At 52.4% G+C, this 69,015-nt stretch overlaps 3 protein-coding genes across 5 annotated transcripts; 2 read left to right on the forward strand and 1 right to left on the reverse strand.

Moving 5' to 3' along the window:
* Nucleotides 1-499: 499 nt before the first annotated feature.
* On the forward strand, nucleotides 500-10,894 carry KLHL30 (kelch like family member 30). The gene is made up of 8 exons (XM_061206283.1): nucleotides 500-570; nucleotides 2,434-3,247; nucleotides 4,572-4,713; nucleotides 6,635-6,721; nucleotides 7,282-7,437; nucleotides 8,596-8,784; nucleotides 9,309-9,454; nucleotides 10,642-10,894. Exons 2-8 carry the CDS (start codon nucleotides 2,474-2,476, stop codon nucleotides 10,891-10,893), a joined length of 1,746 nt encoding a protein of 581 aa, XP_061062266.1. The 5' UTR covers nucleotides 500-570; nucleotides 2,434-2,473; the 3' UTR covers nucleotide 10,894.
* Nucleotides 10,895-18,537: 7,643 nt separating this feature from the next.
* Nucleotides 18,538-27,409, forward strand: ERFE (erythroferrone). The gene is made up of 8 exons (XM_061206294.1): nucleotides 18,538-18,708; nucleotides 21,186-21,308; nucleotides 23,172-23,274; nucleotides 24,493-24,767; nucleotides 24,849-24,957; nucleotides 25,052-25,142; nucleotides 25,903-25,981; nucleotides 27,311-27,409. The coding sequence occupies exons 1-8, from the start codon at nucleotides 18,538-18,540 to the stop codon at nucleotides 27,407-27,409; spliced, it is 1,050 nt and encodes a 349-aa protein (XP_061062277.1).
* A 3,105-nt stretch (nucleotides 27,410-30,514) lies between these two features.
* ILKAP (ILK associated serine/threonine phosphatase) lies at nucleotides 30,515-56,790 on the reverse strand. Of its 3 annotated transcripts, XM_061188963.1 has the most exons (12): nucleotides 56,633-56,787; nucleotides 49,363-49,428; nucleotides 48,833-48,889; nucleotides 46,021-46,140; nucleotides 44,450-44,576; nucleotides 42,933-43,039; nucleotides 42,436-42,529; nucleotides 42,063-42,150; nucleotides 40,562-40,683; nucleotides 34,032-34,151; nucleotides 31,046-31,127; nucleotides 30,515-30,787 (listed from the first exon to the last, which is right to left on the reverse strand). In XM_061188963.1, the coding sequence occupies exons 1-12, from the start codon at nucleotides 56,685-56,687 to the stop codon at nucleotides 30,647-30,649; spliced, it is 1,179 nt and encodes a 392-aa protein (XP_061044946.1). In that variant the 5' UTR covers nucleotides 56,688-56,787; the 3' UTR covers nucleotides 30,515-30,646. The 3 variants fall into 3 exon arrangements, with proteins under 3 accessions (XP_061044946.1, XP_061044950.1, XP_061044956.1); XM_061188967.1 differs by lacking the exons at nucleotides 49,363-49,428; nucleotides 56,633-56,787 and adding an exon at nucleotides 49,219-49,265; XM_061188973.1 differs by lacking the exons at nucleotides 30,515-30,787; nucleotides 31,046-31,127 and adding an exon at nucleotides 32,578-32,618 and having other exon boundaries at nucleotides 34,010-34,151; nucleotides 56,633-56,790.
* Between the last annotated feature and the right edge of the window lie 12,225 nt (nucleotides 56,791-69,015).

Consider the following 69,015-nt stretch of genomic DNA (forward strand, 5'->3'; position numbering starts at 1 on the left):
CTTTTTCCCACTTGACAGAGAATGAGAGGCCATGTGGGCACCTGTTAATAACCACAGGGAAGCTGGTACCTGCTGGGTGCTCAGGACGCCCAAGCCCTGAACTGGGGGCTCCGTGTGGCCCCTGAGTCCCCAGCTCAGGCTTCACCGTCCCCCTCTTGCAGATGAAGAAACAGAAGTGGGGGGGAGCCGCCCCCCCCGCCCCCCGTCAGCCAAACACCACTGGGAAGGGCTAAGCCCAGACTCGCCCCTGCCCTGGGATGCTTCCTGCCACCTGTCCTGGCTCAGGGGGTCACAGGAGGCTCCAGGCCAGTGTGGGCTTTCAGAGAGGACAGCCAGGGAAGAGCTGCCACCTCTCTCCTTCCCCCACTGGCCACCCTCCCTCCCTCCCTCCCTCCCTCCCGACACTGACAGAGGCTAAAAATAGCCTTCCGTCCCCACGTGGCCGCCCTGCCCAGCCCAGCCCAGCCCAGCCCAGTCATATCCCAGCAGGCCTTCCATACCCCTTGGCCGGCTGGGCAGTCCTGCTCTCCAGCCTGAGCTCTGAGACAAGGTCCAGGTGCCAGCTGAGAGGTAGGGTCTGCGGGGCAGATGGGAAGGGGAGGTGAGGACCAGGGCTGGGACCAGAAGGGGAGGGTGGGTTCTAGTGGGGCAGCTCAGTGGGCTTGGAGATCACAGCGCTGGGTGCTTTGGAGAGACCCTGCACACTGGCTAGGCCAGGCCCCTCAGCGTGGGGTAGGGGCTCAGCGGGCCTGCTTCCTTCCAGGTCCTGGCTGGGGAAGAGGGCGAGAGTGGGCCGGGGGAGGCTGGACCACACCTCTGACTGCAGCCAGGGCCACAGCACCCAGCCCCTGGCCAGAGCTGGGTTAAGGCCCTTTGGTGTCCTGCCCACTCTGCCCTCCTCTCTCCTGGCCTGGCAGGCGCTGGGTGGAGGCTCTGAGACCCTCTGGAAGCGCCCGCCCCCCTGCTGGAACTGCGGGGCAGCAGGTGTCAGCAGACAACCTGAGGCCCCTCGGGAAGGTGCTGGGCGCCCCGGCCCGCTGGTCCCCGGGGCTGCAATACCCGGAGAACGGGGACACAGCAATGAGGGGAATGCGAGGCCTTGGGGGGAGGGGGTGGCCGCCTGACTGATCTCCTGCACTCCCCTGGGAGGGAAGGGCCGCCTTCATCCTGGCCAGAGAGACCGCTGGGTCAGGCAGGATGGACCCTGACCAGGGCTCCCTACCAATCCTGTCTGGGCAGAGCCCAGGCCGGTCCTTGGGCCCCTAGGTGGGTTCCTTGGGTGCTTCCCTGCTCAAGCTCCCACCACCGGCACACCCGCCCCGGAGCATCCATAGTGTACGGTTCTCCTTATGGGGCTTTGTCATTTTGATGGCTCTTGGTTGACCCAGCATTTTGCACTGGCCTTCGCTTTGATGGGTCCAAAGCTGCCCCCTGGTGGACAGACAGCTTTTTTGCTGTGCGGTAACTCGGGGTGAGATCACCTGTGCAGAACTTTTCTTTCTCTGGGGTGGTTTCCTCAGGGCAAAAATATCCGAAGATCATAAAGAAATATGCACATCATTAAATAAGCCCAGAAAAGGATTTGCTGAATCAGGCAATTTGAACGGTGACCGCCCTCCAGAAAGTTTCCTTTGCCTGCGTATCTTTACCAACCTACGCCCAGCGACGTGTAACCTGGGGGTTCAGGGCCCAGGCCCCCGAGCCTGGTTCCCCCACGTCTGAGCTGTGTGGTCTTGGACAAGCGACTTGAGCCTTTTTTGCCTCTGTTTCCCCGCTTGTAAAAGGGACTCAAACAGCACCCAGCTCTCGGGGTTGCCGTGAGGGCTGAGGGATGAATATTTGTGCAAAGCTCAGGATGGGCCTGGCACGTGGGGGGCACCGTGACAGCACAAGCTGCTGCGGGGACGTGATCCCTCGGCCCCTTTCACCGCCAGCCTCTTAATCGGCAGATGAGGAAGCTGGGATATCAGAGAGGGGCATGGCTCACCCAAGGTCACCCAGCAAGGTCGTGGCCAGTGAGGACCTATGGGGCAGAAACTATTCAAATGCCGATGCTCTCCCCAGCAAGGTGGGATCTGGGAGCAGAGGAGGCCACTTGGGGGTTTGGGGGCCACAGGGATCCCCACGCTGCAGGAGGTCTGTTCTGCATAGTGCAGAGGTATGGAAGGGGGCTGAGGCTTGGCTCTCCTGCTGGCCTGTCCTGCCCTGATCGCTTGACCACGGCTGGGTCTCCCGCCCCCTCTGAGCCTCAGCCTCCACACTGTAACCTGGGAAAGACACTGCCTGCCTTCCAGGGCTGTGGGGATGGCTTAGGTGAGAGGCTGGGCGAAGCGCTTCACACATAGTTGACGCGCAGACTGACGGTCGGGTGGATGGGTGACTCGGGCCGGCGAGACCGTGCCCGTGGCTGACCGTGCTGCCTCCTCTCCCTAGGAGCCCGTGGGGACGCCCGTGAGTAGGTGGCCGCGCAGTCATGGTGTGGAACGTGGACGACCTGGACTTCCACCTGCCCTCGCACGCCCAGGACATGCTGGACGGCCTGCGGCGGCTGCGCTCCCAGCCCAAGCTGGCGGACGTCACGCTGCTGGTAGGCGGCCGGGAACTGCCCTGCCACCGGGGGCTCCTGGCGCTGAGCAGCCCCTACTTCCACGCCATGTTCGCGGGCGACTTCGCCGAGAGCTTCTCGGCGCGCGTGGAGCTGAGGGACATGGAGCCTGCCGTGGTGGCGCAGCTGGTGGACTTCGTGTACACGGGCCGGCTGACCATCACCCAGGGCAACGTGGAGGCGCTGACCCGCACCGCCGCGCGCCTCCACTTCCCCGCCGTGCAGAAGGTCTGCGGCCGCTACCTGCAGCAGCAGCTTGACGCCACCAACTGCCTCGGCATCTGTGAGTTCGGGGAGCAGCAGGGGTTGCTGGGCGTGGCTGCCAAGGCCTGGGCCTTCCTGCGGGAGAACTTCGAGGCCGTGGCACAGGAGGATGAGTTTCTGCAGCTGTCCCAAGAGCGGCTGGCCACTTGTCTGGCCGGCGACCTGCTGCAGGTGCAGCCGGAGCAGAGCCGGCTGGAGGCCCTGCTGCGCTGGGTGCGCCACGACCCCCAGGCCCGGGCCACCCACCTGCCCCAGCTGCTCGGCCTGGTGCACCTGGACGCCGTGCCCCGGCCCCGCGTGCAGCAGCTGCTGGCCACGGAGCCGCTGATCCGGGAGTCGGAGGCCTGTCGGGAGGCCCTGTCCCAGGGCCACGAGGGGGTGAGTGACGGGTGGGGAGCGGGAGAGGAGCTCCAGAGACCCCACCTGCACGGGCACAGACAGTAGGACGGGGGTGTCCCCAACCTTGCAACTCTGCCTCCCTTGGGCCGGTCACCTGTGAGGGGGTCGCAGTTCATCCCCGAGTACAGGTTGCGCCCCTGTGTGTGCCATACCCTGGACGTGAGGGGAGAGGGACCCCGGAAGTGGTCATTCCCAGCCCCTGTCTTGAAGGAGCCCACAGCTTGGTGGGGACAAACCTGGAAACACACCTAAGGCAGCATGAGAAAGGCCAGCGCTGGACTGTGGGCATCCTCAGAGGGTCAGGCAGTCACGGAGAGCTCTCCGGAGGAGGCAGCATCTGAGCTGGGCTTTAGAGGGAGGATAGGAGCTTGGCAAGGGGGAAGATAGTACAGGAAGATGGCACAACTTGTGCCCAGGCAAGGAGCACGGACAGGCGTGGCAGCCGGCCACCACCTGCCCCTTAGGAAGCTGCTCAAGTGTTTATCAGGTGCAATTTCCTATCTGTGCTGGAGGTGGGCCTGGTGGGTGGACAGGTCCTAATGAAGCGACGGGCCAGGGAAGCCGAAGTCTGTCCGCTGCCAGGCAGCCTTGCTCGGAAGGACTTCTTAGGAGCCACGTCAGGGGACAAAGACGTGGCTCAGGCCAGTGGCAGGGTGTGTGGCAGCAAATACTAACCGCTGCCCTGCCAGGCCCCACCAGGCACAGATGGCAGCCTCGTGCTGGAGCCAGCTAGGAGCCCCGCCCACTAGGTGGTCACCCTGTGACTGCGGGTGGTGAGACGGCGGGTCTGAGAGGCAGTGGGACCCCGGGATCTGGGAGCTCTGGGCGGTGGCTACTTACCCACCCAGGCAGGAACATCCTAGCATTTCCTGCTGGGCCATCCCAGCGCGACCTGCCACAGGCTGGCTCGGGGAGCTGGGCTCCTGGTGGGGAGGGGAGCTTAGGTGGGGAGCTGGGGAAACGTAGGGGCCTTGGTTCTGAAGGCGTGTGAAGGCCGCTGGAAGGGAGCAGGTCTCACGCGCAGGCACACCAGGACCTGCTGCCCCACCTCTCCCGGTCCTGAGCGCCTCTTACCATCGCCGGCCCGCGGCAAGCACGGCGTGTGGACGTGTGCGTGTGAGTGCACACCCACGCACAAACACGCCCGGGCATGCACGCACTGAAGCTCGCCCCGCCCTGGCACAGGGCCACGCGGAGGACCCACGGCTGCCCCCAAACGCCCAGGCCACCAGCCGCCTCAGAAGCCACCTTGGTGGCCTGCCAGCGCCCGGGTGCCTCTGACCCCGCCCTCCCGGCCCTGCAGGCGCTGCTGGGGCTCCCGCAGGAGCTGGAGGAAGTTCTGGTGGTGGTCGGCGGGCGGGCGCTGGAGGACGAGGAGGAGGAAGAGGGCGCCCAGGAGCTGGCCCCCCGCCCCGGGAACTTCGCCTTCTACGACACCAGGGCCAGTGAGTACCCGTCCCCGCGCCCAGGGCACCGGCCCTGTTGTCCCTGCGCCCCGACGCAGGCTGCCCGGAGAGCGGGGCACCCACCGTCCTCGCGGGGGCGGGATGGGGGCTGCAGAGGAAACCGGGGCCCCCGCAGGGGAGGGGGACTGACTGTGGGGGGCGCTGCGGCCCCCCCTCCCTCCAGCCACAGCCCTAGCTTTGGGCCCCGGGGCCCTGGGTAAAGGGTCCTACCGCCCAGACGGCACAGCGTGGGAAGGTGGCCGCTGGCCGGAGTGGGAGGGCGGCCTGACCGCTGCTTCCGCTTGGCACCCCTGCCCTGTGAGCCCAATGGAACCAGGTCCCAGGGGGCAGACAGAGGGAGTGCAGGCAGCCTGGGGAGGGAGAGCTCAGGCTCTGGGTTGGCCCAGTGGGGCTCTGATTCCGGCCTTTGAGCGGGTCACTCCACCTCCTTGAGCCTTGGTTTCCTCATCTGTGAGATGGCCTTTGTCACAAGGAGCCAATGGGAAGAGGAGCCAGGCCTGCCGTCTGGATGGGGCCTCTCCTGCCCGGGAGCCCCATTGCATTCCCCCTCCCACAGGAAAGCAGGGTTGAGAGGGCAGCAGGACGGTGGTGGGGCCACACTGGCCACAGGAAGCTCCTTGGAAAGCACTGAGGAGCTGGCCGCTGTCCTGGGGCCGCTTGGCAGGTGGCCACCACCCCCATGGCGTCAGTGGCTGGCGGGCTCCAGGAAGTCCGAGGCCGGCTGTCCCAGGTCAGGGGCTGACGAGAAGGGATTTGGGGGCTGACGTCAGGAGCTGAGCCCGGGAGCAGCTGTCCCCCAGACCCCGAGGGCAGGGGGCAGGCGGGCACTGGCAGGCAAAGGTCTGGTGACTGCTGGGCAGTCCCCACCCTGGGGTGACACAGACATGAGTCAGGGGGACACGCAGTCCCTGCCCAGCGAGCAGGCACCGAGTGAAGCCTGGGGTTTCACATGTCCTGAAAACTGTCGTAAACAGTAAACAAAGTCCTCCCAGGGACATCCCCGAGGCCCAGGTCTCTCCCACAGCCTCCCACAAGCACCCAGAGTGTGTCCATTATAGGACTTAACCATTCCCACAGTTATTGCCTCATTTTGGTTTTTTCAAAGCGCTTTATCATCTCTTGCTTCAGTTTACCTCATGTAGCTTTGTGAAGGCAGGTCCAGCGTGGGTGCATTACCCCATCCCTCACATTAGGGACCGTACTTTTAACAGCAGCTGCCGTCTGACAGACGAGTCTCCTGTAGATCCCACACCCCCGAGAGATGGGAATTAGCCCCATTCTACAGATGAGGAAACTGAGGCTGGGGTTTATCCAAGGCCACGCCGCTGGTGCAGAAGAGCTGGGATTTGGACCCGCTCTGCCTGCTTCATGGCCGTGTCTGATCCCCTCCACACTGCCCGTGGGCACGGAAGGTGCTCAGGATGAATGAACGGATGAGAAATGAGTGAATGAATGATGCTTGTGTCATAACCCACCTGTGGCTGGTGGTCAGGCCCCTTAACCCATTCCCGCATCTGACTGAGGTGGGACCTGACTCAGGCCCAAAAGGTCCATCGGGGTTCAGTGGGATCAGCTGCAGGGTCAGGGTGAGACCTGGCCTCTGGAGCCTGGACCACTTCTCGGCACACCCTGGGTGCAGTCAGGTGTCCAGTCTGGGTGCCGGGCTCTGAGGGCGGCATGGCGCACCAGGGGTCTCCAGGAGCCAAGCCTGATGCACACGCAGCACCTGGGGCCACCTCGAGCCCCACCCCATTGGGTGGCCTCCCCCACCTCTGCCCCCAGCTGAGTCCCGCCCCTCGGCCCTCCCCACTGGTGAGGGGACATTTCTGCACCCTTAGAGCGGGGAGGAGAGGCCCCCGCAGTGAGCCCAGCCACCCTGACCCCTCTCTCTTCTTGCCAGAGAGGTGGATGGCGCTCCCAGACTTCCCTGACTACCACAAGTGGGGCTTCTCTCTGGCGGCGCTGAACAACGATGTCTACGTGACAGGTGGGCAGGCGGCGCTCCCCGCCTTGAGCCAGGCTCCCAGCAGCTTAATCCACAGAGCAGATCTGACCCCTGAATGTAATGCCCATGAGAACCAACCCTCGCCCTCCACTCAGGGGGATCCTTTCAGATCTTTTCCAGACCTTTCCATCATGTGAAAACAAGGACATTTAAAATCCACACGAGGGTGCAGGGAACCGTCCTGTGTTCTGTCCTACAGCCAGGGCTTCCCCAGAAGGAACTGTGTGATGGAGGGTGCCGGGGTCAGTCTTCTGTTTTATATCTTAGAAGTTGGGGGCTCCTTGTAAGGTTTGATTGAGAAAAAAGCTTCCACTGGTGGAGGTTTGAAACCACTGATCTGGTCCCGCTTGTTTCTGGGGTGTGGAGGGACCTGTCCAAGTCACATGGCGAGACTGCGCCACCACGGTCACCCCCCCGCCCAGTGTCCAGCAGGACGGAGGCCCGGCGTGGGGGCAAGGGGGCGGGACCCTGGTGCTCAGCCCCCGCCAGCCTGGAGAGCCCAGGCTGGCGGGCGCCCAAGTGGACAGAGCCTCTCCCGGCAGGGGGCTCTCGGGGCACCAAGACGGACACCTGGTCCACGACGCAGGCCTGGTGCTTCCCGCTGAGGGAGGTAGCCTGGAGGCCTGTGTCGCCCATGCTGAAGGCCCGCACGAACCACGCCAGCGCGGCGCTCAACGGGGAGATCTACGCCATTGGCGGTGAGGCTCCCACCCTTCGCCTCCTGCCTCCTTCCGGCCCTCCTCACCCTCTGCCGCCTGGCAGCCTCTCGACCCCACACCTGGGCCACCTGCTCCCTGGGCATCGGGGTGAGGCTCAGACGCGAGCCTTGGTAGCCGGCCCCAGGGTGATTCAATGCTCTCCAGGGACGCAAGGACAGGACAAGGAGTCAGTCCCCAAAAGGGACTCATGAGGAGCTGGGGCCTCGAGCTGCCATCAGGGACGACCACTCCCATCCCAGAAACTTGGGCTCAGCCCTCAGCTTGGGGTCACCTCCTCGGTGACGTCCCTGGGGTGAGGGGACCCACCGTGCCTCCTTTTGCTGTCACCTTTGCCCACACCACGTCCTCAGCCTGAGCCCAGGGCCCACCTTATCCCCCTTACACCCCAGAGCTGCTGCAAGGAGACGCTAACGGTTAGATGAGTATTGAGACATGAGATGCGTGTGGGAGGAGGTGACAAGCTGGCCCTGAGGCCATCCTAGGTGCCCCACCTGTCCTGGCCGGCCCCCTTGCCCTCAGTGGCTGCCGTATCCCTGGCCCAAGGGTAGAGGGCACGCGGCGTAGGGCCCAGGGCAGCTCAGGGTCCCCAGGCTCTCAGAGTCCAGGGTGGGCTCCAGGGAGAGCAGGGAGCCCTCCCACCCACGGCTGGTCTATGTCATTGTCTCATCCAGGGCGGAGGTGCTGCCTAAAGCTCCCTCCACACTGACTTCCTCTTTCCCACGGAAGGGCCCCACCATGTGAGGGGTCGGGGGGTGGTGGCCTCCTGGGGGCCCCGTGGGCACCTCTCCAAGCGCCCTGGGCTCTGAAGGGTTCAGAGAGGCTGGGCTTCACCGTGAGGCCCCATTGCCCACTCTGGAGTCGGGCAGTCCTGGGTCCAGGTGCCACCCTCATGCCACTTCTTGGAGGTGAGGCCTTGGGCAAACACCCTCACCTCTCCGAGCCCCAGCTTCGCTCTCTGTAAAATGAGGATAAGCCACCTGCCTCTCAAGGCTGTGCCCTTCTTCTCTTGCCCTTCCCCTCCTGGGCACCCGGAGTGGTCCCTGCGGCCTCTACAGAGCCCCAGACCCTACGTTTCCAGGAACCTTCCCTCATCCTAGCCCCCTGCAGCCCTGACACCTCCACCCCTTTCCCCTGCAGGCACCACTCTGGATGTTGTAGAGGTGGAGAGCTATGACCCCTACACAGACACCTGGACGCCCATCAGCCCAGCCCTCAAGTACGTCAGCAACTTCTCGGCGGCCGGCTGCCAGGGCAGGCTCTACCTGGTGGGCTCCAGCGCCTGCAAGTACAACGCCCTGGCTCTGCAGTGCTACAATCCCGTCACAGGTCGGGGAGACGGGGCATGGGGCACAGGGAGGGGCCGGGGCCGGGCCACCAGTCCCTCCCAGCGTGGCTAAGGGGTAGGTGGGACCCGGGGGCAGGGCACAGGTGGGATCCCACCTCAGTGAGTGGGAGGGTGGAGGCCCCAGGGGTAGGTGAGGCCGAAGGGGGCAGGGAGCGGGCCGCAACGGCCCCATCAGCAGCAGATGGGACAGTCGAGGAAGGCAGGGGACCAAGGGGGCAGGGGACAAAGGGGGTCACCAGCTCAGAGCCACAGCTCCATCCCAGCCTAGAGGTATAGGGGGCTGGGGGCAGAGTGCCCAGGGCGGAGGACAGGGAAGCCCAGCCCTGGGACCGAAAGCTGCTGCATCTGCCTGGAACTGGCCTCCTGGGGAGGAGCAGTGGCCCGGACCCCCAAGGCACAGTGGGCGCCAGCTTGGGCTCTAGACTCTGTGCCAGGCTTTGGGCCCCCCTCGGGAGCCCTGGCCGCACGGCCGCCCGGTGACCCGGGCTGGGGCGTGTCCCCGCAGACGCGTGGAGCGTGATTGCCTCGCCCTTCCTCCCCAAGTACTTGTCCTCGCCGCGCTGCGCAGCGCTGCACGGGGCGCTCTACCTGGTGGGGGACAATACCAAGAAGGTCTACGTGTACGACCCCGGGGCCAACCTGTGGCAGAAGGTGAGCCAGCCTCACCTCCCAGGGCGACCCCACCTGGACCCCCAACCCTGCAGAGAGCAGGCCTGGGGACGGTGGGGTCTGGGGGTGTCGCCGCCGGGGGAGGTGGGGATAGTGAATGGAGACACAGGAGCCCAGAGCCCCCCCGAGGATGGGCGCGCCGGGGGCCTCGGGCTGCTGGTCACGGAGGACGCTCTGCCCCCAGCCCACAGCGCCTGTCCTCCTCCATCAGGCCCAGGGGAGGGGGCGGAGGGTGGACCCCTGGGGGCAACGGAGCCCTGGCCTTCCTCCCTGTTTCTTCCCGAGAAGGAGGAGGGACAGTGCCCAGAGCCCGTGGTGGCCTCAGCACTAGCTGAGGGCCAGCAGGGCAACATCAAGGCCTCTGTGTCTGTGACCCTGCTGGCCGCAGCTGTCCCCTGGCGTCAGCGCTCAGCTGACCAGAGGCCCCCATTACAGCGGCAGAACAGGTGCAGGGAGGACCCTGCCAGGCTGACGCTTTCTTCCCGGGTCCCGTCGGCCGGGCCCGTCCCAGCCCACAGCGTGGTTCTGGGTTGGGTCCCAGCTGTGTGGGGCTCCACTTGGTCCTTCCCAGGCCTGGGGGTTTGCCGCCCGTTACTGTCTTCACCTGGAGATCTCTCTCCTCCTGCCCTCCCAGGCTCTTCCAGACGGGCCCACATCTTTAGCCCTCACCCCGCAGCCCCCATCCAGGGCACCCCTGAGGCTATGGGCCGAGGCAAGGGGTGCGGGGGCAGAGCGATGGGTCCCATGGGGCACCTGTCAGGGCTGAGGCTACATCTGTTCCCTCCGAGAGAGAACAGCCAAGAATCAAAAGCGCAGCCCAGCCGTCACCCTGGGAGGGAGCCCTGGGGTCAGGCCTCCACATCTCCCACCCCCTTTGACTCCCCAGCTTCAGATGTGAGCAACTTCAGGCCTAAGAGAGAAAGAGGGGGCTGGAAACGTCATCCTGGGAGACGTAGGGTGGAGAGGGGAGCAGTGGGGTCTCTCCACTGAAGGGAGAGTCTGAGGGGTCCTGGAGGGGCAGCCGGGGTGAGGTCCCAGGCAGCAGGTGTGCTGGTGCCCTGGATGGGGTGCGGGCCATCCTCTCTGCATGTCCCCCTGTCCCACCCTGAGGGCACCGTCGCCACCACCCTCCAGTCGCCCGCTGGACGCTGACCGAGGACCGTCCGCAGGTGCAGTCCCTGCACAGCCTGCACGAGAACGGGGCGCTGGTGCCGCTGGGGGACGCGCTGTACATGACGGGCGGCCGCTGGCAGGGCATGGGCGGCGACTACCACGTGGAGATGGAGGCCTACGACCCCGGGCGCGACACCTGGACCCGCCACGGCGCCCTGCCCCGCCTCTGGCTCTACCACGGGGCCTCCGCCGTCTTCCTGGACGTCTCCAAGTGGACCCAGCCCTTCGGGCCCACCCAGGAGCCCTAAGCCGCCCCTCGGCGCACCTGGAGCAGGCCCGGCTGAGCCCCCGCCCCGGGGGACGGCCCCCTTTCACTGTGGTTTGTGAACCAAAGTGTCGCCGTCCCCTCCAGGGCTTGGGCTGGGTTCGGGCCACCAGGGGACGTCAGAGGACACAGCCTTGGTCTCCGCAGCGACCACGCCAAACTCTGAGCTGACCAGCGGGAAGGGCTGGGCCTCTGGAAGCCTGTATGGATGGGAGAAGCAGCTCTCCTGCCCGTGGGGTGTCTGAGACCTCAGAGGAAGGAGCCCAGGGCCAGGGGAGCCTTGAGAGAGCTCCCGTGCTCTCTGAATACTGGCCGCTCCCGGCTGTGTGTCCCACTGGTGGCTTTTGGAGGACCTGCACAGGTGAGGGTGACACGGAGGCCCAGGAAGCTGGGGCTCTTGCAGAGGGTGGGCAGCACAGAGCAAAGGGCCTGAGGTGGGGTCAGCGCCCAGCCCTGGGGGGCCTGCTTCTGCCTGTCTCACAGCTGTGTGACCACGGCCGGCAGCCGACCCTCTCTGGGCCTCAGGCACATGGGGCTGCCTCGGGTGGGCTGTCTGCTCTCCCTGCCCCTAGCCTTACGTTGGCACCTTGTTTCCAAAGACTGCCTCTGGGGACAAAGGAGACCCAGCTTTTCCTGTGTCAGCCCCAGGAGGGCAGCAGTCACAGAAGCTGGAGGGAAGGGGGTGGGGCGTGGAGGAAAGGAGAGAGGGTCCTTCCACCTGCTTGGGGGCTGGGGGGAGAGAGGGCAGCAGGGCTTCCCAGGGAGGTGAGTAGGAAGAGCCAGGATTCCCCCTGTTTCTTGGCGTGGTTTGCTTCAAAACAAAGGCTCTTCATCAGAATGAAGGTCCCCAGACGGGGGCCCACAAGGGCGGGGGTCCTGCAGGGACTTCGGGGGATGGCTCTTGGGCACTTTGGTGGCTTGCCCCCAGGCGGCCTCCTGAGCAAGGAAGACCAGCATTTGGAGTGACTCAGGTGGCTCGCGCCTGCCCAGAGCCCCCCGACTTGGACTGGGTCCCCTCGCGGGGCTGGCTCGGCCTCCCTGCTCCTTCTCACTCATCCTGAACAAGGCACCAACTTTGTAGCCAAGGGGATGATGAAGGACTCTCACTGGGTGCTCAGTGGGCCTCCCCCTTTGACACAGGCTCCGTCAGGGGACACAGGACTACAGATGGGGAGTTCTGGGTCCAGCCTGGCACTGACCAGCTGAGGCCTCGGGTACCTCCTATCCCCCTCTGGACCCGGGTTTCCTCTCCAGGACCAGCCCACAGGCTCCTCTGTGAAGGCATCAGGGACCAGAAGGGCCTCTGACATCCCTGGTTCTGAGGAAGGAATCCCTGGTCCCTCCAGCTTCTATGGATCCAGATCTACTTTGCTCCCAGACCTGAGCCCTCACACCCATGTCTTATGGGAGAATTGAGTTGGCCCCAGGGCCCAGACAGAGCGGGACCTGCTGAGTGTCTGCTCTCTGCACCTGAGGACACGTGGTGGGCTGGGGGCCTGGGTGAAAATGAGGATGAAGGTTTCTGGGATCCTCGAATCTTTCCGTAAGAAAATCTTCTGAATTTTCAATCCAGACAGTGATTGAAAGCGCTGTTTCAAAACAAAGACTCAACGTGTCAAAGTGGACTTATTTTGATGACAAATGGGTAGTTGAAAAGGTGGTGTTCTAGGAGAAGGCCTGCTTTCTGCCCCACTCGCCCTCACGGCACTGGGGGGCAGTACTTGGGGTGGGGGAGCATAGCCCACTCCAGGGCCTTGTCCTCAACTTTGGGGCACCAAACCGCCCTTCGTCTGATCCGCTGTGCTGGGATTGGGCCCCTCCAGTTGAGTGATGGAGAATAGTTTAATGAGGAGGTATTTCCGAGGTGTGGGCAGGCTGAGGGGGACCCAGCAAGGGCTCGAGGAGCTCCCAGGGCTACCAACGGTGGGGAGCTGCCACCACCCCTCGGCCTCCAGGGCCGAGCAGAGGAGATGCAGACCCCAGAAAGGGAGCTAGAGGGAAAGGGCTGCCGAGGAGCTGGGGCCTTTGCTAGAGGAACACAGCCACTGCCACTGCCACTCCCCCAGTACCTCCCACTGGCCAAACCCAACCAGAATCAGAGGAAAGACAGGCCACTGACACAGTCTGTAGTGGCCAGCCTGCAGGGGCAGAGAGCAGGTTGAGAGGGGTGGACAGGGTGCCAGGATGGGCAAACAAGATCTCCAGCACACAAATCAAACACAAGAGATTCTCATGTAAAATGGACACTCATGCACTAATTCAAGCAAGGATGGTCATGGAGAATCCAGGCCACCACACCCCTTTTCAAAGCCCCCAGAAAGCAAGGCTCATCAGAAGGTTTGGGGCTAGTGCGGAATCTAGAAAAGAGAACAGGTAACCTTGGAACATGTGCGAATGCCCACCACTCTCAGACCCACGGCAGGTGAAATCACCTGCCCCGCCCCAGAATACTCGTGTGTGCCACGTGGGTGCATGTTGTCTTTCCCTCAGACCATGTTGGGTAAACTGAGATACCTCCAGCAGACCCTGCCTGCAGTGACCACAGTGCCCTCAGCAGCCAGACCCAGCACAGCCGAGCCGGGTGAAGCTCCCTTTGGTCCCCAGATGAGCCAGGGTCTGGGGATGCTTCTAGCCATTTCCACTGGACTTGGATTTTCCAGTACCTCCTAGACAAGACCATTTCATTGTTGAGCATCTTCCCGGTACCAGGCAGGGACAGGGATTGCTGGAATCAGCCAGTTGACATTTGTAATTAAACGGACTGGTCAAATGACAGTTCACTGTAGTCAATTTAGACCACTGCACCAGTTGGCTGGTTGACCAGTTGGCCCAGTGGAAAGTATGAGTATTGACCTGCATTCTGGTAGTGACTGAAGAACGGGGTGGTGTCAGTCACACACAGCGTAAGGATGTCCACTCCTCCAGGGCTGTGTCATTCGTCTTTGATTCCCAGCGCCCAGCACAGCGCTGGACACTCAGGCTGAAGCGTAGCTGCCGTTGCTGTGTGTGCAGGACCAGGTACATAGGAGGACAGCCAGGCATGAAGTGGATTAATTGAAGAACGGAATGGACTGTGGTGAGACTCTTCATGGAGAAAGTAATTGTCTGTTTGGCACGAACACCCTAGGAGGCAACGTGATGTCCTCAAAGCTAATAGACTGTCCTAGGAATTGCCTTGGTCACAATCACATTTAAGAATGTGCTTCTTCCCACAATGGCAAACAGAGCCATCGAGAGCCTACCATCTTGCATTAAGCTGAGAGGTGGGCTGAGGCCTAATTTTAAAGTGAATCTCTTGAAAACATGGAAACAATTAGCAGAAAATAACCCAAGAGACCCTCTTGGTGAGAGGTGAGAAGGAATGCTTCCCCTGAGCATTAGACCTGAGGTTGCCCACGGTCCCATCCAGGAAGTACATGCAGGTTCCCAGCACTTGTCCCTGTGCTTGGCACGCAGCAGGAACTGAGTCAACATTCATTGAATTGAATTGAATCTGTGGGCTTCAGAGCTACTGACCTCAAGTTGCGGGGGCCGGATCTGGACGAGTTTTCATTTGGTGGCTCCGTGACCTCAGGCCAATCCCAAGACCTAGCCTCAGTTTCCTCATCTGTGCAATGGGGACAGTCACGTGATTTGAGAATTAGATGATGTCATGCTGGGAAGGCTCCAACGGACAGCAAAGGTTGCCCGCCTGTATACCGGGAGGCCACACAACAAGGCTCCCATTGTTTTGGGGGGCAGAGGGAGCTTTGATTCCCATGACTTCATCTGCAAAGGTCCTTTCTTTGGAGGAAGAGAGAAGAGTGGTAGCAGCTTGACTGCATCAGGCCGCTGGGAAGCCAGGGCTGAGGCCGTGACATGAGGGCCCAAGAATGAGGATTAGATTTCAGCCAGGCATTAGATTTCAGCCAGGCGTGAAGGCGTGTGGAGGAGGCCACCTCGAGCCCCGCCCGCCCCCTCCTGCGGCCACTGCATCCAGTCCCTCCTCCCTGGGATCCGTTAACTCACCCTCAGATGCCACCCTCACTTCTGAGCCCACGGGATGCTGCTGCAGTGGAAGGGGCCCCCGGGGCCATCGGAGCCTTGTTTGTGGTGGTCCTTGAGCTGCGTGATGCTTTGCTAAGCTCCCCCCTCCTCTGAGTAGAGGCCATTTTTGGAATGCGACCCCAGAAACCTGCAGGGAGCCCCACCTGAAGGCCCCAGCCCTCTGAGCTCTCCTGCCCCACGGCCAGGCTGTGTCATCACCTCCGGAGAGGGTTACTGGAGGCTGCACAGCACCAGAACCGATTTGATTTGGGCCCTCTGGCAGGCCTATGACATCATGAGGATTGTTCACTGTTTGGGAAAATAACTGTTTTTCACATGGCAACAGCTCCTGTCCTCAATCCTGGCCTTGTGAGGACTGGGGCTCCCTACTGTGAGTTGGAAATGATATCACAAGACTATCTTAAGGATCACGTGACCCAAATCTGGTCCCTCCCACCCCACACGTCCCCCATGTTGCCAAAAGTGACAGAGCCTGAGCCTCACCTTCCCAGGGTACAGGTTGGGACTAAAGGTATCTGGTCCTGAGAGCAGCCTGCCTCACCTGCTGTGGACTGGATACAGGCCAGCAACCCAGAAGCGGAGTCCCCAAGCAGCCGGCCTCCGTGCTGAGGGGGGTCATCACCGGCCACCTTACACCTCCCTAATGAATGGGTCCCAGACGAGGGCTCAGGGCCGACAGCTGTTGTTGTGCCCATCGTACAGAGCAGCAAACTGAGGCTCCGAGGGATGAGTGCCTAAAGGCCCTGAGGTGTGCCTCCTCCAAAGCCTCAGAGGGCCGTGTGAGGACCAGGTTTGTTGAGCAGACCCGCGGCTGAGTGTGACCTGGGCTCTGACCATGCTCTGCCATGGCCTCCATGGCCCAGGGCCTCTGTCTTCAGGTAGGTCTGAGGGCACCTACCCCCCGCCCCCCCATGATGTGATGTGATGACCCTCACTGCTCAGGCAGCCTGGAAGGCAAGCAGGCCTTGCTCGTGGCTCCACACAGGACCCGCCATGGACTCAGCTCCTCCTAGAGCAGGCCCTGAGGACACGTGCATTAATCCCAGCTCTCAGCGAAGGCAGCTGAGACTCCAAGGAGCTCGAGGACAGGCTGGCCACCCTCAGGTGAGGGGCAGAGCCCAGGTGGAGCCCCTTTCCCACCACATCAGGCTGCCCCCCTGGACTTCCATCCCCCCAGGAAAGGAAAGCTCGTGATGAGCCCCCTGGTTCAAGAGTGGCAGCCGCACGCGTTTGCCTGGGCTTCCCTCACAGCCAGACCCCCATAGGAAACCCCACACCTAAGGGGTTCCCGTCTCAGGGAAAAGACAGAGCTGTATTTTCAATAACCTTCAAGTTCATCAGCAAGAATAGGCAGGACCCTGATGGGCAAAACATGTGGCTGTGAAGATGTGACCATGCCCAGGGGGCAAGAGGGCCAAGCTCGGCCCCGGCCCTGAGCCCAGGCTGTGAGTCCCTAGCGAGCCCTCATCTCGCTGGGCTGACCAGTGAGAAGTGAGTGAGGTGCTGGATGTGGACAAGCTTTTTCAGAAACATGAAGGTACCGTTCACAGAGCTACATCTCCTGAGGACAGAAGCCCCTCTCTGCCAGCGGACTGTGGGTTTCAGCGATGAAAACACCCCACACTCGGCATCCCATGGTCCCAGATGAAGTCTCCCCCGCAAAATGAAAGTGAACAAAATTTTAATACCTAACGCTGAAGCACACGCCCAGCACATACACACATGTCATTACAAAGTTCCAATGCCCGGCTTCCTAACAGATGTTCCTTGTGGGACCAGAAATGAGAAGCCACCCAAGAAATCCTGAATTCTTTTAGAACCTTCCGGCAACACCATCTACAAATTTTGGAGCAAATGGCCTTATTTGTAACAAATGGCTGCCGATGGAATAAGTTCATCTGGTCTATTGAGTATGTATTATAAAAGCCAGTATTTCTCAAATGTCTTCTTGGAGACCTGCAATTTCTATAGGAATTTCAATTTTTTCATTCCACTGATAATTTTCCCCCCAAATTGTATAAAGATAAAGACAGAACTCCTTTGCAGTTCTAATTTGCCTTTCAGTAAGTCTCATAGAGTAAGTCTGTAGGACACACCGTGGCGGGGACACATTCTCAGGGTGGGAAGGGTATTTTTCTCTTTAAAACTCCCCAAAACTACCACCATCCCCCCATGCTACAGGAAAAGAGACAGAATCACAGGGAAAAATTAGCATCTAATACCAGGCTTTTTCTAAAGTATTAAGTGTTTCCTGTCCCCTGGAAACAGTGCAGGGGTGGCGGAGACCGCAGGCGATGCGGTGAGGCCCTGACTGAGGATGACCCCCAGCCCCTCCCCCAGGCCCTGGCTGCACTTGCTGACGTTGGTGGAGCCACCCTCTGAAACAGGAAGGGGGGAGGTCTCCCCTCTTCTCAGAAGAGGTGGAAATCATCCCTTGTGAGGGTGGCAGGCCCTTGTAAGGTGCAATCCTCAGCTGTGCCCTTCCCTTGAACCCCCTGAATAAAATGCACTGTTTACCCACCAGGTTCAGGCACCTCAGGGAGGGACACAGGAGAGCCTGGAGTGCCAGCCTCGGCAGTGGGGGCGGGGTGTGGGCGGAGTGGACGGTAGGGGTGGAGAGGCGACGCGCAGGTGACAGAATAAACAGCCCAGGGAAGAGTGAAGGGGCTGGCTCTCTTCAGGGAGGAGCCTGGACCCCAGGCCTGCAGGGCCTGGTCCACCTGTGCCCACGGCGTGCCCTGCGCTGATCCTGGTGGGCTGCGGGTAATCTGGTCCCGGGTCGGATCTGCCCCCCGCCCCGCCCCCCCCCACCCCCGGCCCCCAGGTCGAGATAGGGCTCAATCCTCCCCGCCCAGGCCTCAGGGCGCCCGCTTCAGTGCAGGGCGCCTGTCCCCGGCTGTAGATTTGCTCCGTGCCCCACGCCCCCGCCCCCGGAGGTCCCTGCAGGTGCGCCCTGCTGCGGAGGAAGAGCCCATCCCTGACGTCAGGGCGCCCCAGCCTTGGGGAGAAGGCTGCCTCGGAAGGGAGGGGCCGCCGCCTGGGAAAGGGGCTCCAAGGAGGGACCCTGACGGTCTTCGCGCTCCGATGTGCTCAATCTAACACGCAGGGCGCGGCCGGGAGAATGGGGAGGAGGCGTCTCGAGGTCCCCGCAGAAGACGCGCGGGATAGGAAGCGGAGAAGGGATGCCCCGGGCCGGGAGAAGGGGCGTCCGGGCTCCCCGCCAAGCAGAAGCGCGGGACAGAGCGCAGGAGGCACCGGGAGCCCCGAGTTGGGGCGGAAACGCGCTCGACAGGAGGGGGCGCTCAGGCCACCGCCAGCCAGCGCTCCCCGAGCCCCCTGCCTCCCCCGTACTGCCTTCCTCGACCCCGCGCCCCCTTTCCTAACGCGTGCCCCGCCCCGCAGCGCCCCCTTCCCCCCCCACCCACCCCGCGGCTGCAGCGCGCGCGGGAGCCGGGAGGGGGCGCCGGCGGTGATGCGCGCTCTCCGGGCGACGCGGGGGATTCAAGCGCGTTATAAGGCGCGGAGCCGGAGGGCGAGTCCCAGACGCAGCGCTCGGAGGAGAGAGGGACCCGCCGCCCGCATGGCCCCCGCCTGCTGCCCTGCCGGAGCCCTGATGCTCGCGTACGCGGGCCTGCTGGCCGCCGCCGCGGGCCTCGGCTCCCCGGAGCCCGGCTCACCCTCGGGGAGCCGCGCCCGCGAGGAGCCGCCGCCCGGGAACGAGCTGCCCGCGGGGTCGGCCGCCCGCCCGCAGGTAAGACGCCGCCCGACTACTCGCCCGGGCCCCAGCGCCCCAGAGACCTCTGGGCCTCAGCCTCCCCATCCGGAGCCCGCACCTCCTGAGCTCCAGGGCGCCCCGGAGGCGGAGGGCGCTTGCTTCCGGGGCGGTGGGGAGCGCGGCGCCGCGAGCGGGGACCTGGGCTGGCTTGGGTGTCCTCCTTTGTAAAGTGGGCAGAAAAACGCTTAGCTTGCGGGGGAGGCCCGGGAGGTCTGGACGCGCCCCACTGCACAGACGGGCGCTTTTGGCCGGCCTTGACCTTGGCTTTTTGGGTAGTTTTTTGGCATTGAAGCAAAGTTCTCCTAGACCGGGGGAAATGCCTTTTCTTTGGGGACTTCTAGGTCGGGAAGTGAGTAAAGTGTAAATAACTTCATTCTCCTGAAATTGGGAAGAACGTATTTGTAAAAGTGTGAGCAAGTTACTGACCACCACCCCACACCACTCCTGCCCCCAATCTGTTTGGTGCAAGTCTCTCTGAAAAACAAAAACTGCCTTCCTGCCGGTTGGGGAGGGTGCAGGGGAGAAAGGGGTGGGTGCCGGGCCCCCAGTGACGTGTGATTTCTGGCCGAGGCCGGTGATGCTTAGCTCATCACCTGCCTGCTCCTTCCTTCCCCTGCTACACAAGAGGGTGGTCAGGTTGGAGGAGGCTGGGGAATTGGGGCCTTCAGAGGGGCCCTCAGTGTGGGTGGGGCCTTTCAGACAGGGAGGTGAGGGCCGTCGGGGAAGGAGCTTTGAGTTTCTTTTTTCTGAAGATGCCTGTGGGCAGTGCAAAGGGCAGAGCCTTGCTGGGGCTTCAAGCCTGCACCTCTGCTCTCAGCATCACTCTGGGAACCGTGATGCCCCCGCTAAAGGACACCCCCATTAAAGACAGGTGCAGGTGGCAGCCAGCCCTGCCCGCTCCCTGGGAGGGGCCTCCCCGAAGCCCTTGTTCCCATCACCTCCGGCCACTTCCCATGGACTGAAGGCAAACCCTACCCAGCCAGCCAGCCACAACCCCTGGGGGGCAGGGTTGCCAGAGGTCGGGCTGTGGTGGCCGGGAAGCAGAGGGGGCTTCAGGTGCTTCCAGGTGGGGTTCTGGCCTTGGACCCTCCTTGGGTCCACGGAGGCTCCTTTCTGAGAGCCCCCAGAGGCTGGAGACTTCAGTCGGCCAGGTCAGTTGCCAGACACCCACCCACAATGCCGCAGGCCCATCTCCCAGACCCCCAGACCAACGTGGTCCCACCTGTTTCTGTTCCCCAAACCAAACTGGGGTCTGAGTCCTTCCACAGGCTACTGGTCCGGCTGGGAGGGCCAGTGCGGCACACCATCCAGCCCATGTAGAATCCTCCTGCCACGTGTTTCCACTGAGGGCAGCGTGAGGCCGTGAAGTGGGGCCACAGGTCCTGGTGTCCGTGGAGAGGAACCAGTCGGGGGGGTGCCTCGCGGGGCCCAGCACCCAGGGAGATGTGGGGAAGCCCCAGGCACTCTGAGGCCTTTCCGAGGCCTCTCCGTCCCACCCAGGCTCCTCCATCACAGAAGCCCCGTCCCCGTCACAGCACACTGGCTCCGGATGGGAGGCCCCAGATCCTTGCAGAGGGGCTGCCAGACCACTGGGTCTGCCTCTGACGAAAGGGCCTGGTGGCTCCAAGATCCCAGGGTCCTTCCATCCGTCACCGGAGTCGGCACCCATGACCTCATCTAAGCCCTCCTGAGCCAATTTCTGTCCCAGCTGGCAGCCCTGCCTGGAGCTCAGACTGTGCGAGGCCCACTGCCCAGAGGGCCAAGGGCCTCTCCCTGCAAGGTACCTCCTGGAACTCTCCTCCATGTCAGGACTAGTCAGAATGCACTATGAAGGGGAATGGACATTTCTGGAACCATCACTGTCCTTGCTTAGGTCACGCATCTCAGAAGTCCTGAGGCAGATGAGTGGTGTCACATGCCGTGCAGGCGCCTGGAGTCATGATATCTCAGTGCTGGACACCCCCCCACCCCGGTCCCCCTAACAGCACTGGACTGTAGGCCTTAACATCCCTGAGGGCTGAAATTGGCCTCCCTGGAACTTCGGGCCATCGGGCTTGGCCGGGGGACCTGCTGGTAGTCGGGGGCCCCTGCCTGAGCACCCGTGGATGCCAGTGGTCTGATCCTCTGACGCCCAGGAAGGTGCATTCACTGCAGCTCCCGGGACGGAGGCTGGGACAGGCCTGGTGGCCCAGCAGAGCCCGACTCCCACCTGCTCTGAAGCTCTGCACCCCATCTTCCTCCACCCACGCCCAGGGGCCTCTTCTCCCGCAAAGTCCAGGCAGTGGAGTGGCCTGTTCCCCAGGGGTCGTCCTCCGCGGGGCTGGGGGCGGGGGCTGTGCTGTCTTGGAGGGCGCAGTGGCAGGGGCCCGAGGGTGCCGGAGGCCAGTCCTGCACAGTGAGCTCCTGCAAAGCGTCCAGGGGAGGCAGACCAGCTGATGGCCGCTGTGTTCCAGGAGCCCACCGTGGAGCAGGTACACGGCATTGATCCCCGCGATGCCTGGATGCTCTTCGTTAGGCAGAGCGACAAGGGCGTCAACAGCAAGAAGGGGAGCAGAGGCAAAGCCAGGAAGCTGAAGGTGAGCACTGGAGCCCCAGCCAGCGTGTGTGTGTGTGTGTCGTGAGGTGTGTGTGTGTGTGTGTGTGTGTGTGTCCTGGGGGGTGTGTGTGTGTGTCCTGGGGTGGGTGTGTGTGTGTCCTGGGGTGTGTGTGTGTGTGTGTGTCCTGGGGGGTGTGTGTGTCCTAGGGTGTGTGTGTGTGTGTCCTGGGTGTGTGTGTGTGTGTCCTAGGGTGTGTGTGTGTGTGTCCTGGGGTGTGTGTGTGTGTCCTAGGGTGTGTGTGTGTGTGTCCTGGGTGTGTGTGTGTCCTGGGGGGTGTGTGTGTCCTAGGGTGTGTGTGTGTGTGTCCTGGGGTGTGTGTGTGTGTGTGTGTCCTGGGGTGTGTGTGTGTGTCCTAGGGTGTGTGTGTGTGTGTCCTGGGGTGTGTGTGTGTGTGTGTCCTGGGGTGTGTGCGTGTGTGTCCTGGGGTGTGTGTGTGTGTGTCCTGGGGTGTGTGTGTGTGTATGTGTCCTGGGTGTGTGTGTGTCTTAGGATGTGTGTGTGTGTCCTAGGGTGTGTGTGTGTGTGTGTGTGTCCTGGGGTGGGTGTGTGTGTGTCCTGGGGGGTGTGTGTGTGTGTGTCTTAGGGTGTGTGTGTGTGTGTCCTAGGGTGTGTGTGTGTGTGTCCTGGGTGTGTGTGTGTGTGTGTGTCCTAGGGTGTGTGTGTGTCCTAGGGTGTGTGTGTGTGTGTGTGTGTGTCCTAGGGTGTGTGTGTGTGTGTCCTAGGGTGTGTGTGTGTATGTGTGTCCTCTGTGTGCGTGTGTGTGTGTGTGTGTGTGTGTGTGTGTGTGTGAGAGCCTCCACCACGGGCCTTTCCCCAAATCCCCAGTCCACTACCACCACTGGCTCCCACTGGACACCCTGAGCGTTTCCAACAAGCACAGACCCTCACCCTCGGGCCAGAGGGCACAGAAGTGTCAAGCTGGGGCCTAGTGACCCTGAGTTTGGGGTCTGTTCCAACCATTTACCCTGCACCCCTAGAATGCCAGGCAGCCTCATTGGCTCCCTGCTTTCTCTTCCCTCTGCATCCTGGCACGGGAGGCCTGGGCTGGCCTGGTGGGGCAGACAGGGACCAAGCTGCAGGGGCCTACAGGTGGGCTGGGGTGACACAGTCTGGTTCCTAGTGGCTGGGGGACATGGGGGCCCAGGCAGCTGCTGGCCCCCACTCTCATTCAGCCTGGCCAGGGACCTGGCACCTGGTCCTGATGGCTGACTCTTGCCTTGAGCCCCAAAGAGGGCTGTGTCCCCTGGGGTGAGGCGCTCTGGTCACGGCTGTGCTGCCCATGCTGAGTTCGGGCCTCACCCTGCCCCAGGTCTGACCCAGTGACCGAGTGCAGGGCTCTGAGCCTGAGGCAGCTGGGCTGCTGGGCTGTCACCATGGCTCCTCCCTGCAGGGGACTTCCTTGCTCCTGGGTGGGTCCCAGCCCAGCCCAGTGAGGGCTCCTTGAGGACCCCGGGCCCTGGTGCTGGGCCAGGCACAGGGAGGACTTGCCAACTGGTGCAGTGACTGACCTTGAGAGTCGAAAGCAGCCTGGCGTGTCCCTCCCTCCCTTTCCCTCCATCAGCAAATCCAGCCCCAGGGCTGGGCTGCGGCCCTCTGCTTCCCCACTCGTGCACTTTCCTCCCCCCAGCCCTGCCCCCAGGGGCCCCACCACCCCGAGGCCCTGTGCCTGCAGCTTTCACTGCCTCCTCAGGGGAATCGGAGGCCCCGGAGGCTGACCTCCATCTCAGGGGTCAAAGCAGGAGCCCCCCTTTGCCAGGCTCGGTGGCAAGAGCTTGCAGCGGGGGTGCCCGCGGTCCCCAGCCTGCCTGTTCAGATGTCTTCACCGTCAAGCTTCTCTTTCAGCTTGGCCTGCCAGGTCCCCCAGGGCCCTCCGGCCCCCAGGGCCCTCCGGGCTCCATCACCCCACCTGAGGTCCTGCTGAAAGAGTTCCAGCTGCTGCTGAAAGGTAGGGAGGGGCACCCACCCCACCCCCGGTGTGAGTGGGGCTGGGGAGGGCATCCTGGAGGAGCTGAGGTGGGCTAGACCTTTGTCTGTTGACCAGTATCCCAAGGAGGCTTCTGCTCTGGTGCTGGCCTGGGTCAAGGCCGTGGGTCAGGAGCTTGCGGGGGAGGTGGGAGGAGTGTGGTGAGGAGGTGGCTTCACAGAGGAAGGTGAACTTGGCCGCTCGGTGTTCAGAGGTGCCTGGGGACCAGCATCCATGCCCCGCCTGGGAGTCTGGTGAGCCTAGCGAGGGCTGAGAGATGTAAGCCCGTGCCCCCCAAGTGGGGACTGTCAGGGAGGGGTCAGGGCCCCTTAAGCTTGCAAAGGGCTCCTCTGATCCCCGCGGTGACACCAGGGAGATCGGAGGCTCACCCCAGTAACACAGGCCCCCTTCTACCCCTTGATCACCTCTGCCCCCGCCTCTTCTCCTGACAGATCTCTGCTGCTGGCCTCAGAGCCCCGTGGGAGGGCACCAGGAGGCTGCCCTCATGGGGCAAGGAGGATGGTGTCTGGGGGCAGCACAGAGAGGAGGAGGATGGGGCCGCTGAGCTGGAGGCCGCAGAGGGAGAGAGCAGAGCTGAGCGGAGCTCTAGCAGCTAGGGCGATGTCCCTGCTCTGTGGCCAGCTGCTGAGTCACAGCTCACGTTACTGACTAGAGTTAATTTCATGGTGAAGAGCTATTAAGTCTTTTTCCCCCTTCAATTTAATGTACTGTTCATTTAAATAGACCAGCTTCAGCGGCTGAAGAACCTCCATATTATGTGCAATAGAGCTGCAATAATTACTTATTTATACCCAGCTGCTTTTCAAAAATGACCAGTCTGGCTTAAACTATTGCATTCCCTGATACAACAAAAATGTAAACAGAGAAGCAGCAGCAGCGGGAAGGGGGAAGAAGCGGTAGGAAAGGCAGGTGAGGCAGGAGAACGAGGGTCCTGGGTGAATCAGCCCTGAGCTTCCTGGTAGCCAAAGCGTGAAAGGAAACAGGTGTAGCCGCAGGATCAGGAGGCAGTTTCCGAACACCCGCCAGGCCCGACTGCGTGCGCCTGGCGCGCGGTTCCGGGGTAACCGGTAATGGTCCCCCGCGCTCTCAGCAGCGCCCGGGTTTGGGGAAGGGGTTCGGGCGGGACACGGAAAGGCGAGCGAGGCGGTCCCGGCGCGGCCACCGCTCGCTCTGTGCCAGGCGCGGTGCGCACACGCGAGTGCGCGGAGCCCGAGCCCCGCCCGCGCGGCCCCGCCTTGGTGCCGGCCGGCCCCGCCTTGGTGCCGGCCGTCCCCGCGGAGGAGGAGGAGGAGGAGGAGGAGGCGGCGGGGGGCGCGGGCGTGCTGGCGCTGCTGGCTGCGCCCCTGGCCCCGGGCCCGCGGGCGCCGCGCGTCGAGGCCGCCTTCCACTGCCGCCTGCGCCGGGACGCGTCGGTGGAGCGGCGCGCGCTGCACGAGCTCGGCGTCTACTACGTGGTGAGTCCTGGCCGGGGCGGCCGGGGCGGCCGGGGCGGGGCGGGCGCGGCGGGCCCGGGGTGACCGTCCGTGCGCCCGCAGCCCGACGCCGAGGGCGCCTTCCGCCGCGGCCCGGGCCTGAACCTGACCAGCGGCCAGTACACGGCGCCCGTCGCCGGCTTCTACGCGCTCGCCGCCACGCTGCACGTGGGTGAGGCCCGGGGCTGGGGCGGGGCCTGGGGGGGGGGCGCCCCGCCGCGCTCGGTTCCCGCCGCCCGGTGACCGCCCCGGCGCCTCCCCCGCAGCGCTGGCCGAGCAGACGAGACGGGCGCCGCCGCGTCCCCGGGACCGCCTGCGCCTGCTCATCTGCATCCAGTCCCGGTGCCAGCACCACGCGTGAGTGGGCGCGGGCGGGGCGCGCAGCTCGGGCGCCCGCTTCCTTCCTCGGGGCTTCCCCCGGCTACCGTTCGGCGTTCCTCCCGCCCCGGCGCGCGCTCCCCGAACCCCGACCTGGGACGCGGGGGCCCGGCCCGCCCCAGCCCCTGCTCTGCCCGCCCCCCACAGAGGACTGACTCCCATCCGGCGACCCGAGGCGCCAGCGTCGCGTCCCCAGGCCTGTCCTGACGAGTCTGTGCAGACCCTCCCCAGGCGCTCTCCCAGCCCCTCTCCGTGAACTTGTCCAACTTCCCGTCGCTTGCTGGTCCGGGAGGGCAGGGCTGCTCCTTCGGTGTCCCCAGCACCCAGAACAGCCCAGGCAGAGAGCAGGTGCTCCACAGCGGTTGCAGAAGGCATGCATGGGTGAAGTTCAAATCTTCTCACTCTGGTTTGGAAAGCCCTGCACCGACTGGCCTGAACCCAGCCTCACTGCTGCCAGCCCCGCACCTCCAGGTGCACCGGCCAGTGTCTCGCTTCCCATCAGAGCCAGGATTTGCTGCCCGGCCCTCACGGCACACCCTCAGCCCTGTGGAGACTGTCCTTACTCCTCTTGGGGACCCCGTTCAGATGCCACCTCCACCAGAAGCCCTGGCTAAGACAGCCGTGCTCGTGGCACTTTGCTGGGTGTCAGGCGCTGCGATGATTGTGAGCACGTTGTGGGTGAAGTTGGTGGTTCTGGGGCAGGGGTCTCAGGCCCACCCTCTTTCTGTTCTGGCCGCAGCTCCCTGGAGGCTGTCATGGGGCTGGAGAGCAGCAGCGAGCTCTTCACCATCTCGGTCAATGGCGTTCTGTATCTGCAGGTGTGTGGGGCAGGCTCAGCTATGGGGGGGCCCCCAGCTGGACACAGCCATGGGGGTGACTGGGCGGGGAGGGGTGCTGGGGGGTGCTCAGGAGCTCTGGGTGCCGTGCCCTCAGCCTCCAGGCCCGGGCGAGGGTCAGGGCGGCACGGAGCACTCCCGCTGGTCCAGGCAGAGCCAGGCCGAGGCCGGGTCTCCTTTCCCCGGACCTGGCCCTGCCCCACAGACTCCTGTCCTCCACAGACACCCTGCTCCTCAGTCTCCTGTTTTCTGACCTCCCAGGCGTCCCATATTGAGGACTGGTGCTTCTGGCCATAACGGGCCCTTCGGAAGGGACTCAGTGGGCAAGGGGGCGGGGGGCAGTGACAGAGGTCAGCTCTTTGCCCAGGATGACATCACGACCCCCTGGCCCATCGGGACTTCGGGAAGCAGCTGCAGTTATTTGCTACACAAAACCCCAAGTGACAGTCTCTTTCTAGAACGGTGGGGATTTGGGCAAGTGCTTGAGAAATTGATGAAAAGATGGGATTTCCTAAAAAAGAAAAAATTTAGGTGCAGATGTGTGGAATAAAGCTCACATGTAAATAGCACTAACTAGGCCAGGCCCGTTCTGAGCACTTAACATAAATTATCCATTACTCACAGCGCTGTGAGAGAGAAAATATTATTATTCCCCTGTTTACAAATAAGGGAACTAAGGCACAGAAGCGTTAAGTAATTTGCCCAAGCTCGCACAGCAAAGCCAGGATTGGAGGCCAGGCTGTGGCTGCAGGCGGCTGTGGTTGCTGGAAGGCGTTTAGAGGTCTGGTCCCTGGCACTGCTGCGTGAACTCAGATGGCACACAGCGTGCCTGGGGTCTTAAGATGCAAATGCCCAGATTCTGCATCTCTGGGAGTTCCCAGTTCACATCTGGGGATGTGACCCTGCTGATGCCTGGACCACATTCGGAGTAGCCAGGCCGGAGTACCAGTCCCACCGTGGCTCTACCACACGGGTCAGTGGCCAGGCCTGTGGGGGAAGGGGAACCCTCACACGTGAGTTTAGCACCCTTTCAGGCTTCGGGTGCAGCAGAGGGAACTGTTTGACGCTCGAGCCCCACTCTGGCCCTGAGCAGAGGCTTGCTCCCCTGCACACGCACCACAGGGGGCCCATTGGTGCGGGGGGCTGATGGAGCTGGGCAGGAGGCACTAGACCAGGCGTCAGGGGTGCTGGGTTTGAGGGCGAGGCCTGCCGGCCCTCGCTCCTGTCCCCGGGCGGGGCGGGGTGGGCACGGTGTGTGGTCGGCGCACCTGCAGGCCGGTGGCATCCAGGCTGACTCCGACCTTCCCGCAGGCGGGGCAGTACACCTCCGTCTTCCTGGACAATGCCAGCAGCTCCTCCCTCACGGTGCGCGGTGGCTCCCACTTCAGTGCTGTCCTCCTTGGTGTATGACCGGCCACCCCGGGCCCTCCCTCTCGCCGGGCAAACGGAGCAGGAGTGCGAACAATCTCGGGGCCGTGGCGGGGTGGCGGAGGCCACACGCAGGAGGGAGCCCGCCGAACTGCCCACACTGGCCACCGCAGTTCAACCCAGAGATGCCACTACAGGCAGCCCGGGGAGGTGACACGCAAACTGGCAGTCCCCGACTGCCAACTTAAGGATGCCAACTTAAGTTAAAGGGGAGACGTTTCAGCGTGCCCAGGAGCATGTGCTTTGTCCCTCCCCAGCTGCAGACCTGGGCCCCTCCTGGCCCCAGTGGCCCCGGCAGCCTCAGCTTCGTTGCTGTGGCCCAGCCCCACCTTTTCCATCTTTCTTAGTGTTCTCATGGGCTGCCTGCTGGGAGTGCCAGGACGGAGGGCAAAGGCCGCCCAGGCTGCCTGGTCCCCACTTGCCCCTCTCCCAGCCATGCCTTTAGCCTGCTGTGGACCTCAGGGCCCTGCTTGGCCTGCAGGGACCACGGGGCCCAAGCCTCTCCTTGTGGCCCCTGGGCATAGCAGCCTCAGGCACCAGAGAGACACTGGATAAGGGCTGACGGGGGACAGTGGCAGTCTGGAGCTGTTTTCACTGTGACATGTGCAGGGTCACTTGCACGCTCACCCAGCCTTTCCACACAGGAGCTGCACCCTCCCCCTCCGTCGCAGACCCTCTCATGGATGAGGGCCCCTTGCCTACCCCCTTGCGGCCCTGGCTCACTGCTCGGATCCACCCACCAGATGAAAGAGCTAGAACACCCTTGCAGGTCAGGGACGGCCAGGCCCTGCCTGCCCATCACGGATGAAGCGGACGCTTCTCACAAGCTGACAGGCTCTCGGTGCCCAACCGCAGCCTAGCCCCGCTGGGTCCGTCCAGCTCTGGGGCTCTTGAAAGCATCTTCCCTACGGGGGTGGGAATGTGGCCCCAAGCTCAGATGGGTGTCTTGGGAAGACCGGGTCCCAAGTCCTTCTGTGCTGCTGCAGCAGTGATGGGATGCGGGTAGCGGTGGGGATGGGGGTCTGGGAGTTGCTGCAATTTCTTTCAAGACGCAGGGCCCCCGCTGCCTGCTGAGGAAGTTACCCAACCCCTGTCCCTACACACAAAACAGGCTGCAGGAACGGGGTACCATAAGATGTCCTGGGGGCCAAGCTGGTCTGGCAAGCCACTGCCCCCTTCTCAGGCCTGGGAGAGAAGGGGCAACGGCTGCAGTCACCTCTCAGCGTAACCTTCTAGCTGGCCTTGGGATAAGCAGGTGACTGTGGCCAGGCCTGGCTGACCCCCCGGAGCCCTAAGCTTCCGGCGCCACAGTCAGGCTCAGACGTTTCCCTCCCAGCCGGGGGACCCCAGGCGCAACGCACACAAACCGACCACTCTATGCCCTTTGGCAGTCCTGGCACAGTTCTCAGTAGGACTCGTACCCGCCCTACCAGGAAGTGCCAGCTGGCCGGTGTCCTGCCTGCCCATGCTCTTTGATAAGGGATGGTGTGGCCACGCCCTTTTCTGGATTTCACTTTGTATCCAGTGGGCACAGATATTTTAGAGAAGCTATCTTTTACCCTTGAAAAACCCACAGATCTCTTTCGTTTTCTCAATATGAGTGTGTCACACAGCAATTTATTGAAGTATTTATTGTATAATATTGTCAGGTGGAATATATTTATATATATATATATAAAACACTGGCTTTTGAGAAATATTTTATGTGATTGATTATGCAAAATTACAGAAACAAAGGGCAGACCTTAAAATATAGAGTCTTAGTCATTTAGGCCAGGCTCACCAAGGACGGAGGGGTGAGCTCTGGGAGGGGAGGTGGAAGGATGGTTCCAGCCCACGGGGGCCCTCAGACCCATGGAGAAGGTGGCAGGGAGAGCCCGTCCAGGGAAGCACAGCGCCACGCCCCTCCCAGCTCTAGGACACGAGCGGTCTGGGGATTAGGGATACATGGTCACAGACTGGTGCCTTGTTTGCTGTAAGAAAATGTTTATTGAATAAAGAATCGTTCTGCTTCCCAGTTCTGAGACGCTGAGGCTCTTTCCTTCCGCGATGCCACACCGCGCTGTCCCAGTCCTCAGCAGAAATGAAACCTGGCTCTTAACACGCTGGGAAAGGGTGTGCTGGAAACGTTCCCGAGGTACTTGTAGGGAGGCCGGGCCCACTGACAGAACTGACGAGGTGATAAGGCCATGTGCGCAGGCTGGGCAGGGCCAGCAAACATGACAAAACAGCTTCAAAAGCAAATTTTCAGAATCTTACATCATCCTGAGGCAGCACTTACACAGACAGCCCTAAAAGCTGCTTTACTAAGTACAGCAGTACCAGTGGCCTGCTTTGCATAGAAATAAGGGCTTGAACAGAAGTTTAACGTTTGTTTTTCTGAGTAGGCTCATCATGCATTTTTAACGTCTTCGACAGAAGTGTTATCGTGAAGGTCAACCTCAGCCCAGCACAGAACCAACGGAATGCACATTCCTAAGACGGGAGGCTGGACTCGGCCACAGGGAACAGCAGCTTGACTGCTCAAACCTGGAAAAGTACGCATTTTACACCCAGGGGACCCAGACGTGAGACCCAGTAAACCCAGCCCTTCGTAGAGTCCCTCAGCCAGACTGCATCTGTCATCACAGAACTGGAAATAAGCAGAATCCCGTGGTGTTTCTGGAGGGCCCGTTGGGGGCACACTGCTCTAGAGTGACGACCTCATCTTGTCCCCCTGGCTGAGCCTGGGATCATGCCGCATAACGTTTTGTAACCTTATTTTTCTATAGAAAGCTGAAAGCAGCCAGAGCGCTCCAGCAGCCCTGGGCTCTGGCCGTGGCCTGTCCAAGCCAGTCATTACTTCGACTTCCTCATTGTAAAATGCCACTTCCCCAACCAGTTATCACGAGGGTGAAACAGCACAGCAAAGGTGCGCACAGACTATAAAGCACTGCGCAAGGAGCAGCTTACGATGGGCCGCTATCACTGGCCAACCCAAGATGCCTACAATGACTTTAACAAGGAGAGACCCAAAGCATATTCGAAAGCAAACACAACCTCTGAAAGGTCAAGAGTTGCTCAAAATGTAATAAGATAACTCAAAAGTCTAGAAAAAAAAAAGAAACCTTTATTTACAACCATGGGAATCCCACCGGAGTACACGAAACACATACTGTGCACAACACACAAAATGAACATCGGAAGTCAACACCACGCCGCGCTCCGGCCCGCAGCACCTCAGTGCCCTATCCGCACCACCATCACGGTGACGTTGTCCGCCGAGCCCCGCTGCACTGCCTTGTTGGCCAGCCTGTTGCAGGCGGCTTCGTAGCGGGCATCCATGGCAGGCTTCCCTTCTCGGCTCTGGATCTTCTCATCCTACCGGACAGGAAAGGGGCACTGGTGAGTGGGGATCCTGCACCCCATCACTCTCCTGAGACACCACTGCCATGAGGAAGAACTGCTCCCCAGTCCCCATCAGGGCGGGCAGGACAAACTGACTGGTGAGTCCCCGGGGTGGAGTTCCCACTCCCAACTACAGGGAACATGGGGGAGGAAGGGGGCTTCGGGACTTCTCCTCTAAAGCCCAAGTGCAGCTGGAACGACTGGCGCCCTCTCCCTTGTGAGACTTCTCACCTCAAGGCAGGACAAGATGAAGTTCACGGCTTCTTCTGGGGTGAAGACCTTGAAGAGGCCATCACAGGCCAGCAAAATAAACCTACAACACAGAGAAAAAATATAAATGGGTTTTAGCAGCAAACTTTACTAAATGGCCTGGCAGTGGAGGTAAAAATATTTGTCCAACTACTCAAAGGCTAAACATTTTTTAAAACCAATTTAACTTCTACGAGACAAAGGTTAAAACTACTTAAAAATATTTGTAGGTGAAATGTTATACATCAAAATTGGGACTACTCTCTGTTCACCAAAAATTATGGATTAACCTAAACGCACTTCTTAAACAAACTCTAGAAAAATCACCAAATAAAATCCATCAGGTGTTATGGTAAATACATGCTAAATTTCTATCACCACATGCCTCGAGCCATTTCCCAAACATACCACGTAGGCCAAAAGGTTCGTTCGGTTTTTTCTGTAAGATGGCTCTAGTAGCACTCAGTTGTCTTTAACCTCATTCGAAACAATTTTGTTAGATTGTATGTGACAGCTGTCATATCAGCGTACATTTAAAAAAAGACATCAAAATTGGTGAATTTTTGTGTAGCCGTTTTAATATTGAAGATGGGAGAAAAAACAACATTTTTGGCATATTATGATTTATTATTTCAAGAAAGGTAAAAACGCAACTGAAACGCAAAAGAAGATTTGTGCAGCGTATGGAGAAGGCGCTGTGACTGATCGAATGTGTCAGAAGTGGTTTGCAGAGTTTCGTGCTGGTGATTTCTCACTGGACGCTGCTCCACGGTCAGGTAGACCAGTTGAAGTAGACAGCGATCAAATCGAGACATTAACTGAGAACAATCAACGTTATACCATGCTGGAGATAGCCGACATACTCGAAATATCCAAATCAAGCGCTGAAAATCATTTGCACCAGGTTGGTTATGTTCATCACTTTGATGTTTCGGTTCCACGTAAGTTAAGCGAAAAAAACCTTCTTGACCACATTTCCACATGCGATTCTCTACTGAAACGTAATGAAAACGTTCCGTTTTTAAAACAAATCATGATGGGCGATGAAAAGTGACAATAATGTGGAACGGAAGAGATCGTGGGGCAAGCGAACTGAGCCACCACCAACCACACCAAGGGCCGGTCTTCATCCAAAGAAGGTGATGTTGTGTATATGGTGGGATTGGAAGGGAGTCCTCTATTATGAGCTCCTTCTGGAAAACCAGACGATTAATTCCAACAAGTACTGCTCCCAATTAGACCAACTGGAAGCAGCACTCGACGAAAAGCATCCAGAATTAGTCAACAGAAAACACATAATCTTCCATCAGGATAACGCAAGACTGCATGTTTCTTTGATGACCAGGCAAAAACTGTTACAGCTTGGCTGGGAAGTTCTGATTCAGCCACCGTATTCACCAGACATTGCACCTTCGGATTTCCATTTATTTCAGTCTCTACAAAATTCTCTCAATGGAAAAAAATGTCAATTCCCTGGAGGACTGTAAAAGGCCCCTGGAACAGTTCTTTGCTCAAAAAGATAAAAAGTTTTGGGAAGATGGGATTGTGAAGTTGCCTGAAAAATGGCAGAAGGTAGTGGAACAAAAGGGTGAATACGTTTTTCAATAAAGTTCTTGGTGAAAATGAAAAATGTGTCTTTTATCTTAAAAAAACGAAGGCACTTTTTGGCCCACCCAATAAACTGACAGTTTGTGGACTTAAGGAATGTTCTCAAGCACTCACTCCCCACGTGAAGGGAGAACCACCTTCCACTTTCACCATCTGAGAACAGGACTACCTCCCTTTCAAAGCCCCCTCTAGACTTCCCAAGGAAAGTCTTTCTGAACAATGATGGATGAGACGAGACAGTTCTGGTTCTCCTAGGACAGCTTCCCCACAGATCTAACACCCTTCTCTCCTCATTTAAATACCCAGGTCCTGATTTTCCTCTTTTGACTGGGCATTCATTCAACAAGTATCTATCTACCAGGCACATGGTTCATGCTTGGGACCTAGCAGGGCACAGGTCCAAGCAGGTGCCGGCCCCTTCCACTGAGGTGACAGACCCTGAGTAACTGGCCACACAAACACACAACCACGATCCAAAGCAGGGGGAGCTCAAGCAGCACATACAACAGGGGGCCTGGTCTAATGTGGGGACAGACGAGACTCCCCTGAGGCATCATCTAGAAAACCAGAGGAGCTGGTGGAACCGTGTCCCAAGACGCTCGCTCAGCAGGCGGGGGGGCCGGGGTAAGACTCCTCCCTCGCAGCACTGGCCTCCCCAGTCTCCTTCCACTGCTGCCTTAGTTCACCTCCCCCATCCCCACCCGCAGCAAGGGCCAGTGCATCAGTTCCTAACTGGCCTCTGGGCTCCGTCCTACTCCAGCCTCCAACACTGACTTGCTGAGGGCTTCTGGCGCCAGGCATGGTGCCTCACCTTCAAGCAGCTCAGAATTAGGGGCTGGACAATTAAACAAGGGGTCTCTTTCTCAACCTAACTTGACTCTGCTTAAAAACCTCCCACAATTCTCCACCAATTATGAGCTAAAATTCAAGCTCCTCAGCAAAGAATCCAGGGCCTTTACAATCTGTCCCCAGGTACCCTGCCATCACTTTCCTGACTCCCTATTATGGCATCTGCCTGGCCACATTTTCATCCTGTCCCTTGTGTGTGTCCACTCTGCCAGAAAGCCCTTCTCTTTTCTCCAGCAAGGATGTCTCCCTCCCCTCACGGCCAAAGTCTCCCAGAGCACCCCCACCTCTTGAGACACACTAGACTGGAACCGCCCATTCACAGATGCTCCCCCGGCAGACTGTGGACCCCGCGAGAGCAGAAACGGTATTTTATTTATCCCTGCACCTCTAGGGCCTACCACAGTGCCCGAGACCTGGCTGCCCCCACCCCAGGTTCACTACACAAACTGGAAGAAATCAGAAGAGAAACAAAACCATGTGTGTGCACACCTGTGCCTCTGGGAGGTTTTACCTGTCGTTGGGGGTCAGCTGGCAGCGTCTGATATCTGGCACAGAAGTGACCCCACAGCGCTTGTACTGCCCATCCCCAATGGAGCGGGACACCTCCAGCACACCCAGGACACGCCCGTCCCTAAAATGAGAGGAAAAGCAAATTCAGATTCCATCTGACAGATCACGGGTCACAGTACTCAGAATCTGATCTTAAAAGCAGAAAAATGGGATAGAGTAAAAGATGTAACCTGTGGAATCCACATCGCTTAGCCTCTAATACATAGCAATGTCTGAGCATTTTTGTGCTGAGTCTTCTTTGTTCTAGGTCGTTAACACTCCTGCTGCCCCTGGCTCCTCAGCCCAACAGCACATTGATGGGGACAGCGCCCCCTCTAGCTGGCATATGGCAGCGCTGGGCCTAATCCATTGATTTGCCCACAGCCCAGGGTCAAACTTGATTGGATGGGGACCTGGCTTTGTTTTTATCTTAAAGCTTTTCACGTGATTCAACCATGTCACCAGAGTTAAGAATAGCTGGAACAGAGGGATATTTTGCATTTCACTCTAATCAGATTTGGAAAATACCTGAAAGTGACTATTCCCAGATTTGGAAGCGAGTTTTCTTCACACTGGGTATGAGTATGATTTAATATGACTTAAATACAAATGGTAGTGTTCTGCACAGCATTATACTTCCACCCATTCTATTTTTAGATGAGGGACAGGGAGATGGGAAGGTGACCTATAAAAGACTCCATATTGTAAGACAGAGTTCTGTCAGCAGGAGAAACAGTCCCTAGCCTGACACTCCCAAGGACAATTCTGGCGGTGTACTTGCCGTGTGACCTCGGGCAGCTGCAACCTCCCAAGCATCTAGACCCTCACATGTAAAACCAGAACCCACGCTCGACAAGGGGCGTCGGAGCACTCAGCAAACAGCAAAGCTGTGCGTGGAGGGGTACTGCCACCACGGGGCCCCCAACGACGGAACAAGCTCTGGAGATGCTGTGTGATGGACACACGTGGCCAGAAGCTGCTCGCCTGGGTCTGGGCTGCTGTCTCGGAGTCAGAGCTCAGCCTGGCTCCCGGCCCTTCACTGTGCCCACCAAGTCGCCCTCACCCTCCCAGTGGCCACAGCTGAATCACCAGCAACAAAGACTCCTGCCGGTGTCTGTGAAGAGCTGCGCAGTCAGTACCAACAGCACCGCGAGCAGCAGGCGGGGCCGAGGTGCGCGGGAGCCGAGCTGAGAGTGCAGCGGGGTGGCGTGCGGGACCCCTCAGCCTCAAGCGCGCCTTTGAGGAAGCAGCTCAAAGCACGAGCACCGCGAGAAGCCGACGAAGCGCTTCTTCAGGACCAAGGGACTGGACGCCTGGTGCGCACCCAACCCCACCCCCAAGTCATAAACCCAGCTTGTTTCAACGAGACTGTGTGCAATGGCAGGTCCCAAAGCCCCAGTTACTACCGGCACAACTCAGTACAGAAGACGTGGAACAATTTCTGAGTCTGATGAAGAAACATGTGTGCGCCACAACAAGAAGCTGCCATTCCCATTCCTGTTTACTGAGCAAAGTTCTACACAGAGTGGAAATCTTACACTCACTCAACTACTGGAGTGACAGGAGAAAGCAACAACGGACAGAATCGCAGACCCAGGAAAAGCCACTTACACTTTAGAAACGGACACTGCAAGCTGGCTGTCACTCTGCTTGCACTCAGTGTGACAGGCCATCTAAGACGTGCATGTGCCAACGCCAGTCAGCTCCAGAGGCCAGTGCCAACTCTAAGGCTGTGCATCACAAGAGCACGAAGCCACACCACCTGCCCTTCGTGGTCAGTGACAAGTGGAACAGGACCACACCCGACGAGGCCTGTCCGGAACCGGCCACGTGGATGTGCGGGCTCGCGCTTCCCGGCCTGCTCCAATCCTCCTCAGCAGAGCTCCTCCCCACGCACCCGAGACGCGGCCAGCGTCCTAAACGCACAATAGGAAGCTGCGTGCTCTGCAGCGGGCTCTCCCTCAACAAACGGCTGAAAAGCCACTCTCCTCCCGCTACCCTCAAAGTTCTCCCCCAAGACCACCATGCTGAGGAGGGAGTGGGTTTTGAGGTCCACACTCACGACCCATGTGCCTTCCTTCCCTCGGTACCAGTCGTCCACAGGCCTGGCCTCCCGCCCTCAAGCAACTTTTGCTCCATGCTGCTTTGTTCCTCATCTCCTTCCCATCTGTCCAGCAATCAGAGAACTGCTGTCCTATTGGTGGGAAAGTCGTTCAACACAGTCCCCTGACCGTAGCTCTTTTTGCTGCCATTTTCTGTTCCGGTTCTCCCTTCACAATCGGAGAGGGAGGCATTGAGACAGCTGATCTGGCTGTGAGGACAAGCCAGACCCTGCTCGGACTTCAGCAACTCTGGCAGGGGAGCAAATGCAGGGACTCAGTGGTCTTGACAGGCTCACAAAGCTAAGGCTGGGAGGTGGAAGCTCCATCTTCTTCTGACCTTCCCAAGATTGCAGATGCCAAGATCCGGCGTATTAACACGATGGGTGCTACAGAGAAGACTGCAGGTGTGATACCAGAACTGTTTCTTTTTGCCATCAGAGACCTGTACCAGCACAAGTACTGCGAATCTGACACTAAATGCTACATGTGCAAGCTTCCCTTCAGCTGTTCAGTTGCCTTCCTTGTAAAATAAACACAAAACTGTTTTCACCTTCTCCGAGGAAGTCACCTGAAGGAGTGTAACACGCTGCTGCATACAGTATACTACCTTCAGTGTAAGCAAGTAGGAAAATAAAAATACACACATGGATTTGCTTATTTTTGTAAAAAGAAACACTGGAAAGAATCAGGAAATAAGGGTGAAGGGGACAGAGACGAAAGCATGTCTAACTGTGCCTTTTATTTAATTTAGATAATTAACCACGTAAATGTGGGGGGTTTTTCATTTTTAAAATTGTGGTAAAAATACATGTAACATAAAATTTACCATCTTAACTACTTTTAAACATACAGTTGAGTGGCATTAAGTACATTCACGTTGTTGTGCAACCATCACCACAATCCATCTCCAAAAACCCTCCCATCTTCCCAAACTGAACTCTGTGGCCATTAAACACCGACTCCCCCTCCCCCTCCCCGACAACTCCCACCCTCCTTTCTGTCCCGGTGACGATTCTGACCACTCAGGGACCTCATATAAGTGAAACCATACAGCAGTCACTCTTCTGTGACTAGCTTATTCCACTTAGCAAAATGTCCTCAAGGTTCATCCATGCGACAGGATTTCCTTCCTTGTTAAGGCTGAATAGTACTTCCATTGTATGGAGAAACCATATTTTGTTCATCACTTCATCCATGGATGGACACTTGGGTTGCTTCCACCTTTTGGTTCTTGTGAAAAATGCTGCTATGAACATGGGTGCGCGCCTATCTCTTCAAATCCACTGCTCTGAATTTTTGGGGGGTATATACCCAGGAGTGGAATTGCTAGATCATATGGTAGATCTATTTATTTTTTATTTTTAAATTTATTTTTTATTGAAGTACAGTTGATTTACAATGTTGTGATGGTAGATCTATTTTTAATTTGTGAGGAACTGCCAAACTAGTTTCCACAGCAGATGCACCATTTTACATTTCCACCAGCAGGAAAAGCCCTGAAGTTGAAAGCAAAATGAAACTAATGATCATAATAACCAGAGTGTAACAACACCGCAGTGAAAATAATTATTCCATGTTTACACACAGTACTCTGTATATCCTCAGTGAAGCATAGACTAAGGATAAGAGAACCACAAGGAACTCAAATTCATTAATAGTGATACTGTTGATACTATGATTTCCAAGCTATTTTGGCAAATAGATATACTAACGTTAGGAACCAAGATTTTCAGCATAAAAGAAGACACTACAACTACTGAATCAAAGAAGTTAAGAGAAAGCCCTGTAAGTGTCCAATCTGAATGAGAAATAGCAATCTAAGCTCACAGCCTAAAGAGTGTGTGTGTGTGTGTGTGTGTGTGTGTGTGTCCTGGCTCTGTCCTAGAACAGATGCAGAACGGATGACGCTGCAGTTGAAACAAGCATCCCCAGCACATGGAGCTCAGTTTTAAGACAAAGGCAGAAGTGTTTGCAGCAAGCCAAAGCTCCCTCCCACTGGCCAGAGATGAGGTCACGTGAGCAGCAAGAGCACCCTGCCTCTACAGTGAGAACCAGCGCCTCGAACACATAAAACCACCTGCAGTGACTCATGGAGCAAGGAAAAGGGGACGGAGAGAAGCAGAGAAGGGAAAGAAAACACTAGTTTCCACAACTGTGGGTGGCTCTCACTCTGCAAATGGTGATTAAAGAATTCAACATTTACCCTGCTTTCAGGGAGAAACTATGGTTCATCCCCTATTGATGAAGGAAAGCCTTTCTTTATAGGATGCCTGCCAATACATGTAGAAGGAAGCGCAGAAGTAGATGATCATCTTTGCCATCCCTGTGAAATAACTGACTCATGCAAGGATCACTAAGGGATGCTAAAACCGTCAGCTGAAAGGCTGGTGGGCCACAATGTTCACAAGGTGAAGTGTATCTCCCCGGATCATGGGCTGATTACACGGAAACACGTCCTTTCACTCTGGAGCCATATGTTGTCACCACATGGCAGCCATGGTAGCCAGCATGGCATCAGTATCACACCAGTGACCTTACATGGCTACTGAAGTGAGGGACTATCAAAAGTACATAGCATCCCCCATCAAATATTTTTGCTGAAAATGTTTAATCTGAATTTAAAGAAGCCTTCAGACCTAACTTCTAGTTTACAAGAAATACACGCAAGCAACTTAAACGATACCATGAAAAAACAGCACTGGTGACCCTATACAAGTGCTGACTAGTGATGATCCAAGCCTAGTACAAGTGGAGACGATTCTACACGGAAAGATGTGAGTCCAAGGTAGATGCGAACACTGACCAGACCCTGGTTTCAAACAGAGACGCTCTGGGGACAATTGGGGAAATACGAGTACAGACGGGATATTAGATAACCTAATACAACCTAAGGAATTATTATTTTCTTAGGTGTTATGTCTGCAACTAACTTTTAAATAGTTCAGCCAAACACACACATAAACAGACAAAGCAAAATGGCAAAATGTTAACTACTGAATCTAGGTGGTAGATATTGAAATGTTTACTATTTAAAAATTTTTTCTGCATGTTTGAAAATTTTAATAATAAAAGGGGGAGGGGGTGGAGGAAAAGAAAAAGCATGCCAACCCTGGCCTCAGGCAGGAGATGGGCCACAGCCTGGCCCTGCTGTCTCTGAGCCTCCCACCCTGCTTCTCTAAATTGAGGGGCTCACCCTAAGCCCACGCTGTTCTTAGTAAGTAGGGACTGGGAAACAGGAAGTAAATGCAATGCAGCTAATCTTACTTTCAGCCGTAGGACTGCCAATGTCAAAATCTTTTCAAGGAGTTCAGGCAAAAGCAGAATTTTAAAGTTATAATAAAGGGCAGAAAAGGTGATGCTGACACTAACACTGGGGTCACATTCTCGGGCATTAACTTCCACAGCAGTTATGGGGGAGAAGGCAGGCACAGAGCACTGACCAAGGTCGGAACCCAGCCTACAGTTCCGTCGATGCTCACGTAGACAGCCACAACCAAGACCCAAATCACCTTTTACTAACCCAGGAGTTTTTTTAACCAACCCTAAGAATTCTAACTGCTCTCCAGAGACCTCCCTGCACCCCTGGCTAGAAAGAGCCTGAAGCAATAACAAAAACTGCCCCAAATAAACAACAGAAGAGAAACTACACATCCAAGGACAAATAAATGCACTATTACACTGATACATTACTTCTCCCTCATCTCCAACAGGAAACAAAATCCTCATGGGGTCAAACTGTAAGATGAACCAGAAAACATCTCTGATCAAATTCATAATGCAATGTCCTTAAAGTATAATTCTCCTAAAGTGAAGAAAGACTTAAGCCCTCCTTTAACTACCTGAGAGATGGCAGATGATAAACTAGAGCCGGCACACACTCTTCAAAGGTGTAAAGAGAGATGAAATGGAATTGCCGCGGACGCAGCCAGGTAAGAGTGGCCCTCTAGGCTAGATAAGTTGTCTCCCAGGAAGACCAGAGGTGATCAGCACACACTACTGTCTTACATTTACTGTCTTAACCACTTTAGATTTTCTCTCTGGAGAATTTGTTGAAAACTGTAGCTTACCGGGTTGTGACAAATGACAGCTTTTATGAGTTAACAGGACCAGAGACAATGCTGCAAATGGTGAACTTGAATTTGAGACAGGTCTCCTCCTTTTGCAAACGTAGGGAAGCATGTTTCTTGCATACATTTTTTGCTCCCACTTGGACACAGGTGAAATCCTACAACACTCGGTCACCTACTTCGACTTCACCAGGTTAGACCTCAGACAGAGTCTCATTACGCTGAAGACTGCACGACACAGAACGTTCCACCCTCAGAGGTCTCAAGGCTGCTTTTACATAAGTGAACCCTCTTTCCCAGAGTTCCCATCACTCCCTGGTTACCTGACATTCCCTCCAGCCTTCTGTATTCTCATTCGTTCTTCATACTGGGTTGGATTATGCTCCTTGCTGAGGCTTAAGGCTGCATGTTTTTGACTCTCCTCATTGTAGCGACACAGGATTGCCTGGGAAGATGGAGAGTACAATGGCTGTGAAATTTAATGAGCCCAGCACCTAAAGTTGACAGCTGAAGAGAAAGGTTAACAATGGAGTTTCAGATTCAGCCTCCTGCTGACAAACTTGAGTTCAGTGGATCAAGCATCAAAAGTACAAGTAGCAAAGTGGTGTCACAAAAAAAATTCAGGGAGAGAAGCCCCGGGCTTGGGTCTCAACTCTGGTGCAAACCCTGCTGGATGACCACAGCTCACCGCTCACCCTCACTAGGCCATTATCTTCTCATCTGTGACGTGAAAGGGAGGACCTAACAAGTACCAAGGCCCCTTTAGGCGTTACCATTCCAAGAGTTTACACTGGCAAAGACGAGGGCAGTTTGGTGGGCTGACCAAGTACCTCTCCATGGGTTCCCGCCACCATGTTTACTGTGTGGTAACTTCCAGACAAACCTCTTATTCTACAGAGGAGGAAGCCTGAGGGCCAGGGGATAAGCATCGTGCCTAGAGTCAGAGAGCAAGGCCAGGACTCAAACTTGGGCCTGACTCCAAAGTCTCTCTTTTTTTGGCCAATTTTACTCATGTTGTTTTTTTAAGTCCTTTGATCTAAACACCTATGTACAAGAGACAGTCCACTAGATAGATCCGCTAAAGGATCACCAGAATAGAAACTCCACTAGGGCAGGGCTATCATCTGTGATGCTCACAGCTGCTAGTGCTCCATATTTATGAATCACCCTAAAAGCAACAGGGGTGGGGAGCAGCTATTTCCACGTCTGAAGATGCTATTAAGAGTGGGAAGGTCACTTTGCCCAGTGACTGCTGAACAAGCATGGAGAATGGCTGAAAAGCAAGCGGCAACGGAGGTGAACATCCGCTTCTGGCAGGGGAGGTGGGAGGGACTGCAGAGACCCTGCAGAGCACCGCCCTCCAGCTCTGAGTCATTCCCCACAACTGGGACTGGGACACAGGACGTCACCAGTGGGAAATAATCGGGTTTCTCACTCAGCCATGTGTACTGGGCTCAATGGACATATGTCACATCATCTAGCACTTTTTAGCTACAGCTTCTGAGTTATTCATTCATTACGGTCAGAGGTCAGAGAAATGAAGATGAGTATTTAAGGTACTTGCAGGCCAATTAAATTCCAACTCACAGCTCTGTATCTGACAGACAGGGTATAAGCCTTCCCAGAGAACAAACAGCCTCAAGCTGAGCTGCTGTTCCCTGACCCAGAGCTTACACTCTGCAGCAGAAGCCCCTGCGGCAACCCCACAGGAAGAAAGATTCCAACCCAGCCGTCATCACTGCAGTCTTATTCAGCAAGTGCTTCTACAGCTCTTCCCCCATACGACACGCTGTTGTCTAAGTGGGCGGCTCCAGAGCCACATACCCGACTGTCTCCGAGGTTGGCAATATAAAGAATGTTGTCTACAGCCAGAACACACGTAGCAGTGGACCCATCTTTCCAGGCAGGCTTCCTGGGGGGAAACACATCAGAAATACAGTCACCACCAACATGCTAGCACTTTGAGACTAATTTCCAGAGTTGAATGGGAAGTGTCTTATACTTTTAAAATGGATGGTTCCTTTGATATGTGCTTTTTTCTGTTCCCAATTTCGTTAAGTTGTAAGAGATTACTTGGTGCTAGGAACTTTTCAGACAGTGAGCATTAGCATTAAACTGTATTAGAAGGCCTGGAATGCGTTTAGGAAAACAACACGCGCACTCCACTCACATGTCTTCATGTGGTTACTACACTTACTGGCTTGAAGCTTGCTTCAGGAATTCTTCATCAGTATGCTTGAAAGTGTCCAAAAGGCATCTTTTCACTGTTTTCTCTACACTGATTACATCTCCTATTACAGAAGGAACAAAAGAAAACAAACTCTTAAGGAGGGAAGATTATCCTCCCGCCACTGTCATTTTGTTTCTGTATTACGACCAAGAACCACCTGTACTTCCTCACCTTTAAGTGCCATCTGCATTTGGTTTTAGTAGTCTCCCAAATACAAAGGCAAGACACTCACTTGTACCCAAAGACATTCCATGACAGGGGCCAATCACTCAGAGCCACGAGAAGTTCCATGCTAGGCACACCTGCACGGCCACTGCACCTGCTCACCTCGGAGCCGCCTCCTCTCAGCCCTGCTCTTTTAGAGTCACCAAGGACTCTTTGCTAAAAAGCCAGTGACATGTCACTGATCAGCACAAACAGCCAACACCAAGATGAACATGAACCGATTTAGCTCTCAGTCTCACCTTTAGGAAATTTCCTGATTAAGTTCTGATGCAAATTCTGTGCAGCAAATTTTGAGGCTCGAATTCCTCCATGTCCATCGAAAACAGCAAAATATGAAACCCGGGTACTGGAACAATGAACTGAGAGTCAGAGAGATTCTCACGGCAAAGACTACTCTTCTCCACAAAAGCTGTTAACTCTTAGACAGCGAACATTAACATTACCTGAGACAAACATTTAAGTAACTTCCGTGACATTTTTAAATTAAGAATTAAAAACTCACACTTGTTTTTAAAAATCAAGATCTATTAACTCTGATTTTTCACTAAACTAAAATTCAGAACTTTTTTCTATTTAAAGCAGATTTAGTCTCAAACACTAACACACAGATAAACAGTTACTGATCCAAGATGGTCAAAAATATCTGTAAGAGTTACAGCTGATTCACTTTGTTGTATAGCAGAAACTAACACAATATTGTAAAGCAATTATAGTCCAATAAAGATATTAAAAAAAATTATAAAAAAAAATCAATGAGACAGAGAATAGGTAATTTCAGAATTCTTGCTCAAACTTTGACCGATACAGAATTCTTAAAGCCTATCTTACTAGTCTTATTCCTATTCCCCTTTCAAGTTTTGCCAAAAAACATAAATAGAATAAATGTCATTAAAAAACTGTTTCAAGAAGGATAGAACAAAAATGCCTATGAGAAATGACATTTATTCTGCAGAGCTGCTCTTTTTTCGAACATTTTTGGAATTCCTTTTCAATTTGGGACATCACAAGCCATAAAAAAATAAACTTCATGTGGTTGATAACTCAGAATCTTACAGCATAGTAATTGCCAGTTATGGCTTAGTGTTCCTCAATTAAGTCTATCCCGAAAATATGTGCCCCCGTGGGGCTCTCCAGAAGCCCCTTTCCTGGGGTTAAAAGCAACTCCAAAGCATATTCCTGCTCTTGGTGAGCAATGGCTTTTCCTCCATGCCTTTTGCTTCATTTTAGTTTGTACAACTGCAGGAAATCTTTCACTGTCTTCTTCTTGATGCCATTTCTGCTTTTTTGTTCTCTTTCTGGGCCCTCACTATATGCACTAGCTCTCCCTGATCGCCGTTCCCCTCTGTAATTAGCAGCTTCTACCTCTATCTCCTGGGTCAAAGAATACGAATACTATCTGCCAGAAGCTCTTCAGATAATGGTGGAAAGCAGCACACCCCAAGACCCAAAATAGGGAGAGTCATTTCCCAATCAGCAGGGTTTCTCAAGTTCAGCAGGACAATTGTTGTAGGGCTAACCCGTGTACTACAGGATAACATCCTGGCCTCCACTCACCAGATGCCAGTAGTACATCCCCCATTGTGACAACCAAAAATGTCCCTGGGGGGCAAAACCAACCCCAGCTGAGAACTACTGATGTTGAACCAAGCAGCTCAAGAAATATGTCTTTCTAATAAATACAAACTAGATACAGTCCAAAGTTCCCATCAGAACAGAGACTTTTATGCCATCAGGCTGCTGGAGCAGAGACACTCACATGAGGGAGGAGGGGGGCCTACACTCCTCGGTGATGTCATTCAGGATGACATGGGCGTCCTGCATCTCCTCCCGCTCGCCCTTCCGCTCAGCCACATAGCCTTTCAAACCAAAGATCACCGAAGAGCCTAAGAAAAAGAGAACAAAAAGCCAATACAAAACTGTGCCCTTCTCTCCAGAAGCCCTAGTCCCAGAGCAAATGAGAGGGAACTATGGCTGTTCTACTCAGCAATGCCCTAATGCTGCAAACAAATAAGCTATACCCCTCAAGGCATCTCCCGGGCTGCAAGTCTGTTACAAGATTCAGACCACTGTTGGACAGGGCCGGTCTCTGCAAGGCTGAGCAGTGGAGAGGAGACAGCAGATGACAGCAAGTTAGTACGGAATGGCTCCTCTTGAGAAGGCGTTAAGTCAAAGCACCAGAGCAAGGAATGTGCTGTCATCCCACAGAAGTGGGATTTGAACAGGGGCAAGGAATTCTGTGCATATCTAGTCTGTCAATAATTTAATAAGGACAGAAAAATTCCTGGTTTAGAGGAATGCAAGCAAGTAGAGTTTATCCCTAATGCCCTGTCGGATACACTGGAAATATATATTTCCATGCTTGAGGCTGGAAGAATTTGAACAAATGGCAAGATCAGCTGCTTTTACTTTAACTGAGGAAGGAAAGGAAAAAGGAGTTCACTGGAGGCGCAGAAATTTCTCTTTAATGGCTGGTTTAAGCTTTTTCTGACACCTAGAGCCATAAAAGGGATAGAATGAGCGCTTTCTGAAGAGCAGCTGGTGGCAGGCACAGTGCTCTCCAGGCTCAAGGCAGTGACAAGCCAAGCTGAGCGCACGTCTTCACAGCAGAGGCGGAGCAGGTCCTCTCATACCTCCACGTGCAGCCTACAGCCTCTGCCTTGAGATCACTTATGGCACAAGACAAAGTGGCCGGTGCAATAAGTGAAAATCCACAGTTTTTCTCTTTAGCTGATACTTTTCATTTCTTCCCCACTCACTGAGACGTGTTACAAAGCTGACTACAAATTTCAATTACTTTTTCCAGCCTCAGGCTGTCTCTTGGGACTTGCCTACTGAGCTATTCACAGAATTCCAAGTGCTAACCAACAGGTTGGGGACAAGGACAGGTGGCCAGAGAGAAACCGGGGGGCCAATAAGCTAAACACTCACTGCTGAAGGCTAAGTAAGAACTACCTGTGGTTTTTAACCCTTGAAGGACAAATGCAGGTTTCCTATCTGACCAAAGGTAACAGATGTACATGGAGAGCCAAGAGAGAGGGGAAGCAAAAGTAAACTTGGAAATCCGTTTGCAAATAAGAAATCCTATCCACCTCTTAAATATGGACATAAAAAGGAAGTATTGGGTTGGCCAAAAAGGTCATTCAGTTAATGAATACATTGTTCAATGAAGTTCTTGGTGAAAATGAAAAATGTCTTCTACTGTTACTTAAAACTGAACGAACTTTTTGGCCAATCCAATATTATCGTCGGAAACCTGAGCTTGCTTTTTGCTCTGGGTTGTTTTACAATATGAAGTCTAATACATTTGTTTTCAAACTGTCTGAAAACCTTTACAAACTTTCTTTTCCACAAGCTCTTCACTGCCATTCTTCTCTTCTTCAGAGGTTTTTCTCTTTGCTCCTTTCCCTTCATTCTTTACCACCTGGGATATCGAAGTGTCAAGAGAACCTGGAAATATAAAGTCAAAGCCAGACAGAAACACAGCTGTAGATGGTAAGAGTCCCTAGCAGACTAGGCTCCCTCCCAACCCTCAGAGTCAAAAGACATTTGAGAGAGGCCTGGCAGAGAGGGAGGTACAGCAGTCACGGCTATGATTTTGAGGCGTGGGGCAGTGCCTGGGCACCCACAGTGGGAGACCACAAATTAAGATCCAGGCCCTGCTCAGACTGGCATAAGAGGACATGCAAGAGAGGCTTCTCAATGGTAAAAATACACATTCATATCTTGGGGCTATGGCACATACATGATGTTTTACATCCACAAGCCCTTACTTATAAATAAGTTTCCAAAATCTGCAAAGTGAAATGTCCTGAACCAGTTCAAAAAAGTAACAAGTGCCAAAAAAGGCTTAAAATAAACATCAGGCTTTAAGAACTGTAGGTATCCTGAAAGGCAAAATAGGACTGCTGAAGCCATTCCCACTTGCAAAGGGACGAACTTGTATTCAAAGCCAGAGCTAAGAGCACCTGCAGTGTGTATGCATTTTGGAACAACAGAAGTCTAGTTTCAAATCTCAGTTCTGCCACTTCCAAGGGGTGTGCCCTTAAGGCAAGTTACTTAACCTTCCAGCCTCAGTTCCTTCACCCGTAACAGGGTGAATACTGTCCTCTCAGGGGTTTGTTTGAAAACTGCTGGGGAGAAGGTATGTAAAGCATCCATCACAGTGCCTGGTCCATCAAGTATCCAATAAATGGCCCTAAGTATTCTCCGCATTTAGGTACAAAAGCATGCAACTATTTATTATTCATTCAACTATTCTTTGCCAGACATTTCTGAGTACTGAGGAAAAAAAGGAAAGAAATGTCCCTGCCCTCAAGAAGGGTCAATTACTTGCAAAGGACAGATTTCTGCAACAGTATAACACACACATCCCACCCCACACAGTAAGGCAAATCAACTGGGACAATGTCACGATTTCCCAATGGTCTCTTCATTAGCGTCCTGTCACTTACTGTTTGTGTTCCAGTTTTCCCAATGTGTATGTAAAAGAATCTTCCTTTCTTTTAAATCGAAAAACAGAGAAATTTTTTAAACTGTTATTGACTTGTAAGTGAATCACATTGTCATCAGAGAATGTGGTCTACATATGAAGCTGACTCTTTATTGGGACTTACTTTATGGCCTAGAATGCAGTCAATTTTTGTAAATGGCTCTTGCCTGCTTGAGAAGAAAAATATGTCTTCTCAAGAAAGCCTAAATACTGGATACAAGATTGGATTCTACATCCAAAAAAAAAAAAAAATCAAGCTTGTTAACAATGGTGTTGACGTCTTCTAAGTTGCTACTAGTTTATTGCCTCTTGCCCTGTGGATAACTAAGACGTAACTATGCTGAATCTTCCTTTTTTAAATTAAATCTGTTAAGAGCCCTAGTTGCACACGTTAACTTTCATTTCAACTAAGTGCACTGTCTTTATTGGGAAGGTTTTAGGGTAAATTGTATGAGACTGCTGTAATTTTTTGGTATGGATACATAGCCTGAAAACCTGAGACTTCTTATGTAAGATGAATGTGATACTTTTTCTAAATATAGGAATGGTACCTAATTTAATCCATACTTTCTAGACTAATTCCAATGAATTTATGGTAAAGAATTAATAATACAAAAAATATACTTGAAAAGCAGCAAGTGTTCTATTTGACAACATAAGGAAGGTTTTTTACACTAGAGGATAATTGCACATGAAAAAGGACAGCCTGCATCCCCACTGTCCCCCACCATTGCCCTACCTTCCCCCTCCCTTTGGGGGAATTCCATGTGAGAAGTTCTCAGTTAGTGGAATAATACATTCGTCACATATGACAACCTAGAAGAATCAGCTCTATTTTCCCCTTCTGTGTAATTGGGACATAAAAGGAAAAGTTAAACATTTACAGGAACAGGTAGAGCCAATGTTAACAGGCTTGGCAAAAATAAAATCAAATCAATAAAAAGAATCTTGAGAACATAAAAGGACTGACTGGAAAATAATTAACTAAGGTCTTGAATTTCAAGAATTCAAATTCCTGCACACGGTCTGTACCAGTCAGTAAAGCAGTGTCATTCTGACTTCATTTTCTTAAAATCAGAATTCTTTTTAATGTAAGTGGCATAAAACAGATGACTTATTTATCAAGAATACTGAAAATATTTTAACTGTACTTCATATATTCAGACACTTCTGCTGGATACATTTGGGTCTGTCAGGAATATAACAACGCAAAACCAGAATGACAGACTGAGATTTTCTTTTAAACGTTAATAACAAAGATCAAAGTAAATTACTGGACTCTCACTTCTTAAAAGTCAGTTACAAGAGGTTAAACCCCAAGAAGTAAAAAATAATCACCAAAAAGTGATGTAGCATTTAAGTGTCTTTTTGCTCCCACTTAATGGTATCTATTTAGGTTTTTTTTTGTGGGAACTTAGTTCCCCAACCAGGGATCAAACCTTGGCCCCAGCAGTGAAAGCACTGAGTCCTAACCACTGGACTGCCAAGAAATTCCCGGTATCTATTTAGTTTTAATAAACCTTATGTTGTATTATGATTTAATGTCATCCTAAGGTTTGTTACAACCTATAAATAAATAAATTTTACGTAAGAGTAAAATACTACATACTATTTCCATCAGCACGTTGGACATTTTTCCCTACCACTTACCTGAATCACCACTGCTGGCTGGTGGGAGATCATCAAAAAGCAAAGGTCCCCCCGATCCTGAAACACAGCAGAACACTGAGTGAGCCCACAAAACCAGGAGGAGGCTTAAGTTTCAGAATCCATCCCACCAGGACACCTACACAGGTCTTTGAAATAAACTCAAAACTCTTGTGTCAATCCAGTGGCAACTCATACTGTGCTAAATAATGTCTTGAACCTATTTTATTTTAAAGTCCTATCATTTCAAAGGAAACAAAAAAATCTGCCTTAAAGAGTTAAATCTTATTCCAGCTAGTATATTAAACACTCAAATGAACCAGAGAAAACTGCTCAACACTTTTATGCAGTTTCTCAGGGCTAGCAGCTAGCGGATTTTTCTGCCTTACCTGATGCCATGGATTCAAAACTTAAGACAGTCCAACACCTAAAACATCTGTGTGTTGAAAATGGGGGAAAGGGAAAAAGATTGAGACAACTACAATCCCAGGATGACATGTTGACACACACCTGGGAGAGCCTGAAGACTGTACCTGAGTCAGTACTGCTGGCCGGAGGGAGATCATCAAAGAGCAGAGATCCTTTCTGAGCTTCTTTCCCTAGAACACGGAACACCTGCTTAGAGAGCATTTGGTCATTGGCCAGATGGGATTCAAAGGGGGAGATCTTTAAGTTTGCCATTAAATTCAAATCTTCCCCCCCCTGCTGGACAAAGCTTATTTTTTAAAAATACTTTCTTGATAGCCATTTAATACGGATATTTGTTTCCAAAAGTTACAGTCAACATATAATACAAGCAATGAAAGATGACCCAACAGGTGTTTTAAGGGCTATTGGGTGTTTTGAGGGAAACAAGTATTTTTTTTGATAATTTCACTATTGAATGAACAAATATTTTAAAATCTTTCTTTAAAAGTGAATCCTGGGAAGAAAAAACTGACTCTAGAGCAAAATAATAATTCTATCTTGGTACCTCAATACAGAACTTCAGAGATAAAGGGACTCTTCAAAGATCTACAGGTCTTAAAAATCCTATTTCAGTACCATTCTTAATTAACCACCAGGGAGAATCTTAAACACACGGAGCACAGAGATGGTGAGAGGCCTGAGGGAAGCCAATCTGCCTTAACCTGGCACCCCCAGCACAGTGCCCAATTCAATAAATATCTCTGAAGAAAATAAGGAATTTCAGATACTCCAAGATAAACTCAGGAGAAAGCCAGGAAACTTTCTATCTAAAAACCTAAAGATTTACCTACCAACAGTACTTATCTGAAGTGTTTTATACTCAATTATCCCTTTCCACATAAAATTTAACCATTATTCCTTCTCCAGCTTTCCCCAAAATTTCTAGTGAAGCTATGAAATACATGAACTGGCCCACAGGAACGTGGGGGAAACAGAGGGCTAAAGATGAAGGTGTGGACATCCACGTCCTATGAAGTTCAACACACTGATCTTTTTCCTCTGAGTTCAAGTACAGAAATGTACTCATTTAAAAACCAATTCAACGTGTATGCTCCAAAAGTTTCATCCATATTGTCTTTTTGCCTAGAAATGAGCTGGGTATCAATTTTACTTTTTTAAAAAAGTAAAAATTTTAATTAAAATTTATAAACTCCAAGAAAGGAAATTTCTTCAGGAGTCTTTAGGTCAGAAGTACATTAAATACCTGGTAATTCCTAATTTAACAAAAAGTAACTCTTCTGCTTTATACCCCTAATGCAAATGGGAAATGTCTACTCCATAAATTACATTTTTATCCCTTAGGATTACCCTAAAGACATTAAGTAATTACAAATACTTTCATTTTTCTCACAAGTGACATAAAGACTCTGGGGGAAGTATCCAAAAACAGCATTAGGAGGACACTAAAGGCATTTAGGATAACCATTTACTCACTGTATTAATCCTCCTACAAGAATTGCTAATATTCTAGCAAGCCACTTCCAAGGGAAACTAAACTGTATTGGTCTAAGCATCAACATGCCCATTCTAACAGACTCTAAACTGAAGAGGATGACCCAGAACAATCACACTGGATTCAGCGGGGCCAGAGCACCAGGCATCTTGGGAGAGGGGGACATTATAGGGAGGAGGCCAACCTGAAGACAACCAACCCTTCCACTTACGCAGGGTCCGATTTTAATTTTTGAATTAAACTACCCATCTAAACCAGGTCTTTCCAAATCCAATGTCCAATGGGGCAAAGTCCTTTTTTACCCAGGTATTAATACATTTTCGGTCCTGGCAAGCATTCCTCATAACAGAGTTTCCAGCTTAGCACTAGCCTGGCCTCTCTCCTTTGGCGACAACTCAGTCTAAGTCAGTTCCCCAAACCTACCCCCAGCCCCAGAGAAGGGCTTATCTTCCCATGCTGAATAGAATGAGCCTCTCCTCTCTTCTGTCACTCTGCAATACTGTGAGTGGTATTTCAATTAAACACAATGAGATCATCTCATATTTTTGTTGGCCACAACTGAAAATGGCTTATATAAATGATAATTAACATTCGCTGCCTGCCAGGAACTATTCTAGTGCTCTACATATTTTAATGGATTTAATCCTTACAATAACCTTATGAGATGGGTACTGTTATTATTGTTACTTACTGATAAGGAAACTGAGGCACTTAGGTTAAATAACTGTCCAAGAGAGAGCCCGTGAGGAGTGGAGATCCAAACCCAGGCAGCCTGCTTTCCCAGCCCATGCTCTTGGCGAGGTGCTACACTGCCCCCACCCCACACTGTTCTAGGAACTTCACAAGGATCATCTCATTTAACCCTTACACAACCCCACAAAGAGAATCCCGAGGCTCTGTAAGATCTCTGGAACACCTTTTTGCATCATCAAAAGGATCAGAGTTAGAATAGCTTGCATCTGGATTCTTTAACAACTATCTGTAGGTCACAGATGCTATAAAGGGAACGTCTGGTTAGCCAGAACCTTACATTCTGTTTTGGATAAACAGTAATTCAAAGTATTTGGGGCTGCAATCATTGGACCAAGTGTGACCTTGACCCTAAACTTTGGAAGAGGCCCCTGAGTTCTAAATATAAGAACTCTCACAAAGAAAGAAACAAGACAGAAAACAAGTTTTTCACTACAGTTAATCTTATCTGGGCTTCCCTAGTGGCACAGTGGTTGAGAATCTGCCTGCCAATGCAGGAGACATGGGTTCGAGCCCTGGTCTGGGAAGATCCCACATGCCGCGGAGCAACTGGGCCTGTGAGCCACAACTACTGAGCCTGCGCGTCTGGAGCCTGTGCTCCGCAACAGGAGAGGCCGCGATAGTCAGAGGCCCGCGCACCGCGATGAAGAGTGGCCCCCGCTTGCCGCAACTAGAGAAAGCCCTTGCACAGAAGCGAAGACCCAACACAGCCAAAAATAAAATAATTAATTAATTAATTAATTAATTAATTTAAAAAAATCTTATCTAGGTTGTTGTGTGTTTTTTTTTTTTTTTTTTTTAAAGTTACCTACATTCTGAAGCTAAGTCTACTGAAAGTTACAAACTATGCTGAGAAAAATACTTTTGGGCTGATTATATTCAGATTAGCTATAAGTTGCTACGTACAGTAAAGCAACAACAAGCTTTTAAATATTTTGCCTAAATTGCTTCTTACACCTGGATTTTCTTTTCAACTACAAATGTGACACAGTTGACCTCCTCATCCGAGGATGTGGAACCTGTGGATACGGAGAGCCACTGTACTAGGCCATTTTATTGATATATAAGGGACTTGAGCATCCTTGGATTTTGGTATCCGAAGGGGATCCTGGAACCAATCCCCCACAGATACTGAGGGACTACTGTACATGTTTTCCAAATACCACGGACGTATTAGAAAAAGGCCCCGCCTCCCCACCACTGTAACAGTTTATTGTATACTTTCCACTTTCCTTTATGCTCTTGAACTTGTGTATGTGCATTTTAATTTTTAAAAGGTAGAAGTATACTATACACAATACATATATCATTATTCATGTAAGCCATCACACTGGGTCTAATGATTCGTTTCAACAGCCGCACACTATTCTCTATGGGAAGCACTGCCACTCACTTGGTCTGGTTCCCTTACTGATGGGCATGCAGGATGATTCTGGTTTTTTACATGACAAATAATGCCACAATAAACAACCCTAGGCTTATATCCTTATTTTATCTGCTAACTGCTGGTCAAAGGTAAATAAATAAATCTGACAAATGCCAACATTTGTTCCAAAAAAAGTTGTGGTAACTTTCACCCCCAACACACTTTATGAGAATGTCCATTTCTCTACATCCTCATTACCATCTTGCCAATTTTTAAATCTGATGGGTTAAAAATACGGCACATCGGTGATTTGCTATTCCTTTCCAGTGACAGAGGAAGCTGAGCATCTGGTTGATGGGTCATTTGCATTTCTTCCTCTATAAACTGTCAGGATACATCCTTTGACCATTTTTCTCACGGGTCATTTCTTTTTCTTATTAATTTATCTGCACCTTTCCCTTACTAGAGATAGTAACCTTTAGTAATGTGTACCACAACTACTTTCTCTCAGTCTGTCTTTTGCCTTTGTGCTATCTTGCCTGCAGAAACTTTTAATTTTTACATAGCTAAGTCCATTCTAATTTTTATGACTTGAGTTTTTTCTTATTAACCTTGAAGTTTTACAATTAGCCCAAGTTTTTTCTAATATCTTACCCTTTATTTTATATTTAGATCTCCAATTTTCTAAAAGGAAATATTTTTAAGATGGCCAGCCAAGCAAATATTTGTTTAGTCCTTGACAGCTGACCATCAGCTTTAAAGTGCACCGGTGCAGTGAGAGAGCCCCCCTATGCAACTGCGACCAGGTTACTGCCCAGACAACTTTAAACCAGGACACCTTTAACTTGTTTGGACTGCCAAATGTAAGCTGTCAGTCTTTAAAGACATCAAGTCAGCACTTTTATGAGTATGATGTACCAGAGAAATTCCATTTCTACATGATAATAACAAACATACTTCCTTTTTTAGGTAAGCTATGTATACTGTATATAAAAAACTTGATTTCACTCAGCAGTCAAAACATGTTAGGGGCTGGGATGAAAACTCCTAATTTAGCACAAAATCTGAAAACATTTAATGCGTTCTTTCCACATTTTTCTTCAGACCATAAAAATTAAGAGGCTTGAGGTAGGAACATTAGACGTGCTGTTTACAACAAAAATCAAAGAACTAAATAAAATACACTTGATGTGATCTGAGGAGTGTGATACTTCCTCCCTTTGGACACTTAGCGTTTTCACAAAATCCCTTTAAGAGTGCATTTTTTTCCCCTTTTGAATGGCTGTGAAAGTTAGCGCATAGAGCAGTGTCTACTAGGCACTAGCATCTACTAAGCGCAGACCTCGTGCTCTACCTGTGCTAAATACTGTATACACAGCGCCCTCTCTAACCTGTGGGCTAACAGGAGGAGGCAGCACTCATGTTTCCCAGACGCAGGAACAGCCACAGAAGACAGCAAGAGCAGACTTGGGATCAGAAACCGCACAGTCTGATAACATGTCTGGAACAACTCCTTCTGGGGACTGCCGAAGTGTCTAGGTCTTTTATTGTTCCCTGCATTAGCTCCGAAATTGGTGGCACCTGCACATCCTTTGTGAAGGTCATGATGGTGCGATTTAGCCTCATCTCTCCATCCGCTTCATGAAACCAACTTTATTTTCCTTTCATTCACTCTACGTTCAATTTTGTCCATCAATATGATCAATTTTTCGGAAACAAAAAGTATGACGTTTTGAATTAAGTTTTCAAAAATCAAAGCATTTCCACAAAATTGTGAAATCAGATTCTGTTCTCGTTCAAGTGATTTTTTTAACCTGTTAAGACTCATCTTGTTGGTCTGAACTAAATGCCTGTCAAGATAACTTAGGGTCCCGATTCTGTCACTCACTTTAGTACTTATCCCTCTCAGCTTTCTGTCATCTACAAATCCAGAAAGCGTGCCTTCTTTGTTTTTAAGGCTATTTAAAAACATACACTCAGCCAAGCAGGACCTGTGACAGCGTCAGCGCCCTCCCCACAGGCCGGGAGCAATTCACGAATCCACGCTTCAGGGAAGGGGGCGTTTAAACTTCACGCAGCACCCCTGCCACCCTGTCATCTCAGCCAGGGCTGGATACGCCCTCCCAAGCACCAACCTGTAAGAGTTGTCAAGTTTTGTATCACTTCAAGGGTCCCTTTGCGATTCAAGAAAATGACAGGCCCACAAGCACATCTGCGAATCCAAACGCTGCCCCAAACATATTCAGATAGAGGTTACACTCTATCAACAGAGTAAGGAAGAGTGCATACACAAGCCAGAGTTTTCACCCATACCTAGAACAATCTAGAAAACAAATCTAAGAAACAATCCACAAAGTGAATGTTTGGTAGGGAAAAGTCACGGCACCGTTACTGGGAATAATGGCCCGACAAAGACTGGCCGGCCTGGTGGTCCACGTGTGACAAGCCAGAATCCAGGCCCCATGGAGGGCAGAACAACCCCTTCTCTGGGGGCCTTTTTTTTAGGGCCCCATGTCACAGTAGCCCTCCACGCTGGCACGCCCAGGCCAACTAGAGAACGAAACGTTCCCCAAAGAGCACATCGTTCCCTTGCCTAGAGTCTCGGCAAATCCCAAGTCTACTCATCTTCCGAGACCAGATTCCAGCACCACCTCCTTCCCCACTCTCCGTCCACGGACTACAAACGTCGCTCCTCTGGACACTCAGCGTTTCCCACAGGCACTAACCTTAGCCGTGTTCAATTTTAATCACTTGCCTGCAGAATCAGGCTCCTGGAAAGCAAAGGCTGGGCGTCGGTCCCCTTCCCCTTCCCCTACTACAACGGCAGTTCCCGAACCAGGCTCTCCAGACCCGCGCCGGGCCGTCCCAAATCGCCCGCGGATCCCCTACCGCAGACGCGGGCCCCCCGCCCCCCGCAGGCTTTCAGACCGAGAGCCGGCGCGGAGGTGAGCCTGGAGTCTGAATGCGTTTTTAGAGTTTTCCATGTTTTCTGCCACCAAGCTGGGCTCGTAAAGAAAGCCCTAAACCACAGCAGCCAGCTGCGTACCGCGCCCGTGAAAACACTCACAGGTCCTGCCAACCTCAACCTGGCGTGGCCGTCACCCGCTGGACACACACGACCAACCGTGCGGTCCCCGCGCTGCTGCCGTGTGCAGCTCCAACCCCAGCCTCCAGGAAGGACCTGGCACAGCGGCCGAGGTCGGCGGCCGGCAGGGGAGCGGGCCTGGGCTAATGCCCTCCGCTCTGGGGAGAGCGCGCACTTCCCGGGGCCCCGGGAAGAACAAAAACTACCACGAATCGTTAGATCCGACGAGAGGAGCAGAGAGCATGAACCCCCTCTTCTGGGCCTCACAACCACAAGGACTGAGTCGGCGATCACTTCCATCTCCGGGGCAGAGACGAAAAACAAAGCCGAAAAAAACGCAGAACTGGGAGCGCGCCCGGAACGACGCGGCCCACACGGCGAGCGGTTCGGACGCAGGCCGGTGGACCCGGAGCGCGGCTCCCGTGAGGGGACGGCGGCGGCGGCGCGCGGGCCGCGGCGGCCACACGTGTGGGCCGCACACAAAGGTCCCCGAGCCGCGGTCCCCTCCTCCTGCGCAGCGAACATGGCGGAGACCGCGAGCTCCCCGCGCCGGTGCAGGCCGCACTCGCCCTCCCGCGTCCCCGCCGCCGCCTCAGGCGCCGCGGCCTCCAGGCCGCCGCCAGCCGCCCGCCCGCCCGCCCGCCCTCCTTCTCCTCACCGGCCGGGCGGCCACCCGCTTACCCGCAGCCGGGCGCGGCGAGCGCTCGGGCTCCGGCAGGTCCCCGAACAGGTCCATGGCGGAGGCTGGGAGGCGGCGGCGGCGGCGGCGGCGGCGGCGACAGACGCGCAGCCCGCGAGCGGCGGCGGGCCCCACACCCTGCGACTGAAGCGGAGGCGGAGGCGGCGGCGGCGGCGGAGGCGGCGGCGACGGCGGCGGGGCGGTGGCGGCCCGGGAGCCGTCAATCACCCGCAGGCGGGTCAGGAACGCCACCAATCGGCGCGCGGCGTGGCCCTGCCGCCCCAGCGGCCTGCGCGCGGGCGGGGCGGGGCGGTGAGGGGGCGGGGCGGCGGCGCGCACGCGCACAGCGCTACTCTCCGCCGGCTGCGCGGGTGGGTAACTGGGCCGGCGGGGCTGACGCGCAGCGTACGGTGCCATGTTTCTCTCGGACGCCCGTCCCGGGCCCCTCCTGCTCTCCCTGGGCACGGGCGTCCGATTCCAAGAAGGCTCTTCCAGACAGACATGTCTGAGCTCGAGGGCAGCTGTAGTGAGCCCTGGTGGCCCGGAAGGCTTTATGGGGTTTTCACATCGGTTCCGTCCCTTCATCCTCACTCCACCACGGTGGGCCTCCATCCCTGGCCAATTTGAGATTGAGAAGCCGAAGCCTCATAGAGCGGCCCCTTAAGATGCAGGGTGGAGAGGAGGCATGTCTCGACTGCCGCCATCTGGGCACGTGGAGGGAGGGGAAAGGGAGCGTCCATGGCAGGTTCCAGAGAGCAGTGATGTCAGGGAGCTGGCCTGGCACACAGCTGGGCCTCGGTGTTCCGTTGAATATACACAGGTTCATAAAACGTCGACATGAGGCTCTGATGACGGATCAAGCCCAAAACGAGGCCCCTCTCTTCATGTCTGAACACAGACGAAAAGACGAGCGTTGGCCAAGCCACAAAAGTGACCAAACATCCTTCTGTCTTGGCCAATAAGAGTGACTGCTGCTTCTTTACCAATTACAAGTTTAGGCTTTCTCTAGTCTTCCTGCCTTTGAGATATGATTTATTAAGACATCCAGTCAAGGAATTGCCTCCTTTTCCTGGCATAATCCAATCCAGAGCAAAGCCCTGCTTCCTTAAATGTTTCCCCAAATCAACTAACACAGACCCAAATGTTTTAAGTCCTCTGCAGCTCCCTTTACTGAGGTTTCCCGTGGTAACAGTCTCCCTGGCTGGGATGAGTAATAACCCAATTCTGACGACTGCAGGTGTGTTTCTGGTGATCTCTGGCTGAGGACATTGTTGGGCCCAGCAGGCCTTCATGCCTCTCATCTGCTTGCCTGCTCACTCACCACTATTTGAAACCCTCACTGCTCTCTGCTGTCCCTTTAACGGATGAACTGCCTCGTCCCTGCAGAAATGCTCTAAAGTGGCAATACAGTCCCATTTCCTCACCTCTCATCCACTTCTCAGCCCACCCCAACCTGGCTTCACCTCATCACTTCCCCAAAACAGCTCCTGCTAAGCTCACCAGTCATTTCCCAGTCTGTGGCTAAATGGAGGTGACGTTTTTAGTCGTCACCATACATGAATCCCAGCAGTATGACACGGTCAGTGTCTCTTCCCCTTTGGTCTGTGGAGCACATTGCTCTCCTGGTTTGACTCCTGTTCTCTGTCTGCTTTGCAGGCCAATGTCTTCTGCCCGGCGATTAACTGATGGAATTCTTTAAGACTTGATCCTGGGTCCTCCTCATCCCACACTCCCTCCTTCAGCAAATCTCGTACACACTTGGCTTGAATTACCACTCATCTAAACGTGATTCGTTAATTTATGTTTCCTACCAGCTCCAGATCCACATGTTCAAATATCACTCATGTGATATCTCTTGGATGTCTCAAAAGTACCTCAAACTCAACATGTCCCAACCAAAATCATTTTCTCGACTCCTCACCGTATCCCCCTTCGATTTCTCCTTCCAGGATTGACACCTCCCTGTGTCCCTACCCCAGAATCCCTCTTGGGAAGATAGCCTCCAAGGTGGCTTCCACAATCCCCGTCTCCTAGTATTCAGCTCTTGTGTGGTCACCTTCTTTTGAACGTGGCTGGTGTGACTTGCTCTGGTCAATAGAGTACAGCAGAAGTGTCAGGAGGTATGTGATTATGTGGATGTAATTCCTTCACACAGGTTAGTGACACTCATCCTGCTAGTGTGACCCAGCAGGATCCTATGAGGCCTTCCCAGAATAGACTCCCACCCATGTCCTCCACCTGCCTTTTGTCTGTAGAAAAACTTGAGTCAAAGAATAAATTTAATCAGAGAAGTGAGAAAATGCAGAAAGGGAAACAGTCAAACAAGACAAAATAATAATACTTTAGCCATTAAACAAAGTCAAGGACCTTTAGTTCTTCCTCAAGGACTCTAGATAATATTCTGAGCCACATCCTTTGAGCTGTTTTGCAGATACTGAAACCCACACCAAGTGGAAGAAGTTAACTGTATGCTGCCCACAAGCACGTAGACCCCAAACCAGTTGGAACCAGAAGGTTGATGATGCTGATTCCCAATGACCTCACCGCCAACCAATCAGAAGAATGTCCACGAGCTGATCACCCCCTGTTCCTTGAACACTGTAAGACTCCTCACTACCACCTCCAGGGAGGGACACACAGTCTTGAGGGAAGTAGCCCACTGTGGGCCCCTTTGCCTGGCAAAGCAATAAAGCTATTTCTTTTAATTTCACCCAAAACTCTGTCTCCAAGATTTAATCTGGCGCCGGTGTACAGAGGCCAGGTTTCAGCAACACTAAGAGACTCTCTCTTGCTGACTTTGAAGAAGCAAGACACCATGCTGTGAGCTGCAGAATGGAGAGGCCCACAGCGAGGACCTGAGGGTGGCTTCCAGCTGACGGAAGCGGAGGGCTTCAATCCAGGAGCACACGAGGAAATGAGTGCTGCAACAGCTTGTGAGCTTGAAAGCTGGTCCTTCCTAGTCGAGCCTCAGATGAGACTCCAGTCCAGGCCCACACCTTGATTGCAGCCTTGCAGACGACTCTATAGTGCCTGGACTCCTGACCCATGGAAGCTGTGCCGTAACGGATGGATGTGGTTTTAAGCTGCTCAATCGTGCTAATTTGTTATGCAGCAACAGATAACAAATACACCCTCCATCACCAAGTCCTATCAGTTTTATCCCCTGACTGCCCTTTGAATCCCCCCCCGACCCCTGCGCCCACCGAGTCTGTGTCACCGAATCATGGCCTCCTTTCGGGCTTCTCCCTGAGGCCTTTTCTCAATCCCTGTACTAGGTTTTCTCCCTCTGGTCCCAGCACATTTTCTCATGTGGGTCCCTTGGCTTGGGATGTTCTTCTAGGTCCTCCACTCCAGGAAAATTTCATCTGTTCCTCAGATTTCAGTCATCGATTCCTCAGGAAAACCATTCTTGAGTGACCTAAGTACAATCCCCCTTTACACCTCTCCTTTATGGCTTCTGTCATAGTTGCCGTTTTACAGTTATTTATGTGACTATGTCATTAACGACTGGATCGCCTATCAAAATGTAAGCTGTAGGAGGTCAGGAACTATGTTTGGTTTTGCACATTACTGCATCTGGCACACAGTGGATGCTCACATACACTGGCTAGATGAATGATGAATGAATGAATGAGCGAATGGACGCATGAGTGAATGGATGAATATGTCCATTTTTGATGCTCAAAGTTCATGACACAAGCCTTCCTACCTCAGGAATGTCAGGAAGTTTGGAGCCAAAAGTGCTGCCTCCTGTGTGCTTGCTCAGGACTGCCCAGACTAAGTTCACTGTTGTGCTCTTAGAAAAAGATCATAGATTTCTGATTTTGAGAGTTTAAACTGTCTAGAGGTAAGGAAGGTACCGGATGTCCTAGGACATTATCAGCTGCCTGAGTGGCAGAGGGTATTTTCCAAAGTTTGCTGCAACAATGTCTCCCATCCCCTGTGCTCTTCTAAATGGGTCCTTGCCACTCCCCCCATCAACAGGTAGGTTCTGAGTCTCCTCCCCTTCAACCTGGGTGAGCTGTGACTACTTGGACCGATAGAGAGTGGAAGATGTGCCATTATTTGATTTCCAAGGCTAGGTCATAAAAGACCACGCAGCTCCTGCCTGGTTCTCGGGAGATGCTTGCTCTCGAGGAAGTCCGTCACCAAGGAAGAAGTCCAACTACTCTGAGGCTGCTGTGATAGAAAAGCCTCACGTAGGCACCGTATTCAGCAACCCTGCTGAGCTGCCAGCCAACAGCCGGCAGTGACCACCAGCCAAGTCGAAGGAGTCATCTTGGACATCCATTCCAGGGGAACACGCAGACTAGGGTTCTGAGCCCCAGCCAACAGCTGACTACAACCTCATGAGAGACCCCAAGCAAGGACTGCCCAGCTAAGCCCTTTAGGAAATCCTGACCCACAAAACCACAAGCAAAATAAAATAAGGTTTCCTTTTTAAAATGGAAGTATAGTTGATTGACTATATTGTGTTAGTTTCATGTCTACAGCAAAGTGATTCAGTTATATATATATATATATATATTTTTTTTTAAATACATCTTTATTGGAGTATAATTGCTCCACAATACTGTTAGTTTCTGTTGGACACCAAAGTGAATCAGCTATATGCACACATATGTCCCCATATCCCCTCCCTCTTGAGCCTCCCTCCCATCCTCCCTATCCCACCCCTCTAGGTCATCGCAAAGCACTGAGCTGATCTCCCTGTGCTATGCTGCTGCTTCCCACCAGCCAACTATTTTACATTCAGTAGTGTATATATGTCGATGCTACTCTCACTTCTCCCCAGTCTTTATCCATTCATCTGTCGGTGGACATTTAGGTTGGTTCCATGTCCTGGCTATTGTAAATAGTGCTGCAATGAACATTGTGGTACATGTCTCTTTTTGAATTATGGTTTTCTCAGGGTATATGCACAGTAGTGGGATTGCTGGGTCATATGGTAGTTCTATTTTTAGTTTTTTAAGGAACATCCATACTGTTCTCCGTAGTGGCTGTATCAATTTACATTCCCACTAATAGTGCAGGAGGGTTCCCTTTTCACCACATCTTTTCCAGCATTTATTGTTTCTAGATTTTTTGATAATGGCCATTCTCACTGGTGTGAGGTGATACCTCACTGTAGTTTTGATTTGCATTTCTCTAATAATTAGTGATGTTGAGCATCTTTTCCTGTGCCTCTTGGACATCTGTACGTCTTCCTCGGTGAAATGTCTATTTAGGTCTTCCACCCATTTTTTAACTGGATTGTTTGTTTTTTTGATATTGAGCTCCGTGGGCTGTTTGTATATTTTGGAGATTAATCCTTTGTCTGTTGTTTCATTTGCAAATACTTTCTCCCATTCTGAGAATTGTCTTTTTGTCTTGTTTATGGTTTCCTTTGCTGTGCAAAAGCTTTTAAGTTTAATTATGTCCCATTTTGTTTATTTTTGTTTTTATTTCCATTACTCTAGGAGGTGGGTCAAAAAAGATCTTGCTGTGGTTTATGTCAAAGGGTATTTTTCCTATGTTTTCCTCTAAGAGTTTTATAGTGTCTGGTCTTACATGTAAGTCTTTAATCCATTTGGAGTTTATTTTTGTGTATGGTGTAGGGAAGTGTTCTAATTTCATTCTTTTACATGTAGCTGTCCAGTTTTCCCAGCACCACTTATTGAAGAGGCTGTCTTTTCTCCATTGTATGCTCTTGCCTCCTTTGTTGTAAATTAGGTGCCCATATGTGCATGGGTTTATCTCTGGGCTTTCTATCCTGTACCACTGATCTATATTTCTGTTTTTGTGCCAGTACCATACTGTCTTGATTACTGTAGCTTTGTGGTATAGTTTGAAGTCAGGGAGCCTGATTCCTCCAACTCCGTTTTTCTTTCTCAAGATTGCTTTGGCTATTCGGGGTCTTTTGTGTTTCCATACGAATTGTAAAATTTTTTGTTCTAATTCTGTGAAGAATGCTACTGGTAGTTTGATAGGGACTGCATTGAATCTGTAGATTGCTTTGGGTAGTATAGTCATTTTCACAGTGTTGATTCTTCCAATCCAAGAACATGGTATATTTCTCCAACTGTTTATGTCGTCTTTGGTTTCTTTCTTTAGTGTTTTATAGTTTTCTGAGTGCAAGTCTTTCGCCTCCTTAGGCAGGTTTATTCCTAGGCATTTAATTCTTTTTGTTGCAGTGGTGAATGGGAGTGTTTCCTTAATTTCTGATTTTTCATTGTTGGTGTATAGGAATGCCAGAGATTTCTGTGCATTAATTTTGTATCCTGCAACCTTGCCAAATATATTTATTAGTTCTAGTAGTTTTCTGGTGGCATCTTTAGGATTTTCTACGTATAGTATCATGTCATCTGCAAAGAACAACAGCTTTACTTCTCCTTTTCCAATTTGTATTCCTTTTATTTCTTTTTCTTCTCTGATTGCCGTGGCTAGAACTTCCAAAACTATGTTGAATAAGAGTTGCAAGAGTGGACATCCTTGTCTTTTTCCTGATCTTAGTGGAAATGCTTTCAGGTTTTCACCATTGAGTATGATGCTTGCTGTGGGTTTGTCATATATGGCTTTTATGATGTTGAGGTAGGTTCCCTCTATGCCCATTTTCTGGAGAGTTTTTATCATAAATGGGTGTTGAATTTTGTCAAAAGCTTTTTCTGCATCTATTGAGATGATCATATGATTTTTATTCCTTAATTTATTAATGTTCTGTATCACATTGATTGATTTGCTTATATTGAAGAATCCTTGCATCCCTGGAATAAATCCCACTTGATCATGGTGTGTGATCCTTTTAATGTGCTGTTGGATTCTGTTTGCTAGTATTTTGTTCAGGGTTTTTGCATCTATGTTCATCAGTGATATTGGTCTATAATTTTCTTTTTTGTGTGATATCTTATTCTGGTTTTGGTATCAGGGTGATGGTGGCTTCGTAGAATGAATTTGGGAGTGTTTCTCCCTCTGCCATTTTTTGGAAGAGTTTCAGAAGCATCAGTGTTAGCTCTTCTCTAAATGTTTGATAGAATTCTCCTGTGACGCCCTCTGGTCCTGGACTTTTGTTTGTTGGAAGATTTTAAATTACAGTTTCAATTTCATTGCTTGTGATAGGTCTGTTTATATTTTCTAATTCTTCCTGGTTCAGTTGTGGAAAATTGTACCTTTCCAAGAATTTGTCCATTTCGTCATGGTTATCCATTTTATTGGCATATAGCTGTTTGTAGTAGTCTCTTATAATCCTTTGTATTTCTGCCGTGTCAGTTGTGATTTCTCCTTTTTCCTTTCTAATTTTATTGATTTGCGTCCTCTCCCTTTTTTTCTTGATGAGTCTGGCTAAGGGTTTATCAATTTTGTTTATCTTCTCGAAGAACCAGTTTTTAGTTTTATTGATCTTTGCTACTGTTTTCTTCATTTCTATTTCATTTATTTCTGCTCTGATCTTTATGATTTCTTTCCTTCTACTGACTGCGTTTTCTTTGTTCTTCATTCTCTAGTTGTTTTAAGTGTAGGGTTAGATTGTTTATTTGAGATTTTTCTTGTTTCTTGAGGAGAGGTTGAATTGCTATAAACTGCCCTCTTAGAACTGCTTTTGCTGCATCCCATAGGTTTTGGGTCCTCGTGTTTTCACTGTCATTTGTTTCTGTGCGTTTTTTTATTTCTTCTCTGATTTCTTCAGTGATCTCTTGGTTATTTAGTAGCGCACTGTTTAGCCTCCATTTATTTGTGTTTTTTACAGTTTTTTTTCCTGTAATTGATTTCCAATCTCATAACGTTGTGGTCAGAAAACATGCTTGATACGATTTCAATTTTCTTAAATTTTCCATGGCTTGATTTGTGACCCAAGATGTGATCTACCCTGGAGAATGTTCTGTGTGCACTTGAGAAGAAAGTGTATCCTGCCACTTTTTGGTGGAATGGTCAAAAATATCAATTAAATCTATCTGGTCTATTGTGTCATTTAAAGCTTGTGTTTCCTTATTTATTTTCTGGTTGGATGATCTGTCCATTGGTGTAAGTGGGGTGTTAAAGTCCCCTACTATTATTGTGTTACTGTCAATTTCCTCTTTTATAGCTGTTAGCAGTTGCCTTATGTATTGAGGTGCTCCTATGTTGGATGTGTAAATATTTATAATTGTTATATCTTCTTCTTGGATTGATCCTTTGATCATTATGTAGTGTCCCTCCTTATCTCTTGTAACAGTCTTTATTTTAAAGTCTATTTTGTCTGATACGAGTATTGCTACTCCAGCTTTCTTTTGATTTCCATTTGCATGGAATATCTTTTCCCATCCCTTCACTTTCAGCCTGTATGTGTCCCTAGGTCTGAAGTGGGTCTCTTGTAGACAGCATATATATGGGTCTTGTTTTTGTATCCATTCAGCCAGTCTGTGTCTTTTGGTTGGGGCATTTAATCCATTTACATTCAAGGTTATTGTCGATATGTATGTTCCTATTACCATTTTCTTAATTGTTTTGGGTTTGTTTTTGTGGGTCTTTTTCTTCTCTTGTGTTTCCCACCTAGAGAAGTTTCTTTGGCATTTGTTGTAAAGCTGGTTTGGTGGTGCTTAATTCTCTTAGCTTTTGCTTGTCTGAAAAGCTTTTGATTTCTCCATTGAATCTGAATGAGATCCTTGCTGGGTAGAGTAATCTTGGTTGTAGGTTTTTCTTTTTCATCACTTTAAGCATATCCTGCCACTCCCTTCTGGCCTGCAGAGTTTCTGCTGAAAAATCAGCTGATAATCTTATGGGGATTCCTTTGTATGTTAATTTTTCTTTTTCCCTTGCTGCTTTTTACATTTTTTCTTTGAATTTAATTTTTTTTAAGTTTGATTTATATGTGTCTTTGTGTGTTTTTCCTAGGGTTTATCCTGTATGGGACTCTCTGTGTTTCCTGGACTTGGGTGACTATTTCCTTTCCCATGTTAGGGAAGTTTTCAACTATAATCTCTTCAAATATTTTCTCAGACCCTTTCTTTTTCTCTTCTTCTTCTGGGACCCCATAATTCAAATATTGGTGAGTTTAGTGTTGTCCCAGAGGTCTCTGAGATTGTCTTCTTTTCATTCTTTTTTCTTTATTCTGCTCCTCAGCAGTTATTTCCACATTTTGTCTTCCAGCTCACTTATTCGTTCTTCTGCCTCAGTTATTCTGTTATTGATTCCTTCTAGTGTATTTTTCTTTTCAGTTATTGTGTTACTCATCTCTGTTTGTTTGTTCTTTAGTTCTTCTATAAATTTATTTATTTATTTATTTTTGGCTGCATTGGGTCTTCGTTGCTGCACACAGGGTTTCTCTAGTTGCGGCGAGTGGGGGCTACTCTTCATTGTGGAGTGCAGGCTTCTCATTGCGGTGGCTTCTCTTGTTATGGAGCATGGGCTGTAGGCACACAGGCTTCAGTAGTTGTGGCATGCGGGCTCAGTAGTTGTGGTGTACAGGCTCAGTTGCTCCACGGCATGTGGGATCTTCCTGGACCAGGGCTCGAACCCATGTCTCCTGCATCGGCAGGCAGATTCTTAACCACTGTGCCACCGGGGAAGCCTCGAATTCTTCTAGATCTTTGTTATACATTTCTTGTATTTTCTCAATCCGTGCCTCCATTCTATTTCCGAGATTCTGGATCATCTTTACTGTCATTACTCTGAATTCTTTTTCAGGTAGATTGCCTATTTCCTCTTCATTTATTTGGTCTTGTAGGTTTTTACCTTGCTCCTTCATCTGTGACATAATTTTTTGTTGTCTCATTTTTAAATTTTTTTTATGAGTGGGATTGTGTTCCTGTCTTACTGGTTGTTTGGCCTGAGGCTTCCAACACTGGAGTTTGTAGGCTATTTGGTAGAGTTGGGTCTTGGTGCTGAGATGAGGGCCTCCATGAGACCTCACTCCAATTGATATTCCCTGGGGTCTGAGGTTCTCTGTTAGTCCAGTGGTTTGGACTTGGAGCTCCCACCGCAGGAGTTTCGCCTGACCCCCGGCTCGTGAAGCAAGATCCCCCAAGCCGCGTGGGGTAGCAAAAACAAACAAACAAACAAAGAACAATAACAAAGTAAAGAATAAAATTAGACTAGGAAACTAACAGATATGTTAGAAAGAATATAAAAATAAAAATATAGATGAATCAACAACTGGGATGTACAACAGTACCACAATAGTAAAAAAGAGAAGATTGCCAGGAAAAATGTCGGAAGTTCCAACTGCAACCAAGTGAAGGGTCTGAAGCAAGAAGTGCCAGGCCAAGCACAAATGAAGGGGTTGTCGTAAACTGCCAAGTTTGGGGGTCTGTAAAATGCAGCAATAATGATTGAACAACCTGTCATTCAGGCATGTTTTGTGCACTGTGAGAAAGGACTGAAAAAGGAAGAAAATGACAAATAACTGTTCTATTTTCTGTGGCAATGGGGAAAGGAACTTTATAGCAACACTGGTTTGGGGAAATTGGAGTAAATGTCAGAAAATCTCTCACACTGTGCAAAATTAATTGGCGGTGCTATTTTATTGTGAAACGTGTCCTTTAAGAAAGGGGCAGAGAACTGAGACCACCGCTTGCCTGTTTGGGACCAAACAGGTAGGTCTCTTAACTTGTGAGGAAGATAATATTGCCTTTTGATGGGCTGCAGAGGGTGCCCCTGGCGCTTCAGGTGAGAACACATTAGCACTTGAGTGAGAAATCTCCCTAAGGCTGAGGAAAGAACAACCAGGAAGGAAGAGGGACCCTAATTCTTGCAGTTCACACAGGGCCAGGAATAGTTCCTATATCCACTAGCCAGAGTGGAAAATCTTCCTTGAAAGTTGGGTGTGATGTTCAGATACCAAAATGAGAGATTCACTGTGGGCAGAGGGCAGAGCAGGAAGGCATGGGTGTGGGGCTGCTAGGCCTCCATAAGGGATGGAGAGGACTTGGGTTAGCGGGTGGGACAGTTAACTTGGGGTCACTTCGCAAGGGTCCTAAATGCCAAGAGGGTGAGCTAATCTCAATGGGGGAGCCATAGACATTTTTACCGTTAGAAAAATCTCCATGTTCCTGAAAGGTGGTGGACGGTTGTGCCCTCCCCTGCCTCCACCCTCTGTCTGCAATCTGTAGCCGTCTCACAGAATTATAGACCCGATATTATCAGGGCAGAAAGAGCCCCAGAGGCCTTGCAATCCCACCTGCTTCACATTAGAGGGAAATGTGGGCCCACTCTGAGCCCCTTTTCTCAGATTCAATTTTTTGGCTAATCTTTACTTAAATGTTGGTGTGCTCAGGGCATAGTCCTTAGACCCTCTTTTGTCTTCAGTTTACTCTCTTCCAAAGTCATCCTTATTAGTTCTTTGGCTTTAAAGACACCATATTCTGATGACACATCCATGCATGACTCTTGCCCTGACCTCTTCTCGGAACTCTGCATGCATACATCTCCACCTGTCTCCTCATCATCCCCACTTGGATGACTAACAGGCATCTCAGAGTAAACATATGCCAAATACAACTCCTGCCCTCTCCCCCCAAACCTGTTCTCCCCAGTCTTTCTCAACTCACCATCCACCCAGTGGCTCCTGCCAAAACCTAGGTGTCACCCTTGATTCCTACCTTCCTTCACCCTGACGTCCAATTCAGGTGGTAGGTCTTGCCTGTCCTATTTCCAAAACTCTTCAACATCCCATTTCTGCGACGATGATGGCACACCAAGCCCTGGTATTTCTTTCCTAGACAAATGAGACTGCCTTCTCTCTGGTAGATTCCTTGCTCTCCTGATTTTCCAGAAAAGGAGAGAGCTCTTTGAAAATATGACTCAGCCCATTGCCCTCCTGGCTTTAAGTCATCCAATTGGAAGACCCCCCCCCCCATCTCGGGCATTTAGGTGAGCAATACAAATTTTATTTATGAATATAATTTGACTTCCTTAAGTGAGACTTGATCAAACATTTTCTGAAATTTTTTAACCAGAAAAATAAACTTACCAGGAAACTTTCATACTCTATTCACTTAAGACTGTGAGAAATAGTTCAGCATTATTTACTTTTTATAAGAAAAGGTCTTTACTACCTTATCTCCACTGGGTACATAATTTTCTGCTATTTGTAGTAATTGATTTCTGTGTGTTTTTTTAAGTAAGCTTTTTTTTTTTTATTGAAGTAAAACCATACTTAAAGAAAAGCACAGATCATAAGTGTACAGCTTGATGAATTTTCACAAAGTAAATATGCCCATTAATTAGGGCCCAGATCAAAAAACAGAACAGTTCATGCACCCCAGAAGCCACTTCCAGTCATGACCCCCCCAAGATTAGCACTATGCCACAGATTTGTCTTGCCCGGGTTTGGATTTTATGTAAATGGCATCATACAGTCTGTGTTCCTCCACCTCTGACTTCTCTCGCCCAGCATTTTGTTGGTGAGATTCACCTGCATCGTTGCTAGCCATAG

This window comes from Eubalaena glacialis, chromosome 1 (assembly GCF_028564815.1).
Source record: "Eubalaena glacialis isolate mEubGla1 chromosome 1, mEubGla1.1.hap2.+ XY, whole genome shotgun sequence".
Lineage (NCBI taxonomy): Eukaryota > Metazoa > Chordata > Mammalia > Artiodactyla > Balaenidae > Eubalaena > Eubalaena glacialis.

Excerpts from the sequence above, each read along its gene's own strand:
- ILKAP (XM_061188963.1), bottom strand. The coding sequence starts at position 56,687 with ATGGACCTGTTCGGGGACCTGCCGGAGCCCGAGCGCTCGCCGCGCCCG. Across the intron at positions 31,128-34,031 it reads CAGCTGACCCCCAACGACAG|GTTTATTTTGCTGGCCTGTG; the intron begins GTAAAACCTCCC and ends TCTGTGTTGTAG. Across the intron at positions 30,788-31,045 it reads TCATCTTGTCCTGCCTTGAG|GATGAGAAGATCCAGAGCCG; the intron begins GTGAGAAGTCTC and ends CCTGTCCGGTAG.
- ERFE (XM_061206294.1), top strand. The coding sequence starts at position 18,538 with ATGGCCCCCGCCTGCTGCCCTGCCGGAGCCCTGATGCTCGCGTACGCG. Across the intron at positions 24,958-25,051 it reads CGCCGCCACGCTGCACGTGG|CGCTGGCCGAGCAGACGAGA; the intron begins GTGAGGCCCGGG and ends CCTCCCCCGCAG. Across the intron at positions 25,143-25,902 it reads TCCCGGTGCCAGCACCACGC|CTCCCTGGAGGCTGTCATGG; the intron begins GTGAGTGGGCGC and ends TTCTGGCCGCAG.
- KLHL30 (XM_061206283.1), top strand. The coding sequence starts at position 2,474 with ATGGTGTGGAACGTGGACGACCTGGACTTCCACCTGCCCTCGCACGCC. Across the intron at positions 6,722-7,281 it reads CAACGATGTCTACGTGACAG|GGGGCTCTCGGGGCACCAAG; the intron begins GTGGGCAGGCGG and ends CTCTCCCGGCAG. Across the intron at positions 9,455-10,641 it reads GGGCCAACCTGTGGCAGAAG|GTGCAGTCCCTGCACAGCCT; the intron begins GTGAGCCAGCCT and ends GACCGTCCGCAG.